At 44.0% G+C, this 72089-nt stretch overlaps 3 long non-coding RNA genes across 3 annotated transcripts; all 3 read left to right on the top strand.

Moving 5' to 3' along the window:
* Window positions 1-16405: 16405 nt before the first annotated feature.
* Window positions 16406-17897, top strand: LOC142740566 (uncharacterized). The gene is made up of 3 exons (XR_012880785.1): window positions 16406-16597; window positions 17430-17496; window positions 17695-17897. It is a non-coding gene; the product is annotated as an uncharacterized LOC142740566 (long non-coding RNA).
* A 23266-nt stretch (window positions 17898-41163) lies between these two features.
* LOC142740565 (uncharacterized) lies at window positions 41164-68878 on the top strand. The gene is made up of 3 exons (XR_012880784.1): window positions 41164-41538; window positions 67777-67843; window positions 68660-68878. It is a non-coding gene; the product is annotated as an uncharacterized LOC142740565 (long non-coding RNA).
* A 296-nt stretch (window positions 68879-69174) lies between these two features.
* Window positions 69175-70602, top strand: LOC142740564 (uncharacterized). Its single transcript, XR_012880783.1, has 3 exons — window positions 69175-69302; window positions 70135-70201; window positions 70400-70602. It is a non-coding gene; the product is annotated as an uncharacterized LOC142740564 (long non-coding RNA).
* Window positions 70603-72089: the final 1487 nt, after the last annotated feature.

Genomic DNA, 72089 nt, shown 5'->3' with positions numbered 1-72089 from the left:
AACATCCTTAGCAACAGCGACTCTGCTAACCCTCAAGCAAGGGGGTCCACAGCAGGAGAGTATGCCATCTCCTTCCGTACCCTGGCAGCAGAGTTGGCATGGAACAATGAAGCATTGGTGGCGACCTATGGCATGGACTGTCCTCACACACTATGGACGAGCTGGCAGCCCGCGACCTCCCACCTACCTTGGATGCCCATATCCTGTTGGCTACCCGGGTCAACATGAGGATCCAGGAACGCGATGAGGAGGTTCGGTGGAGAGACGTTTTCACAGATTAGCACCCTCGTTCCAGAGACCACTACTGCCCCCTCTTGTTGCTCTACCTGAGGAACCAATGCAGGTAGACAGAGTCAAGTTGTCCGAGCAGGAGAAACAGCGCTGACGCTCTTCAGGTCTGTGTTAGTATTGCGGCCTTAAAGGCCCTTTCGTGCGCCAATGTCCACAAAAGCCGGGAAACTCCAACTCCTAGAGAGGCAACTCTAGGTGGGATGATGCCAAACATCAAAACCTCTTCCAAATTATCTATTCCTGTGACCATCATCTCGGGAGAGACATCACACTTCCCCTCTGCCTATTTTGACTCCAGGGCAGCTGAAGATTTCATCCAGCAGGATTTAGTAGACCGACTACATCTACCCACAGTTCTTCTAGAGAGATCCCTTGCTGTTGCTTCTGTAAATGGACTACCATTGCCCGATCCTATTGTGGCTATCATGAAACCACTTACGTTACAAATCGGAGTCCTTCACTCAGAACAGATCAACTTCCTCGTCCTGCCTAAAGCCATCAACCCGGTTCTGCTGGGTCTGCCTTGGCTTTGTCTACACGCCCAGGTCCTTCACTGGAGTTCTGGAGAGGTCCCCCAATGGGGGCCAAGATGCCTTAGCCGCTTCCTGCAACAGGTCCGCCCTGTTTTGCCTCCACTGCCTCAGTCACTCTCCGATCTACCATCTCATTAAGCCAGTTTTGAGGACATCTTCAGTAAGAGCAGGTAGATAAAACCAGTGGGAACCAGGTGGGATCCACTGTAAAAAAGAGACACCATCCAGGCGCAATACTTTTTTGAGAAAATATATATATATAATTAATTGTCTAAAACAATAGATCATAATAAAACATACATAAAAAAGAGAGATAGAGGGTCTCTTGAGGTACAACGCGTTTAGTGGAAACAGAACCACTTTATCAAGTAAACATGAGACCATAAAGTTTTTTCCAGAGAACCCCTTTAATGACCACCGTGAAAAGGCGTATTGTCATTAAGGGGTTAAATTCGCAGTGTTGGACGGTCATCTCCAGTTTACTGTTGTATCATTATTATACCGAAATTTATATAATATAATATAATATAATAATATATTATATAATATATATATTATTATATTATACCTGTTAGGAGATGATGTCACCCCCAGATGAAGGCTGTGCCGAAACGTGCGTCGTGGTTGGCGCCATCCCGGTTGTGTCATATAGATGGGTATATACTGAGGCATGTTATTTCATATGCTGTACTCTTTTGAACATGTGTTGCACCTATCCTAGGACCATCACTACTTGTATTTAGCTTCTTGTCCATGTCCTTGTCCATCCTGCAGTATTGTAAAGACAATTTATATTATATATGGTATATATATCCTTATTTCATATATATTGCTTAGCACTATACACTTTATAAATAAGATGTATCCGTATTGTTATGGACATGTGTTCACCCTGTGTATTTCACTCTGGAGATGTTGCTATATCTATTGTGTGACACTTTTTATTCATTTGTCCTCTATATTTAATAAAGTTTTTTGATACTTTTCAAAAGCATCACTATTGGTGCTTGGTGCCATTATTGTTTAGGTCAGGTTTGCCCCCTGCCGCTAGGGGCTGTGGGGTAACACAGCAGGAGGCGTGTGCAGATGCCTGAGGGACTCAGTGGTGTGCCTGCTGAACATGGTGGGCGGTTCCCTGGTGAAGGGTGCGGGTCCATCCCAGGTTTTCGTGTGGGCGGTCCTGTAAAACATTTTCCCTTGTTAACCCTCTTCCGGTGAGTTATGAGGCGGTTGCGGTCTCAGTCCAGACTGAAACACCTAATTAGGTAAACAGGGATAACTTGGCTGTGTATGTCTGCTTCGAGGGATCGGTGCCCATCTTAAGCAGGAGGTCAGGAAACAAATATGGAAGGATGAGTATGTGGAGATGTTCTCCCTCCTCCCCTTGGAGAAGTTCTATCTGGATCAGGGGAAGAGGGGGCTAGAGCATAAAAGAAGGAGGAGGAGAAAAGGCGTTATCTCCTGATTCCGCAAATGTTTACCAATTGGTTAATATGGTGAACGTTTTCATTTGCGATTCTAGCTAGAGTGATTTACGAAAAGACCCAGGAGCACTGCTCGGCCCTTTTATGTTTTATGGATTCTATTGGGGAAGCATATAGGGTGTATAAGGGCCTGGTATGGCTCCGTTATGATAAAGAAGTCACAGTACAGCTGACACTAAGCTTTATGCAGAACATAGTGGAATGTCAAAAACAGCAAAAAAATCAAGAGAATCAAAAGAAATTTAATAAAACAACACCAGTCCCAAGTGAATATAATTCGTAATGTTGTAGGGGGGTAAGGGAATGATAATGCTGGGAACTCTCTCTGTTATACTCTACTTAAACCCTATACACACACAAGAAACAGAGTATAGAGCCAAGTATATATGAAAAGAATAACAAATTTTATTAAATACATATAAAAACATACATGTTAAAAAGGTACATGAGTGGAGAGACTCTATATGATATGAACACAGGTAAGTAGGAAAACCAAGTGTGTGGTGTGTTTAATGTCCTTATATTAAGGACATATGAATAGGGCAGTGTGCTATCGTATATAACGTTAGTTGTTTGAGTGTGAGCTGTTTTGTTAAGGACAGAAGTGTCCAAAGGGTGTCTTCTAGAGTAAAATACTCCCAACATTAATAACTCAGATAGCCTTACCCATAATAGTAGTCCTGGTAGCCTGGATACCTGTGTGTAGAACAATAAGATGTCATTTTTTATCAAAATTTCTTATTTTCACAGGAAACAAAATACCCCATATTGTTGCCCAATTTGTCCTTGGTGCGGCAATACCCCATTTGGGGTGATGGTTTGGGCCCATGGGAGGGCTCAGAAGGAAAGGACCACCATTTGGCCTACTAGAGTTTTTCTGGTGCTAAGTCATGTATGCAGAAGCCCCTGAGGTACCAGTACAGTTGAAACCCCTGAGAAGTGACCCCATTTTAAAAACTACACCCATTAAGACATTCATCTAGAGGTGTATTGAGCCTTTTGACCCCACAGATACTGTGTAAAAGATAATGCGCAGCAGATGGGGCAGAGTGAGATTTGCAATTTTCTATATATATGTGGCATGTCCATGCCCGATATAGTGTGCACAGCATGTGCCACTGGAGATATACACACCATAAGATGTCATTTGGGTTCTCCCGGGTACGGCAATACCCTACATGTGGCTGTAATGATAGAGGTAGGGAAACGGACAAGTGAGCCCTAATCTACCCGCCACTCTGTCCCTGCCTACTTGCAACGACCCGCCCTAGGCGACGGGGTACAACTGGGCGGCGGTCCCTACGCCCAGTAAGTGCACGAGACAAACAGACAAGGGTACACAAAGCTAAGGGAAATGGGGCAGTTGCCCACGGCAACACCGTGAGCAACAAGAGAGGTGAACGAGCCGAGTCAAACCAGGAGTGTACGAGTTACCAAACGCAGAGCAGAAGAGTAGTCAGTAAGCCAGGGTCAGTATGGAGCAGGATCAAATAGTCAGGAGCTGTAGCTGGGCCAGGAAACCACACGAGAAGAATCACAAGCACTGGAGGAACAGGAAAGGCAGGTATAAATAGACAGAGGGCGGGAGCTAGCTGAGTCTGGCCAGGCTGCGATAGGCTCTCCCACTCCTAAGCCTGCCAGCCTGAGTGGTGGAAGCTGGAGTCAGTCTCAGAGACATAGACTCAGGTGTCGACTGATTACCTATGGGCGTTAACCCCGCTGTGCCTGGCAGATCCTTTACAGTGGCTGTTATTAGCTGCCTGGGCACACGGCAGGGCTCAGAAGGGAAAGATGAGGGGCATAAGCTGTGCGGAGTGTATCAGGGTAAATTAAAAATTAAGGGATGTATGATAAATTCGAAAACAATCTTTCATACAGAGCCCTGGTTTTTCGGGACACGTGTTGCATTCGTATATTGTTTACCTCCTTATCCCCCTCTTTGAGCAGACTCTGCACCTCTTTTGACTTTTTCCCTTCTTGCCAGTTTGGGGAACTTCTCCTGGAAAGTGTTGCCCTGGTACGATGCGTGTGGCCTCGCTTCCAGAAGTACTGGATGCTCCCTATTCTTGGTCCTAAAGATTAGGTTCTTGATAATCACCTCTTGAAATTCCAGGAAAGTTCCCCTCTGGCCTGCACATCGACGTAGCACATACGCATTGTACAATGCCATCTGTATGATGTGCACGGCCAGCTTCTTATACCACACCCTCGATTTCCGCATGGCGCTGTAGGGCTTCAGGACTTGATCTGACAAGTCAACCCCTCCCATGTACCTATTGTAGTCCAGGATGCAGTCTGGTTTGGGGGTCTCTATACTGGTACCTCGTACAGGTACATGGGTACTGGTGTGGCCATGTATTGTTGTTAATACAAGGACATCTCTCTTGTCCTTGTACTTGACACACAATATGTTGCTGCTAGATTGTGCCCTGCTTTCACCCCTTCTGAGTGTTTGCCCAAGCAGAATCTTAGGGAGGCCTCTCAGATTTTTTCTAGTAGTGCCGCATGCCGCAGGACTTCTGGAAGCGAGGCACTTGAAGAGTGGGACGCTGGTATAAAAATTATCAAAGTAGAGGTGGTAACCCTGGTCCAGCAGTGGGTGCACCAAATCCCACACAATTTTTGCATTAATTCCCAGTAAGGGGGGGCATTCTGGGGGCTGAATACTGCTGTCCTTCCCTTCATACATCCTAAATTTGTAGGTATACCCTGATGCACTCTCGCACAGCTTATACATCTTTACGCCATACCTTGCCCTCTTACTCGGCAGGTATTGGCGGAATTGAAGCCTCCCTTTAAAATGTACCAGGGACTCATCAATAGAAATACACTTCTCGGGGGTGTATGCTTGGGCAAACCGAGCACTGAAATGGTCTAATAGGGGTCTCAGTTTGTACAAACGGTCAAAACTGGGGTGTAACGTCCGTGGCTGCGAGCTGTCAGCTCCAGCCTCCAGCTGACAGCCGCAGCCACGAGTTGGCAAGCCCACGAGTTGGCAAGCGCTGGCCCCAGCCTTCTCCTCAGGAGACGCCAGCACTTGCATCCACTCACCTTCGCCGGAACCCGCAGGGTGCACGCGCACACTCGTCCCCGCTCTTAAAGGGGCAGCGCGCGCACCGGACATCTTGAACGACCTTTGACCCGTGAGTACCCTGGGCTATAAGAGGGGTCCAGCCCCCTAGTTCGATGCCTGAGCGTTGTTAGTTTTCCCAGTCTGTCTTGCAAATGGTCCCTTAGTATTTCCCGTTCCTGTTGTTACCCGTACCTTGTTCCCCGTTCCTGTTTCCCGTGCTTTGCCCTAGTATCTAGTCATGCCACGTCCAGAGGAATCTGACACGTCCTGTGTCATCTGCCACGTCCAGAGGAATCTGCCACGTCTGGAGGAATCCGCCACGTCCTGTGTCATCTGCCACGTCTGGAGGAATCCGCCACATCTGGAGGAAATTGCGGCTCCTGTGTCATCCGCCACGTTTGGCGCCATCTGCTGCACCCATCTCATCTGTGCCAGAGCTGCGGCCACCATCTGGACTATTCAGGTACCCTTGTGCGGGACATTGTATTTATGGGGTGTCCTGTTTGGCCAGCTGCCTCTCCGCTGCGGCGGTACGGCCTAGTGGGTCCACTAACCCGCTTCGTGACAGTACGCTCAGGCCATGGACCCCGCTGGTCAACCTGCGACGTTGTCTACACAAGCCATGCTGGCTGAGATGGAGTATCTCCAGTCACGACAAGACCAGCTCCTCCTGTCGGTGAACGCCATAGCCCATCGGCTGCTTGCTCCGTCCACAGTCATCACCGCACCCGTTCCTGCGGTTCCGCCTGCTACACTTCCTGTCTATACCGGTACCAACCCCCTGTGTTTCTTGCCGCTACCACCACGCTATCACCGATATCCGAGGTCCTGCAGGGGATTTTTTAATCAGTGCCTGATCCATTTCAGACTACATGCCAGGTCCTTCTGTTCGGATGACGTCAGGATCGCCTTTATCATCTCTCTCCTTACCGGCAAAGCCCTGGCATGGGCCAATCCTCTGTGGGAACATCAGGGACCAGAGACCCGGGACTTGCAGTGCTTCTTACAGACCTTCCGCTCGATCTTTGAGGAACCTGGGAGAGTTTCTTCGGCTGCTGCATCCTTGCTGACCCTACACCGGGGAGACCTCTCCGTGGGCGAGTATGCCATTCAGTTCCGTATCCTGGCTGCTGAATTGACCTGGAACAACGAGGCTTTGGTGGCTACATTCTGGCAGGGACTGTCTTCAGGGATCAAGGACGAGCTGGCTGCTCGCAATTCTGCCATCTACCCTGTACGATCTTATCCTACTCACCTCACGTGTCGACATGAGGATCCGGGAACGTTCCCAAGAGGTTCTCCGGGGGAGAGAAATTCCCAGGCTGGATTCTGCTGTCCCGCAATCCTCCTCAGTCGTCCCACCAGAGGACCCGATGCAGAGTAATTATGTTAAATTGTCTACCCAGGAGAGACAACGCAGACGCACTTCTGGACTTTGTTTGTATTGCGGCCATGGAGGCCATGTTGTGCGTCTGTGCCCCCAGAGGCCGGAGAGACCCCATTGCCTGGGATTGGTTGGAGAGACAACACTAGGTGGAACAGAATCTAACAGAGGATTCGCTTCCAAACTGACTATTCCTGTGACCCTGGTATCCGGCGACAGGACGCATCAAGTCTCTGCATATCTTGACTCTGGCTCTGCTGCAAATTTCATCCAGAAACAGCTTGTGGCTCATCTTCAGCTGCCCACAGTTCCCCTGGAGACATCTTTGGCTGTTGCCTCAGTTAATGGACTGCCTCTGCCTGATCCCATTACCTCTAGAACCAAGCGGTTGAAGCTCCAGGTTGGAGTACTTCATTCTGAATTTATTTCGTTCCTTGTTTTGCCCAAAGCCATCAATCCTGTTCTGCTGGGCCTGCCTTGGCTTCGACTACATGCCCCAGTCCTGGACTGGAATTCTGGAAAGGTTCTCCAATGGGGCTCCAAGTGCCATGGTCGTTGTCTGCTGCAGATCCATCCTGTCAAGCCTTCTCTGCCTCAGTCGCTGTCGGGACTGCCTCCCCATTTTGCTCAGTATGCAGATGTTTTCAGCAAAAAGGAGGCTGAGATGCTGCCTCCACATCGCACCTATGACTGCCCCATTGAACTGGTTCCTAATGCCTCTCTTCCCCGTGGACGGGTATATCCTCTCTCCCTGCCTGAGTCTCTATCCATGTCGGCCTATATAAAGGAGAATCTGGAGAGGGGTTTTATACGAAAATCTTCCTCCCCGGCCGGGGCTGGATTCTTCTTCGTTAAAAAGAAGGATGGATCCCTTCGTCCCTGCATTGACTACAGGGGCCTCAACCTAATCACAGTCAAGAACAAATACCCGTTGCCACTCATCTCTGAGCTATTTGATCGCATACGAGGGGCCAAAATTTTTTCTAAGCTAGACCTGCGTGGGGCTTACAATCTAGTCCGGATTCGCCGGGGTGACGAATGGAAGACGGCATTTAACACCCGGGACGGGCACTACGAATACCTGGTGATGCCCTTCGGAATGTGTAACGCTCCCGCAGTGTTTCAGGAATTCGTTAACGACATCTTCCGAGATCTACTCTATGTCTGTGTTGTTGTTTATCTCGATGATATTTTAATTTTCTCCCCAGATCAAACGACTCATCGGAGGCATGTTCGTCAGGTTCTACTACGATTGAGGGAGAATCATTTATACGCCAAGCTGGAGAAGTGCGTCTTTGAGAAGAGTTCTCTGCCCTTCCTGGGCTACATCATCTCGGATCAAGGCCTCAAGATGGATCCTGAGAAAGTGAAGGCTGTCCTGGAGTGGCCACGTCCCCAAGGCTTAAGGGCCATACAGCGGTTCCTGGAATTCGCCAATTTCTACCGGCAGTTTATTCCTAACTTCTCTTCTCTGACGTCTCCCATCTCGACCCTTACCAAGAAGGGTGTGAACGCCAAAGTGTGGACTCCAGAGGCAGAGTCTGCATTTAATAGCCTGAAGAGTGCCTTCACTTCAGCCTCGATCCTCCATCATCCTGACGTATCTCGGCAGTTCTCACTGGAAGTGGACGCTTCCTCTGTTGGTGCAGGCGCACTTCTGTTCCAGAGGAGCTCCAAAGGAAAGGCTGTAGTGTGTGGCTACTACTCTAGACTGTTTTCCTCTGCTGAGCGCAATTACTCCATTGGAGATCGGGAGCTGCTGGCCATCAAATTGGCTCTGGAGGAGTGGAGACATCTTCTGGAGGGTGCTGCTCACCCCATCCTGATCTTCACCGACCACAAGAACCTCACTTACCTTCAGTCCGCTCAAAGACTTAATCCTCGTCAAGCCAGGTGGTCGCTGTTCTTCACCCGTTTTCTGTTTGCGCTCCACTACCGTCCCGCGGACAAGAATGTGAGGGCCGATGCCCTGTCCAGATCGTTTGAGACGGAAGACACGGTGGAGTCCCTCCAGACCATCATAGACCCGTCCTGCATCGTCTCTGCTAATCCTCTGCAGGTTAGAGACATCCCTCCTGGGAGGACTTTTGTTCGGTTGGCGGACAGGAGTAGAATTCTCCGCTGGGGACATAGTTCTAAACTTGCTGGGCACGCCGGTGTCCGTAAAACCAGAGACCTAATTGCTCGTCACTTTTGGTGGTCCACGGTGCCTAAGGATGTTCTGGACTTTGTCTCTGCTTGCACGGTGTGTGCCTCTAACAAAGTGACTCACTCCAAGCCTGCCGGCCTGCATCAACCTCTGCCTGTACCCAATGCCCCCTGGCAGCACATTGCGATGGACTTCGTCACTGACCTTCCCCCCTCAGCAGGATGTAACACTGTCTGGGTGGTGGTGGACCGGTTCTCTAAGATGGCTCATTTTATCCCGCTGACCGGCCTACCTTCTGCTCCTCGTCTGGCAAGTCTCTTCATTCAGCACATCTTCCGCTTGCATGGCTTGCCTCTTCACATTGTGTCCGACCGGGGGGTTCAGTTTACCTCCAAGTTCTGGAGAGCCCTCTGTAAAGTCCTGGATGTGAGATTGGACTTTTCCTCTCCCTATCACCCCCAATCCAATGGGCAAGTTGAGAGGATCAACCAGATCATGGAAAATTATCTCCGCCATTTCATCTCTTCACAGCACGATAACTGGGTACAGCTTCTACCATGGGCCGAATTTTCTTACAACAACCACACAAGTGAGTCCACCACTTCCACTCCGTTTCACATCGTGTACAGTCAACATCCCAGAGTTCCTCTCCCTGTGTCGACTTCATCTCAGGTTGGTGACACAGGAGCCGCAAGTTCCTCCAGACGTGGCGGATTCCTCCAGACGTGGCAGACTCCTCCAGACGTGGCAGATGACACAGGACGTGGCGGATTCCTCCAGACGTGGCAGATTCATCTGGACGTGGCAGAAGACACAGGACGTGGCAGATTCCTCTGGTCATGGCAGATGACACAGGACGTGGCAGATTCCTCTGGACGTGGCAGATGACACAGGACGTGGCAGATTCCTCTGGACGTGGCACTACTAGATACTAGGGCAAAGCACGGGAAACAGGAACGGGGAACAAGGTACGGGTAACAACAGGAACGGGAAACCAAATACAACCAAATACACCAAATACACACGCCTCCCTGTAGATGATGCCACACGCCTCCCTGTATATGCCACACACCTCCCTGTAGATGATGCCACACCAGCCTCCCTGTAGATCGTGCCACACCAGCCTCCCTGTAGATCGTGCCACACCAGCCTCCCTGTAGATCGTGCCACACCAGCCTCCCTGTAGATCGTGCCACACCAGCCTCCCTGTAGATCGTGCCACACCAGCCTCCCTGTAGATCGTGCCACACCAGCCTCCCTGTAGATCGTGCCACACCAGCCTCCATGTAGATCGTGCCACACCAGCCTCCCTGTAGATCGTGCCACACCAGCCTCCCTGTAGATGCCACACCAGCCTCCTTGTAGATGCCACACCAGCCTCCCTGTAGATGCCACACCAGCCTCCCTGTAGATGCCACACCAGCCTCCCTGTAGATGCCACACCAGCCTCCCTGTAGATGCCACACCAGCCTCCCTGTAGATGCCACACCAGCCTCCCTGTAGATGACACACCAGCCTCCCTGTAGATGCCACACCAGCCTGCCTATAGATCATGCAACATACTCACGAGAGCAGCACCGTCTCTCCTCTTCTTCACTTGTGGTCACTCGTCTGCATGGGATCTGGCAAGGCAGCGCGACGGGGCGCCTTCAAACCCGAGTGACCACAGACGAGTGACCACACCTGAAGAAGCGCCGCAAACGTGAGTATGCCAACGAGTAGTTCCCTTGCCAATCCCCATGTAACAGATCCATTTTTAACGGTTGTTACATGTATTGACAGCCGTTAAAAACGGATCCATTGACTTCTATGTGGGCCGTCAGGCCGCTAAAACGGCCAAAAATAGGACATGTCCTATTTTTTGACGGCCATTATTCACGGGCCGTTAAAAAAACGGCCGTGTGAATGCACCCATAGAATATCATTGTTCTGAAAACGGCCATGTGAAAGCCGTTAAAAGGACAGCCATCACATGGCCGCTTTTCACTGTCGTGTGAAAGAGGCCTTCGGCTACATTCACACGACAGTGAAAAAAAATGGCCATTAAAAACTGATCAACTGTCAGTTTTTCATGGCCGTTTTGCATCATTGTGTCTGCAAATTTTTATACACTTCCAGTCCGTCTGTCCGTTTTTAATGGCCGTTTGACATCCATTTTGCATCCGTTTTTCATGGCCGTTAAAAAAACTGATGAATTTCATTTGTCTGGCTTCTTTTGTCCCAACCCCCTGAAAATACCCAAACAAAGGTCATTGTCATGATTGTTTCACAGTCCCCCTGTAGATGATGCCACACAGCCCCCCTGTAGAGGATGGCACACGGACCCCCTGTATATGATGCCCCACAGACCCCCTGTAGATGATGGCACACAGACCCCCTGTAGATGATGGCTAACAGCCTCCCTGTAGATTATGTCACACAGCCCCCCTGTAGATGATGGCACACAGCCCCCCTGTAGATGATGGCACACAGCCCCCCTGTAGATGATGACACACCGCCCCATGTAGATGATGGCACACAGCCCCCTTGTAGACGATGGCACACAGTCCCCTGTAGACGATGGCACACAGCCCCCCTGTAGATGATGACACAGACACCTCTCCAGAGAAAGCACCACACCCCCCCCCTCCCTGTGGTAATCTTCCGGGACTCTCTCTGTAAATTCAGGACCGTGCCGAAAAATTTGCTACAGTAGACAACAATGCCCCCTGTACTAGCGCCATGCTACCATAGTAGTGAGCGCAACAATATCCGTAATTTTTGTCTGCCTGAATGCCCTACATACTCACCGATGCATGACCATCTACGTCACGAGTGATCTCTAGTCTCACTGGTTCAGCGAAGGCGACGCGAGGACGTCATCTCGTCACCTTCGCAGAACCCATGAGACTAGAGACCACACCTGTAGAGGACGGCGCTGCATCGTGAGTATGTGTCATTGCGCCGCCGATTACCAGCAAGGAAGCCAATAGTTCCCTTGGCTCTTGAATCCCCAAATCACAGAACCGTTTTTAACGGCTGTTACATGTATTGACGGCCGTTAAAAATTGATCCATTGACTTCTATGGGGGCCGTCTGGCCGTGAAAGCGGCCAAAAATAGGACATGTTCTATTTTTTGACGGCCAATATTCACGGGTGGTTAAAAAAAGGCTGTGTGAATATACCCATAGAACATCATTGTTCTGAAAGCGGACGTTTTTTACTGTTGTGTGAATGTAGCCTAAAACGAAATTCAATAAAATGTATCCTTTATTAGTTCAGATGTTGCCGTCTTTACCTTGACTTTTAACGCATTAAATAAACAATCCCTTATCTTGACTTTTTCAATGGCTTTTGTTGTGTGATATCACGCTGCAACAAATTATATTTTATTTCACATATAGCGAAAAGTAGTAATCCAAAAATAGGTTTTTAACGTTTCGGTCTATACATTCAACCTTCTTTAGACACGGATATGCGGCGCTTGTGACCTCGGTCGCTGTTGGGTAATGGCGCCATTATTTTTGGATTACTACTTTTCGCTATATGTGAAATCAAATATCACTTATTGCATAATACCTTGGAGTGCTGAGTTCCCATTTTTTACACATTGGCGTGGAAGCCTACTCACGCACACTTGAAACACGGAGTGCTGCGGGATCAAGAAAGTATCACGCTGCAACAAGTTATCAGAGTCAAGTTAAAGATGGCTACATCTGTATTACAGTATAAAATACATCTAGTAACAGATTACACGTTTCATACATTACATGTTCTTAGTCGTAGCCCCTATAACCACACATGTATCTTTCTTCCATGTTTATAAACAGCAGTCCCATGTAACGCCTATATCCAGTGTATGCACAGACAGTCTATCCAGGCAGTAGGAGATAATTAGATGATGTAACAGACACTGCAGCCGCTTATGATGTCACTGATGGTGTCATAGACAGTACTAGTCGTTAGGTTCTATGTGCAGCTGGATTACATATTTTTTACAATTTCTGCCAATGACGTCTGGACCGGGACTGTGATTGACTGTGTGATTGACAGGTAAGATGCAGCATTTTATCATTAATTCTACATGTTACTGGACACATGAAATATATACGCTCTAGAATTCTCATATAAGGCCAGATTCACACTGGACATTACTGCAGCAATTTCTAACCACACCAACACCTCACCACAACTATATGATTGTAGAAGGATTTTTTTCTGGTGATTGTCGGGGGTTGTTTTTTTTTTTTAGACAAACAGTTCAAGTTCCAGTAAAATGTTTCTATTAATGCAAGTAACAACTGAACATTTTACATTCAGATTACAATGCTTCATATTTTCTCATTAAAGTTACAACTCAGTACATCAGAGTATGTTCACACAGCCTATTTTCAGCCGTTTTCCTGGCCGTAAACACCCCGAAAAACAGCCGAAAATACGGAGGCTGGACGCCTCCAAACATCTGCCCATTGATTTCAATGGGAAAAACTGTTTTTTTTTTCCGATGGTGCATTTTACGTGGGCGTTTGATAAAGCGGCGCATAAAAAACACCCTGTAAAAAGAAGTGCATTTCACTCCTTCGGCCGTTTTTGGAGCCGTTTTTCATTGTCTCAATAGAAAAACAGCTTCAAGAACGTTGGTAAAAACGCCTCAAAAAATGTTTGTGGTTTAAAAAATGGCTGAAAATCAGAGTCTGTTTTCCCTTGAAAAGAGCTCTGTATTTTAGAGACGTTTTTTAGTTAAGTGTGTGAACATACCCTTACCATTGTCTGAGAATTGCAGCTGTCAGTAATGTGGAATGTGACTTCTCGTCGTTTTCAATATGATGTCTAATTTAATTTAATTAAATAGTCTTAAAAAGCTACCGTATATTATCCTAATAAGGCTCAGCAGTAGCCAGGGCCGGCCTTAGGGGTGTGCGACCTGTGCCATTACATAGGGCGCATCCCTCCAGCAGGTGGAACGGGGCGCTGCGCTGGCTCCCTTCCACTGCTTGTGTTTTAGAAGCGGCCGGGCAACTCAGGAGCTGCCTTTCCGCCTGGGTGCTTCTCTCACTGACATCGCGTTTCTAGCAGCGAAAATCGGGATTCCTCTAGGAGATGGGGGCATTGGGGATTGGCATTTGTAAATTGCCCACATTGTGACCCCCCCTAATGTCAGTCATGGACAGCTGGGCCTGGGTGTGACTGCAACCTCTTCACCCCTATAGTTATGTTCCCTGGGTTTAAACTAACATTACAAAATGTTTTCAATGTCTGACTCGTCCTGTGATAGAAAATGAAAGGTGTGAAAGTAAATATATTATTATTCATTCTAGATATGGGGTTATTTTATGTTTATTCCATTATGTATTTTACAGACATTTATGACATCTGAATATGTGGCACCAGTGACAGCCGACATGCTAGGACATACACTGTATATATGTAAGTATTATAGCAAATGACAACCTATAGAAATTCTATAATCTGATGTCATCCAGAATGTTCCTATAGAGACACATGACAAGACTGTGGGAACAAATTCCCCAATGTTGTTCATCCAGGGCCTGTCTTAGGGGTGTGCGAACTGTGCGGTTACACTGGGTGCATCACCTGTCACTAATGAATGGGGCGCCACTGGTCTTGATGTCTGGGGCACCCATTGCCTGAACACTCAATCCCACTCTTCATGTAAAAAAAAGTAAAGGGCACTGGTCAGGATGCAGATACAATTCCTTGATAATGGATTACATTACAGTGTGGCAGACAATACTTGTCTGGCAGTGTTATTTGGGCACTGTATGATTGCAGTATTTGAGTACTATATTCTACGCCATAAAGCTGAATTCAGACGCTGCAGATTTGCTGCGCGGCAAAATTCACAAGTGTTACAGGTGAATAGTTACAGTCTCAAAAACTCATCCACATGTAGCAAAAGTAAACGCTGGGAATTTTGCTGCAGCTTTATATTATTATTATTATAGAAATGCTCCATAAAGAAGATATTATGGTATTAGTAATATATAAGGGACTTGTTATTTATGTAATTTTCTAATACACATTTGGCTTATGGGGGAGCACACAGCGCACACAGAGTGTCTACATTACCCATTACCAGTACTGCAGTCTGTGCGCCACCATACAGGTCCGTCCACATGAAGTTGCTGTGTACATGAGCCCTAATGTACATTTCATTCATTGTTGGGTGGTCTATACTGAGCGCACGGCTTCCTTTGCTGCATTATCTCATTGTAGCCTTGGCCGTTTAATAGCTCCCTCGATCGCCCTGTCATTGCATGGCGTTTATTTTCTTTTCGCTATCGGCGATGTATGCTTGGCCGCCTGTAGCTCCCCCTTGTTACTAACGATGCGTTCTGCATCTGTTCCATTGGCTGCGTAGTTACCAGGGAGCCGACCTGTGGGTGGGCGTCGCTGGTTGACGTCTTACTCTCCCATTGGTTCGGCTCGGCGTTACTCAATGCCTGGGAGGCGGGGCCTGGGCTTTAAAGCTTCCTAGTTTCCTCGGTGCGCGCTAGACCGCTATCAGTGTCTCGTATGCGCCGCTATACAATTTGAACAGCTGAATATCAGCTGACCGGCACTTCGTGAATAAATCCGAGAATTATCAGGCAACTCGTACCCCTGAGGACGCTCCCCTAATGTGGTGCAGAAACGCGTTGGGAAGTGTGCCTGTGAATCTGTGGCAATCAGACTTTACTAATATTTGCCAGCACATTTAAAGAGGGGCTGTGGGAAATTTACATCTGACTTTTTAGGCACTTGTCAATGAGCGCATGCTGATTGTCTATCTCACACACTCTTTACTGTGCGTTCCTGATCTGGTTGCCAACGCCTGTACTTGGATCTTTTGGCACTCTGTGCCCTACTATATTTTAATAATAAATTATCAATAAATAATAATTTTAAACGTTTATACAGGCAGAACATTTGTATTCTAACAATTTAAACGTATACCTATACATCACCTATTTTGGACTTATCCTTCATTGTTGGGTGGTCTATACTGAGCACACGTCTGTCTGGAGAAATAAAACTACACAATTATTGTTTTTTCCAGAACACCTTAAGATCGGCTGCCTGCTGCCAGGGGGACTCTCTGAAGCAATATTTCATCTATGCAAGGTGCGTTTCTTATTAGTTGCTATATGCAGTATCCACCAATACCCTCCACAGTTAGAATGACACTTTTTGTATGTCCTGGGTCAGAATGCCCCTTTTGTATGGCCCCACAGTAATGAAGCCCCCTTTTCTAAGCCCCGACTCAGTCCTTTTATCCCCGATATTAATAGTGCCCCCTTTGCTCCTATAAAATAAAAAATTATACTCACCTAATAGACGACCAACCGGGTCAGACATTTCGCTTCCTCCCTGTGCCGTTATTGTTTGTCCAATTTCAGGGGCGTATGGAGCCCCAGAGCTGTGGGCCACCCCAAATCCCTGGACCCCAGCCGGTCATCCTATTTACCCCTTTGGTAATTTTACACTGGTTGGGGACTGGACTCGGTTCTAGATAGAAATGTTGCCATTGATTGAGATTTGTCCTAATACATTGTCTTTCTTTCTCCTAGAATTAATTCCTCATAAGAGTTAATGATAACCACACGTCCCAGGAGGGCAGATCAAAGATTAAGCAGAGCCCTCCACCTCACATCACATAACGTTCTACATTCAGTCGGATGTATTCAGTAGGAGAGTCCAAGGTGAGTGTATTTTATTAACTGCATCTCTAAATGATCACATAGTGTGTATTACTGGTCAATACTGAAGAGGGCACTACCACCATAGATGGCCTGGGCACCCTCAACTTACACTGCCGATTCGGCATTTAGGGCCCAAACCTATAATATAAAAAAACAGAAAGATACAATCCCTAGTTTATTGACTGGGTGATGTTATTTGGGCACTGTATGATTAAATTATTTGGACACTACATGGTGCATCATAAGGGGGAGGACGTCACAGATACTGCACATGTCACCAATAAAACTAAGGCCGGCCCTGGATGTGACACAATAGCTGCCACTTGACATGCCATCCACACGGACATGACCGCTGTGGCCTAGCAACTAAAGACAACAGAACCACCAGCGCAGGAGCCACAGGGAATTTAAAAAATGAGTAGGGACAATTTGTTATTTTTAGCCATATGCGGCTTAGACTAAGGTTTATGAAACTGTCAGAGAACCCCTTTAATAATTATTTTGTCTGTTGAATCCAGAAATCCAATTTACCATTTTCTACTCTCTCTACTCCAGTCCAAAAGACTCCACAAAAGACAAATTAGAAGTTTTCCATTAAGGATAAGATTATATAGAAGAATAACAATAAGCTCCTGGTCCCTGATACAAAATCTATACCAGGGTCCTCCAACTATTATGTGCCATTATACTGCTGGTGTTATTTTTGTGGCAGAGGGGCATTGGACTCGCCCTGTGATAGAAAATGAAATGTGTGAAAGTAAATATATTATTATTCATTATAGATATGGGGTTATTTTATGTATGTGCATTAAACCCATTATGTATTTTACAGACATTTATAACATCTGAATATGTGGCACCAGTGACAGCCGACATGCTAGAAGATCCACTGTATATATGTAAGTATTATAGCAAATAACAACCTATAGAAATTCTATAATGTGATGTCATCCAGAATGTTCCTATAGAGACACATGACAAGACTGTGGGAACAATCTCCCTGATGTTTTCAATAGGCTGAACATATATTTGTTGATATGATGAACCATACTAAGCGCACGTCATAATATCTTCACAGTTTATACTTTTTGTTCCAGAATTTCTTGAGATCGGCTGCCTGCTGCCAGGGGGACTCTCTGAAGTAATATTTCATCTATATGCGGTATGTCCATCATTAGTTACTATATACAGTATCCACCAGTAGCTCTGTACATTGAAAAAGTAATGAGCGGGCAAAATGCCAAGAAAGGCGTAGCCGTGGGGAACCTTGGATAGTTGGTAGGAATAGGCATAATGTAAGTTAGGGGTATCTATGTCCAAAATGCTGGCCACATGGCTCGGTTTGGGACTGAACGTAGGTGTAAGGTAATTGGGTGAGGGAGTGTAGGGGGATTTTAGACAGCTTTGGTCTGCCAAGAAAATTTGCGATGTGTCAAGGCCTGGATGCAATAGACAAGGACTTAAGTGAGTTTCATTACACAGTCATAATCTGAAGGCATAGGTGATAATGGACACTGGCAGAATGTTTTTATATTTACAGCACTCAAGCGGAAAGCAATGGAAGGTGCCAGGATATTGCCACGTATAGAGCCCCCACAAGTCATGCAGCACAAGGACCTGGACTTGGGGTGTACTGGATTGTTTGGAGCAAATGGCATCAAGGAAGCAAGGCAGGTATCCTCAATGGTATCATTCTAGCAAAAATTTGAGGGAACATGGCACGATGATGGGCCAAGTGCCAGGATCCTTGCGCAGGGATCTAGGGTCGATGAAGGCAGCAATATCCCAGTATGGCCTCATAATCTCAACATGGGAGAGGGACACCTTGGGGTTGCCAAAATGTTTAGAACACAGGGTACTGGCACAATGTTTGGAATTACAGGAGCAGCGCATCTGGATGTAAAGAGAAGCAGAAGAAGGCAACAGTAGCTGGTTGAGTCTGATTCTGATCTGTCAGATGATAATAAGTGGTTTGATGTTGTGGATAGATGGGCTAATGGGCAAGACGTTTAAGATGCTGATAAAAATGTTTACTACGCAGGATAAAGTAAAAAGGTAAAAGCGAGGAGGCGTGATACCGAAAGCCAATCCTTTACTGGAAAGAGGGGGTAAAGTTTGGGGCCAGGAAACATGTTTGTTGATTTCTACCTACACACACTTGTCCCAGGAAATGTTGGGAAACATAAGGGAGGAAAGGCTTGTCTAGTTTTTGTGATGTCTATGGAAGATTTTGTTTAGTATTGAGGTGTAAAGGTGGTGGAGCAAGGACCCCCTTATTGATCAGGTGCCTATAAAATGGGATGGTGCCTGTGAAGCAGGCTGGTAAGTATAAAAAAAATACATCTGTCGCATCTAAAAGAGGCATCAGTAAACAATGAAATAGATAAGGAGTTGAGTGAGTTGCATCATTAAAGCAGAATCTGCAGGCACGGATGACAATGGATACTTGCAGAATGTTTTTTGTGCCTACAGGACTCAAGTGAGAAGCAGTGGAAAGGACCCGGATATCGCCACGGATAGGGCTTCCACGAGTCATGCAGCACAAGGAACTGGACTTCTGATGTAATTGACTGTTTGGAGGAGATGGCGTACATTTGCGAAGAATGTAGTTGGCTTTCGAAGCGCGTAAGCAGTCTTGTATCATCACTTCAACATGCCGTGTGGTTTATAAAATGTTTTTCTAATAAAGTCATCACATTGTCATGAGTATTGCTGGACCGTATTTTCTTCTGTTTACTGTATATTTATTGGACAGTGCTAACGCCATACAGCCCTACCTGTAGAGAACACCATACAGCCCTCCTGTAGAGAACGCCATACAGTCCCCCTGCAGAGAACGCCATACAGCCCCCCCTGTAGAGAATGCCATACAGACCCCCCTGTAGAGAACAACATACAGCTCCCCCCCGGGTGGGGAACGCCACCCCCCTCCCCCCCCTCATGCTGCGGGCCCCGGTAGTTACGCCACTGCTCAGTACATATATACAACACCAAAAAAAATCTCAGTGTTATGACTGCGGACCTCTGTCGCTCACCCTGTGATGAACGGCCGCGACCGCAACTTCCTGGCCACCTCCCCAGAGACCACGGCTGGCGCGGCCTTCCCTTCCTGGAGTGTGCGAGGAGTGCCTTAAAGGGCCAGCGTGCGCACTTCCTAAAAGTTTTCTATCCTACCCCAGTGCACCCTGGATTATAAAAAGGTCTCTGCCCTTCCATTCCTTGCTTGAGCGTTGGTTGTACTTTTCCCATGTTTGTATTGCAAAGGGTCCCTTAGTATTTTCCTGCTTGATCCCAGAGTTCCCATTCCCTGCATCCTATTTCCTGTATCCCTTGCTGTTTCCTAACTGTGCCTGCCTTTTATCAGAGTCGTGTGGTACCGCCGGCTGGATATGCCACGTCTGTGTGTCATCTACCATTCCTGGTGCCATCCGCTTCGTCTGGCGCAACCTGCCACACCTAGCCCTATCTGAGCCGGAGCCCACGGCCTAGTGGGTCCACATACGGATGTAGCCATCTTTAACTTGACTCTGATAACTTGTTGCAGCGTGATATCACACAAAAATAACCATTGAGAAGTCATTGAAAAGGTCAAGATAAGGGATCTTTCCACTGTGTATTTAATGCGTTATTAGTCAAGCTAAAGTCAGCTACATATGTTCCCTAGATTGTGACAGTACGCTCAGGCCATGGAACCCGCTGGCCAGCCTAAGATCACAGTTCAGGTCATACAGATGGATATGCGTGACCTATATGCACGTCAGCAATTACTAAGGGGTGGACCCCAATAGTATATATTGTATCTATATGCACGTCAGGAACAACTCCTCGTGGCTGTAAACTCCATCATCGCCCGACTGGATCAACTCCCTGTTCCTTCCCCAGAGACTGCTGCCGTTCCACTGCCTAATACCCCATCTGTCTGTTTTCCGGATCCACAGTTGCACTGCCTCTTTTTCCTCGCTATGACTGCGTGCTCACCATTTCTCCTCTGATGAGGCCAAGGTAGCGTTCATTATTTCCCTCCTCGCTGGCAAGTCCCTCGCATGGGCGAACCCCATCCTGGAATGACAGGGGCCCAAATTTTCGGACTTAGCCCTGTTCTTACAGACTTTTTGTGACGTGTTCAAGAAGCCGGGTCGACCATCCTTAGCAGCAGCCACTCTGCTAACCCTCAAGCAAGGGGGTCCACAGCAGGAGAGTATGCCATCTCCCTCCGTACCCTCGCAGCAGAGTTGGCATGGAACAATGAAGCATTGGTGGTGACCTATGGCATGGACTGTCCTCACACACCATGGACGAGCTGGCAGCCCGCGACCTCCCACCTACCTTGGATGCCCATATCCTGTTGGCTACCCGGGTCAACATGAGGATCCAGGAACGCGATGAGGAGGTTCGGTGGAGAGACGTTTTCACAGATTAGCACCCTCGTTCCAGAGACCACTACTGCCCCCTCTTGTTGCTCTACCTGAGGAACCAATGCAGGTAGACAGAGTCAAGTTGTCCGAGCAGGAGAAACAGCGCTGACGCTCTTCAGGTCTGTGTTTGTATTGCAGACAAAAAATGGACAGAGGCAGCACTTCCAAAAAGAGCAAGAGCTATTTATTCACCCATGCGACGTTTCAGTCCAACTGGACTTTTTTCAAGCATAAAAACACACATCAAGTCATAAGTATATAATGGCTTGCAAAGCCCAATTGAAATTAAACAGTGATTAAGACAAAATCCAATATAAAATAGATGATACAAAAACAAAATACAATATTAAAAGATAAATATGAATGCCAGTGTACATGTGAATATACAAAGTGATAAATAAGGGACTGGTACAGAAAAAAGACAGTCCTAGGTACATTAAAGTGTTAATGACATAATGACTCACCCAGATGTATATAATAAAAACATTCAAAGTTGTCAATAGCAGAAAACCGAAACCAGGGCTCGTTCCTCTAGGTCTCAGCTGTCCAGTATGTGTACAAATGTATTGCACACCTGTGTAATGAGACTATCATTCCTATTTGCAATGCATAGCGAGATCCCGCGAGATCGCGGGTGGCTATTCCCGCGCAAGCGCATTCGATAGCACGGCAGCCATCTTGGCCAGAATTTGCTATCTTAATTTCGCGCATGCGCAGTATGAATTCCAGTACGCGGCGGCCATTTTACAACCTGGAAAAACATATCACGTCCAGGAACGAAACTAGAATGGAACAACAGGTCAGAAAATGTTTCAAACAGAGGATTTTATCAGCAATAAACATTTAGTATGGGATTAATAATATGGCCATATATTGTTAGTTATGTATATTTATTAGGTATACATCCGGATAAATAGTCCGAAAATGTTAGAATAGGGGAGTTAATCAGCAGCAACACACATTGTAAAAAAGTGCTTATACTGTATTATGTTATTATATATATGCAATAAATATGTATCCATCTAAATGTATAAGTATTAGAGGCATAACGCCTCAAAATATAAAATAAACAATGTAATAATGTCACAATGTGTGTACACATGTAGATACTCCCCTGAATATACTATAAGCCCACTACCATAGTAGCTATCCCTGGAAGGATGTCAAAAAGTCATATTATACTGCCCCCATTGTTGAAACAAAAAAACGGACCAAGTTGACCAGATGTAAATGGCCGCATATAGATGATGAAAACAGTTCTATAAGGACTCCAAAACCCAGAGGAAAGAATCCAGCCCAATGTCGGAATCTGAAAAAATGACAAAAATTTAGAGAATTTATGGATATATTAATAAAAACAAAATTTATTATTTTATATTGCAATGACAATGTCGTCATATTGAATGTGTTCACAGATACATATATAGTAGTAAACGACAGTGAAAGACCATGCATGGCGCAACAGAGAGAAAACACAATCACTGTACCCATTTAGTTGAGAACCACCCCAACTTTAAAATCAACATTCAACCCCGTTGGATGTAAACAATCTAATCTATGAATCCACTCCAGTTCTTTACGTTTTAATTTGGCAATTCTATCGCCGCCCCTCTTATGTAGGGGCACATGGTCAACGATCCAAAATCTCAGATCGCTGACCCTGTGTCCCGCTGAAGAAAAGTGTGCTGGGACTGGAAGATCCAGTTTGTTGGTTTTAATAGTGGATCTATGCTTATTAATACAAAAGCGGCATTCCTGTGTGGTTTCACCCACGTATAGCAACTTACATGGACACTGTAGTACATATACAACGAATGTTGATGCACAAGTTAAAAATTGTTTAATATGGAATATTTTCCCATTCGTCGGGTGTCTAAATATATTGCCCTTCACCATGATGTTGCAATTCACGCAATTCAAACATGGGAAGCATCCCAATTTTTTGGGGGCCAAAGTTAATTGGCGACTCAATTGCGAAGACCCCACATCCGCGTGTACCAGTTGATCCCTAAGATTTTTTTGACGCCTAAAAGCCATCATGGGGGGATTGCTAAATTCGGGAACCTCACCCGATAAATTACCAAGGATATGCCATTCCTTACGTATAATATTAGAGATCCTATAGCTAATGTCACAAAAAGTTGAGACAAATGCTACTCTGTTTGGTGTATTTTTACGTTGTGATGTCAATAACTGATCCCTAGCGACAGATTCAACCCTATCTCTCTGTTTGCGTAGGAGTGTTCGGGGATATTTACGTTGGGCGAATTTCTCACCCATGTCATCCAAACGTGATGTAAGATGTTGGGGTTCTGTCACAATACGTTTGACCCTCAAAATCTGACTGAAAGGTAAAGATTCTATCATCCGTCGGGGGTGCTGACTATCAAATCGCAACAAACTGTTGCGATCTGTGGTTTTGTGATATAGATCAGTGACTAGTTTATCATCAACCCTATATACCATAGTATCCAAAAAATTCAAATGTGTGGTAGAGAACTCCATTGTGAATTTAATGTCCTCATCAATAGAGTTGAGGAACTCAAAAAATTCCTCTAGCTGTGACCCAGTGCCGGTCCAAATAACAAACACATCATCTATGTATCGCCACCACCTCAGTACATGCCTGAAGTGGTGGGACACATAGACGTGACGCTCTGCGTGACGCTCTGCGCATGCGCGGGAATAGCCACCCGCGATCTCGCGGGATCTCGCTATGCATTGCAAATAGGAATGATAGTCTCATTACACAGGTGTGCAATACATTTGTACACATACTGGACAGCTGAGACCTAGAGGAACGAGCCCTGGTTTCGGTTTTCTGCTATTGACAACTTTGAATGTTTTTATTATATACATCTGGGTCAGTCATTATGTCATTAACACTTTAATGTAACTAGGACTGTCTTTTTTCTGTACCAGTCCCTTATTTATCACTTTGTATATTCACATGTACACTGGCATTCATATTTATCTTTTAATATTGTATTTTGTTTTTGTATCATCTATTTTATATTGGATTTTGTCTTAATCACTGTTTAATTTCAATTGGGCTTTGCAAGCCTTTATATACTTATGACTTGATGTGTGTTTTTATGCTTGAAAAAAGTCCAGTTGGACTGAAACGTCGCATGGGTGAATAAATAGCTCTTGCTCTTTTTGGAAGTGCTGCCTCTGTCTGCTTGATATCCAGGACCGCGGACCAGGTCTATTTGAGGCGTGCACCCACTTGCAGTCCAGTGCTGTGGAATCTTTTCGTTTTGTGTTTGTATTGCGGCCTTAAAGGCCCTTTTGTGCGCCAATGTCCACAAAAGCCTGGAAACTCCAGTTCCTAGAGAGGCAACTCTAGGTGGGATGATGCCAAACATCAAAACCTCTTCCAAATTATCTATTCCTGTGACCATCATCTCGGGAGAGACATCACACTTCTCCTCTGCCTATTTTGACTCCAGGGCAGCTGCAGATTTCATCCAGCAGGATTTAGTAGACCGACTACATCTACCCACAGTTCTTCTAGAGAGATCCCTTGCTGTTGCTTCTGTAAATGGACTACCATTGCCCGATCCTATTGTGGCTATAATGAAACCACTTACGTTACAAATTGGAGTCCTTCACTCAGAACAGATCAACTTCCTCGTCCTGCCTAAAGCCATCAACCCGGTTCTGCTGGGTCTGCCTTGGCTTCGTCTACACGCCCAGGACCTTCACTGGAGTTCTGGAGAGGTCCACCAATGGGGGCCAAGATGCCTTAGCCGCTGCCTGCAACGTGTCCGCCCTGTTTTGCCTCCACTGCCTCAGTCACTCTCCGATCTACCATCTCATTAAGCCAGTTTTGAGGACATCTTCAGTAAGAGAAGGTAGATAAAAACAGTGGGAACCAGGTGGGATCCACTGTAAAAAAGAGACACCATCCAGGCGCAATACTTTTTTGAGAAAAAATATATATATAATTAATTGTCTAAAACAATAGATCATAATAAAACATACATAAAAAAAGAGAGATAGAGGGTCTCTTGAGGTACAACGTGTTTAGTGGAAACAAAACCACTTTATCAAGTAAACATGAGACCATAAAGTTTTTTCCAGAGAACCCCTTTAATGACCACCGTGAAAAGGCGTATTGTCATTAAGGGGTAAAATTCGCAGTGTTGGACGGTCATCTCCAGTTTACTGTTGTATCATTATTATACCAAAATTTATATTATATTATATAATATAATAATATATTATATAATATATATATTATTATATTATACCTGTTAGGAGATGATGTCACCCCCAGATGAAGGCTGTGCCGAAACGTGTGTCGTGGTTGGCGCCATCCCGGTTGTGTCATATAGATGGGTATATACTGAGGCATGTTATTTCATATGCTGTACTCTTTTGAACATGTGTTGCACCTATCCTAGGACCATCACTACTTGTATTTAGCTTCTTGTCCATGTCCTTGTCCATCCTGCACTATTGTAAAGACAATTTATATTATATATGGTATATATATCCTTATTTCATATATATTGCTTAGCACTATACACTTTATAAATAAGATGTATCCGTATTGTTATGGGCATGTGTTCACCCTGTGTATTTCACTCTGGAGATGTTGCTATATCTATTGTGTGACACTTTTTATTCATTTGTCCTCTATATTTAATAAAGTTTTTTGATACTTTTCAAAAGCATCACTATTGGTGCTTGGTGCCATTATTGTTTAGGTCAGGTTTGCCCCCTGCCGCTAGGGGCTGTGGGGTAACACAGCAGGAGGCGTGTGCAGATGCCTGAGGAACTGTTACGTCCATGGCCGGGGATCACCGTTCTAACTCACCCCCTGACGATCCCGGCCATGGACACCTCTCTGCTCGGCGTCCTCCTACGTCTGGCAGGCGCCGGCACTGTCTTCCGGGTCCTCGCGCCGTTCCCCGCAGGGCGCGTGCGCCCGCGCATGCACGGCCTTAAAGGGCCAGTACGCGTCCAGCTGCCAGTAATCAGTTATTAGCCCAAATGGCTGCTGGACTATAAAAATGAGCTCTGCCCACTGGTTCCTTGACTGAGCGTTGTTGTATACCCTAGTCTATCTTGCTAAAGGTCTCCCAGTGTTTTCCAGTTCCCAGTGTTGCCCGTTCCTGCTGCCTGTACCCTGTATCCCGTACTATCGTTACCTGCTGTAAAAGCCAAGTCGTGCCTTCCCGCTGCATCCGCGGCGTCACCTGCTGTGAAAGCCAAGTCGTGCCTTCCCGCTGAATCCGCGGTGTCACCTGCTGTGAAAGCCAAGTCGTGATCCTGCCACTGTCTACTATTGTGTCAGGTACCCGTTTTGAACTATAGACATTGTTTTGTACCTAGTTGGCCAGCTGCTACCCCGCTACGCGGTACGGCCCAGTGGGTCCACACCCCGCGCCGTGACAGTACGCTCAGGCCATGGACCCCGCTGGCCAAGTCAAGAGTCTGTCATCCTCCCAAGCCATGCAGGCAGACCTGCAGGATCTGCAAGCGTGACAGGATCAACTCATTGTGGCAGTAGACTCCATGGCGCAGCATCTTGGTGCACTAGTTTCTTCCGTCATCGCTCCTAGTGAAACTCCTCCCATCAACCCTCCAGCTACACCTCCTGGCAGCTCCAGTTCGGACTCTCGGTTCTCGCTGCCATTGCCACCACGGTTTCATGGAGATGCAAGTTCGTGCAGGGAGTTCCTGAACCAATGCCAAATCCATTTCACTCTGCACGCCCAAGCATTTCCTTCGGACAGAGCCAGGATCGCCTTTATTGTATCCCTACTCGCCAGCAAGGCCTTTGCGTGGGCTAACCCAATCTGGGAACGACAGAGACTTCCTGGGGTTTGTGCGGTTGTTCTGTTCCGTATTTGAGGAGCCTCATCGGCTGCTACTGCTATTTTTAACCTGCGTCAGGAGGACGTCTCCGTGGGCGAATACACCATCCAGTTCCGGACTCTGGCAGGAGAATTGTCTTGGAATAATGAGGCCTTGGTAGCATCCTTCTGGCATGGCCTATCAACAAAGTGAAAAAATGAAAAAAGATTTAACCAAAAGTTTTGCTCACCTCATGACCTTCATACTGAATTGCGTTATTCCAATGCGTTTTGATGAAGTTTGGTAAAAACCAATGTAGGTATAAGAAATCCAAAAAGGCTGTAGGTGCTCGCAGATCCTCCTGAACTTAATCCTGTGTCGACAGCAGGCTATAGAAACAAAAATGGTGTGTAGGAAAGGCAGATCCAGCACTCTGATATGTAAAAAATTCGATTTTTATTAGGTCATATTAAAAATAGGGATAAAACAGATATATCACAAACAGAGTAACCAGAGCTGTCCATTCAACACCACGGAGATAACATTAATATAACCTATTCACACATGCCGTTTTCTTGTTTAACTCTGTTGTTTTAGTTGCTTTCTCCAGGTTAATCTCAACTAATTTTTTAATTTTTTCATTAATCCAACAGACAACGCATCTGTCTTTATAATGATTGTTGAGACATAATTGAGGAGCGGCATACACATAATTTCTCAATTTTTTGAAAAGTAATAAAATTTACATATACAGAGAAATCTTTATATAAAACATATCCTATAATAATATAGATTGTAAATTAATTTTGATGCCTGGCGCTTTCTACTATCAATAGAAAACAATATGAAATAGTATGTTACACATAATTATATATATATATCCTAGTAACCATTTAGGCATGAAACACTTATTCTGTTTAATTAAGCTTGACGTCATTACACACCTGGTGTCCAACTAACCACCTTACTAATCCACTAGGCTCCAACCATAGAAATACAATGGAGAGATGTATAGACACTCCTTCAACATATACCTTTGAAAAGAAGTTTCTGTTCCGTAACATCTATTTATTCCTGTGCTTTCTGTGATAACATATATCGTTACAGCAAGATAATTCTGTGATTTCTGATATTTAGAGATAACTACGACATAAGTTCTGTTCATTACCGCATAGGGTTAAAATTTTCTAACCCAGCCCTAAACAATCATGTGATCGAATGTCTTGACTATATATATGTGAATTTTACTTTTATTCAGTATGCTATGATTAAGGACCCTAGTGGTCTGAAACGCGTAAGCGTGGTCCCGGGATTGTTGTTTTATCCCTATTTTTAATATGACCTAATAAAAATCAAAACTTTGTTGGTCGTCAATACCTAAGTTATATGCTCCCCATACCACAATCCTAAATACGGGATTTTTTTCACAATCTGTGGAAACAAACCAATGCTGAAATCAGAAATAAATCCCAGCTGTACTACTTATTACCATATGGTCAACTCGGACTAAGTTTTCCACATCCGATAGTCTATTTAGACTTATTTATATTTTCAAATTATACAATGGAAACGAACATTCCGATATCCACAAGCTTGAATGCTTTTGAATTAATAGATATCAACAGTCAAGAAAGACTCAATCGGGCTGCAACCCTTTTTTCAGACAATCATGTGCTGACTAATGATGTTAATCACAATTTAACTAAATTAATGCATGAATTGGAAATAAATCTCAGCCAACAAATTAAAATATGGTGGGACAGCATAACTCTGCAATCGTATGTGGATAAGAATATGGTTCCAAGAGGTCTGCGTATTCACAAATCCCCTACAACCATTTACAACACTGAATTTACTTCAGATTGGGATAACATTCTCAGTGACGCTTCACTCAAACTAATGAATCTCATCATTAGAGATGAGCGAACTTTTCAAAAGTTCGGTTCGGCTAGTTCGCCGAATTTCACAAAAAAGTTTGATTCGGACCGAACTAGTTCGGACCGAACCTGTCACTTACGTGCGCCGAGCATGCTACTGTCTCGGGTGCTGATAGAGTTAATGGGCTGCACTAACTCTTTCAGCAACCTTGACAGTACATGCTCGGCGCGTGGAAAATACAATTTAAATGTAATAAAAAAATAAAAATTATACGTTCGTACTTACTTTCCTCCTGTCCGGCCTCCAGCGATGACGTTTCATCCCTTTCGCCGCTGCAGCCAATCACAGGCTGTAGTGGCGGTCACGCACGTCAGGATGACGCTTCATCCCACGTGACCGCCTCTGCAAACGTCATCGCTGGAGGCCGGACAGGAGGAAAGTAAGTATGAACGTATTATTTTTTTTGGCATGTATGTATGTTTGCATGTATGTATGTATGCATGTTGTATGTATGTATATATGTGCATGTATGTTTGCATGTATGTTGGCATGTATGTATATATGTGCATGTGTGTATGTATATTTGCATGTATATATTTGCATGTATGTATGTATGTGTGTGTATGTATGTATGTATGTATGTTTGCATGTATGTATGTTTGCATGTATGTATGTTTGCATGAATGTATGTTTGTATGTATGTATGTTTGCATGAATGTATGTTTGCATGTATGTATGTTGTCATGTATGTATGTTGTCATGTATGTATGTATGTTGTCATATATGTATGTATATATGTGCATGTATGTTTGTATGTATATTTGCATGTATATATTTGCATGTATGTATGTTTGCATGTGTGTATGTTTTCATGTATGTATGTATGTATGTTGGCATGTATGTATATATGTGCATGTATATATTTGCATGTATGTATGTATGTTTGCATTTTATGTATGTATGTATGTATGTTTGCATGTATGTATGTATGTCGTCATGTATGTATGTCGTCATGTATGTATATATGTGCATGTTTGTATGTATATTTACATGTATATATTTGCATGTATGTTTGCATGAATGTATATTTGCATGTATGTATGTATGTTGTCATGTATGTTGGCATGTATGTATACATGTTTGTATGTATGTATGTTTGCATGTATGTTTGTTTGTATATATGTCTGTATGGCCATGTATGATACTGTCTGCTGGCGCCCTGTATCTAAGTCAACTTCGTGGCAGGCTTCTATACATGGTATAACAGTCAGTATCACACATTAAACTGAATCTAAGCCTACGACATGTTTTATTTCATTTTTTATTTTTTTTTACAGGTTTGGTGTTTGGACTACGTCGGTTTCGAGGACTACTTCGATGACGGTTTTTTTTTCTACAATAAAATGGTTAATGAGGGTTGTGTTGGGGGTGCTTTATTTCAATAAAATATTTTATCTATATCTTTGTCTTTTCAAATTTTATTACTACCACTTTAGTAATGGCCGCTGTCTGAGTGACAACATATTTAAATAGGTATTACCCTCTTACAATTTTATATATAATATGCTAGAGTAATTCACACTAGGTGTACACCACCAATTGTCGATATATGAAAAAGGAACGGGAAGTGGGAAAAGTAGTGTGTTTTGTAATTGCAAAAAAATAAAAAATACTTTATTATTAAATTTATATTAAAACAATGTTAGATGAAAAAATGATGTTGCGCCAAAGTCCCCTAAATTGGCACACTATGACAAATTATGTCTGATTAAGATTGCTCCGGATTGTAAAGGATATATATGTGTCTAATCTACCCCTTATTTAGTAATAGAGAGGAAACTATAATAGTCCCTAAACCAGAAATTGGGTTGTTAAATAATTGCAAATAACTGTCCCCCTCAGTGTCAATGATGAGACAGTCTGATTGCACATGAACCCAGAGGTTCCTTCAACGGGCTGTAAATGAAGCCCAGCGGTGGAGAAACCCATGTATTAATGTGACTGTAATGGGTTACATGTACATGTGTCTTATATGAATAGACACAGCACAGCAGAGTTGCAACTGCTGCATACTAGGAACTGAACAGGAGAAGGGAATAGACTGGGCCACAGTCTGTAACGGGCGGCTGGTCCGCTGAATTGCCTTGGTAGTGATCTAAAGTGTCTGTAAAATTCCTATCAGGCAGTATAATCACTTCCCCCCAGCTGATGTATACTAACAACCTAGCTATCAGGGTTTACAACAATTTATGTGGGCTAGCAAATAGGCTGCGGTCAGCTGAGTATTTATGACTGCACACAGCAGCAAAGAAGCCCCCGTCAAAGACAAACACTGTGTGTGTTGTCTTATTTGTCACAGCTCGATGTAGCAGAGCTGTAACTGCTACATTCAGGTCTCCAGCCCTGCAAGGAGACCTGACAGGCCAGCCACGCTCCCGGGCAAACAATCACACAGGCAGCGCGCCTGGACTGCGTTCTCCAGCTCCACACAACAGTGAGTACTCTGCCAAACAGGCAGTAAGGATATTGTACCACTGTTTGTTTGTCTGTGCAAGATAAGGCTGCCTGGTGAGTCGCGTATATGTGGGGAGGGCTGCAGGGAGCCGAGCTGCTGTCAGCTGTTTGAGTACGATCCTGTCTCAAACTTAGCTCAGCTCCGTGCACTCATGCACAAAGAGCTGCTCAGGCAGCCCGGCGTGCAGTATTGCCGTGCTTGTTCCCTAACTGTAGCAGATATTCTGCTGATTTGAACATTAAACTGCTATTAGCAGTACGGAGCAAAGTGTTTGGCATCTAACATTGGTGATATTTAAAAGACACCCGACGCGCGTTTCGCCGGTACTTCCGGCTTCTTCCAGGGGTGGCAGCCGCCGGAATCAAAGGCCAGATATGCTAAGAGTTCCTGATTGACAGGAATAGTAACCAATCAAAACAATTTGAGAATGGAAACAAAGTAATGGTGCAACGTGATACCTCTGGTTAGTTCCAGCAATGTATCCATGTTAAAATAACACTGCCTAGGCTCAAGATGCATCAGATTGCAGCTAGAAAAATCTTTCCTTTCTTTCTTTATAACAAAAAACTTTTTTAAATTGCAGTCATATCAGGACATTCTGCTACATAATAAATGCACACATAGCATTGTCCTGCAGAGGCAGAGATATAAATGTAGATGTAACAAGAGAGGTTAACCTCGTAGATACACAGTACTGCATTGGCAATGATTGCTCAGTAAGTGTGTCAGAGATAGAAATTCTGAATATCCGGCACGATAAACTGGTAATGTGAGACCTTAGTTAGTTCCAGGTTCAAAGAAAACAACCAAAATTGAAACTTTCGTTCATGCCGAACGGTTTAACGGAGTTCATACGGAATATCCACTCACTTTCTCTCCTCAGAAGGGCCTCATCAAGGTTGCCCCCTCTGATGCCCATGTTGAGTTTACAGATGCCCCAACCTTTCAGAGTCTGCCACTCTAGATTATGTCTCTCTTTAAAATGTTTGGCGATTGGAGTAGGTGTGAATATTTTCTTCTGGAGTTTACAATCCTTCTCACCTTTGTCATAGTTTATAATTGACCTGACATGTTCTCCAATACGGATTTTGAGTGCTCTGGTCGTTTTACCCACGTATCTCAAACCGCAGGGGCACTCCAGACAATACACGACTCCTTCGGAGTTACAGTTCATATGTTCTTTGATCTTATACAACGCCCCAAATCCATCAGTGAATTGCTTGGTTGTAGTCAGGATTCTACATGCTTTACATAACTTACAAGGGAAAAACCCCATAATCTGGGCCCTCTTAGTACCGTCACCCCGCGTAAAGTGACTTGCAACCAAAATGTTCGAAATGCTGGTTCCTTTGCGATAACCTGAAAGGGCCCTCTCACCCAAGATTGTGTTTAGATTGGGATCAGATTTAAGTACATGCCAGTGTTTGTTTATAATCTGCATCATGCTATCCCAGTCTGCATGATAGTCAGTGATGAATCTAGGCTGCATGGGGGTTTCAGAGGTTTTGATAGCTGTCTTGGCTCGTGTCTTTTTAGAAATGAGCAATTCTTCACGGTTGGTTCTCAGTGCTATGTTATAGGCCTCTTTGATATTGCGATTGGAGTAGTGTCTCGCCTGCAGCCTAGCCCTCAATTCAACTGCTCGTTTCTTGAAATCAACAAATGTCGAGCAATTGCGTCTCAATCTCAAGAACTCCCCCTTCGGTATTGCCCTAATTGTGTTTCTTGAGTGTGCACTTTCGGCAGCTAATAAGCTGTTGGTGGCAGTCACCTTTCTATAAAGATCCGTGTGGAGATTTCTCTCTGGATCTGTGTAGATGAGAACATCTAAAAATGGGATCGACTGTGGGTTATAGTCAAGGGTCAATTTCAGATTAAAATCATTGTCATTCAATTTCTCAATGAGATTCTCCAATTCAAGGACAGAGCCCCCCCAAATGACGAATATGTCGTCAATAAAACGCCTCCAGAGACAGACATTATCTGTCAAGATTTTTTGCTCATCACAAAAAACAATTACCTCCTCCCACCAGCCAAGATAAATGTTAGCAAATGTGGGGGCCACAGCTGCTCCCATCGCCGTGCCCCTGATTTGCAGGTAAAACCGCCCATCAAATATGAAATAGTTTCGTGTAAGGATAAATCTCAGTGCTTTAAGAATAAAGTCCTTCCTCACAGGGTTCAGACTCTGGTCTCTAGATAGATAATAGTCTACCGCTGAACAGCCCCTGGAGTGATTAATGCTGGTGTACAGACTTTCCACGTCACAGGTTACCAGAATTTCGTCCTGGTTAAGACTGATTCCATCCAACTCTTTCAATATTTGCATGGTGTCTCTGGTGTGGGAAGGTAAGTTCAACACAATATCACGGAGTTCATTGTCGAGCCACTTGTTACACTTCTCCGTGAGATTTCCCACACCAGAGACAATAGGCCTACCTGGGGGGTTCTTAAGGTTTTTGTGGACCTTTGGGAGCATATAAAAAGTGGAAACCCTGGGGCCCTTGACAGATAAAAAACTTTTCTCATTGGGGGTGATCGCTCCCAATAAGAGAGCTTCTGAAATCAGTGCATTGTATTCACTCAAGAATTGAGCTGTCGGATCCCCCCATAACGGTTTATAGCACTGTTTATCAAGAAGCTGCCTCCTTGCTTCACGTATATATTGTTTCTTGGGCCAGATAACAATGTTTCCCCCTTTATCCGATTGTTTAAAGACAACGTCCTGCCACAATCGGAGTTCTTGTAATGCCTGACGTTCCACTTCAGTAATATTGTTCTCTATCCTATGGTATGGGAATGACACAATATCTTGACCCACCAAGTCTAGAAAAACTTTAACCGCTGGGCAAGTGTCCAGAGGAGGCATAGTAGTTGATTTTGCTTTAAGATGTTTTCTACTCTGGGGTTCCAGTGTGTTTGTATCTCCATCGGTCATATTCTCTGATAAAAGTGCTTCAAGATCTCCCAGAGTTGCCGCCTCCTGACCTGTAAGGTCCAACAAATCTGGAAATTGTGTTATCAATTCTTCTACAGGGCTACTGGGTTGAATGTCTCTTTGTGAAAAAATCTTTTTAAATATCAGTTTCCTACCGAAAAGGTGCAGATCTTTAATCACTGTGAATTTATTAAGTCTTGTCGTAAGACAAAAATTGAGGCCCCTCTGCAAGACTTGTGATTGTATGTCAGTAAGAGAGTGCTGTGATAAATTGATCACTCTCATAGAATCTCCCAGAGAATCGGTCATTTGTAGGGTCATCTTCTCTGTTGGTCTTTTCTCTTCCCCTTCCCTCTCTGGGACCCTCTGAAGCCCCATCTCCCTCTGTCCCGTAAAAAAGGGACTTCCGGGACGGTATTGTGATCACTCCCTAAAGCTGGGTGTCTCCTCGGGGAGTTGGCCTGACCCTTGTCCTGATCATAATTTCTGGTCTCTGTATCGGACCCAGAGGCCTCAGTTAGGTCAGTGTCAGTATCTGAGAAATCGTGTGTTCTCTTGATTTTAGCTTGTGAATGCACCTTTTTGGTGTCTAAACGATTAGATTTCATTTTACCCCAATTATAAACTTCGCCCTTTGTATAGTCAAGCTTATCTCTCATGTATTTCTTTTTTTTCCTATTTTTGACCTTAGATTCTATTATATCTATATGTTCTAACGTTTTGGAAAAGGCCTCTTCAAAGCCATACGATGTCTCTAGGGCTGTGAGTTTGGGGGTCAGTACTTCCAATTCCCTTTCCACTTTATCTAAAATGTGTGATTCATCATCAACAAGAACAGCCATAAGTGCCCTAGAGCAGTCTGTCAAAATCGTTTCCCATCTATCTTTAAGGCCTGGTTTTGACAATTCATAAGATGGAAAGAGGGGTACTCTAAGGCCCCTAGAAATGAGACCTTGTTCTAAGTACTGCTCTAGGGTTGATTTTGTCCAAGTTGATTGTATCTGTCTAATTTGAAGATCTTTAAACCGTCTAAGGAGGTCACCAACATCCTCAATCCCATCAAGACCCTGAGATTCCACCTCTTTTGTGGCTAAGAACACATTTGAGAGTTCTTGTTTCTGCCGTAAATTCCTTGACTGCAATTTATCTGTTATCTTAGATTGAGCCATCTGAAAGGCTTGTGCACCAATAGATGAGGGCAAAACCCAGAATTGTCCAAGCAGGACAGAAGAAGAAGTGATATATTTAAATAGGTATTACCCTCTTACAATTTTATATATAATATGCTAGAGTAATTCACACTAGGTGTACACCACCAATTGTCGATATATGAAAAAGGAACGGGAAGTGGGAAAAGTAGTGTGTTTTGTAATTGCAAAAAAATAAAAAATACTTTATTATTAAATTTATATTAAAACAATGTTAGATGAAAAAATGATGTTGCGCCAAAGTCCCCTAAATTGGCGCACTATGACAAATTATGTCTGATTAAGATTGCTCCGGATTGTAAAGGATATATATGTGTCTAATCTACCCCTTATTTAGTAATAGAGAGGAAACTATAATAGTCCCTAAACCAGAAATTGGGTTGTTAAATAATTGCAAATAACTGTCCCCCTCAGTGTCAATGATGAGACAGTCTGATTGCACATGAACCCAGAGGTTCCTTCAACGGGCTGTAAATGAAGCCCAGCGGTGGAGAAACCCATGTATTAATGTGACTGTAATGGGTTACATGTACATGTGTCTTATATGAATAGACACAGCACAGCAGAGTTGCAACTGCTGCATACTAGGAACTGAACAGGAGAAGGGAATAGACTGGGCCACAGTCTGTAACGGGCGGCTGGTCCGCTGAATTGCCTTGGTAGTGATCTAAAGTATCTGTAAAATTCCTATCAGGCAGTATAATCACTTCCCCCCAGCTGATGTATACTAACAACCTAGCTATCAGGGTTTACAACAATTTATGTGGGCTAGCAAATAGGCTGCGGTCAGCTGAGTATTTATGACTGCACACAGCAGCAAAGAAGCCCCCGTCAAAGACAAACACTGTGTGTGTTGTCTTATTTGTCACAGCTCGATGTAGCAGAGCTGTAACTGCTACATTCAGGTCTCCAGCCCTGCAAGGAGACCTGACAGGCCAGCCACGCTCCCGGGCAAACAATCACACAGGCAGCGCGCCTGGACTGCGTTCTCCAGCTCCACACAACAGTGAGTACTCTGCCAAACAGGCAGTAAGGATATTGTACCACTGTTTGTTTGTCTGTGCAAGATAAGGCTGCCTGGTGAGTCGCGTATATGTGGGGAGGGCTGCAGGGAGCCGAGCTGCTGTCAGCTGTTTGAGTACGATCCGGTCTCAAACTTAGCTCAGCTCCGTGCACTCATGCACAAAGAGCTGCTCAGGCAGCCCGGCGTGCAGTATTGCCGTGCTTGTTCCCTAACTGTAGCAGATATTCTGCTGATTTGAACATTAAACTGCTATTAGCAGTACGGAGCAAAGTGTTTGGCATCTAACATTGGTGATATTTAAAAGACACCCGACGCGCGTTTCGCCGGTACTTCCGGCTTCTTCCAGGGGTGGCAGCCGCCGGAATCAAAGGCCAGATATGCTAAGAGTTCCTGATTGACAGGAATAGTAACCAATCAAAACAATTTGAGAATGGAAACAAAGTAATGGTGCAACGTGATACCTCTGGTTAGTTCCAGCAATGTATCCATGTTAAAATAACACTGCCTAGGCTCAAGATGCATCAGATTGCAGCTAGAAAAATCTTTCCTTTCTTTCTTTATAACAAAAAACTTTTTTAAATTGCAGTCATATCAGGACATTCTGCTACATAATAAATGCACACATAGCATTGTCCTGCAGAGGCAGAGATATAAATGTAGATGTAACAAGAGAGGTTAACCTCGTAGATACACAGTACTGCATTGGCAATGATTGCTCAGTAAGTGTGTCAGAGATAGAAATTCTGAATATCCGGCACGATAAACTGGTAATGTGAGACCTTAGTTAGTTCCAGGTTCAAAGAAAACAACCAAAATTGAAACTTTCGTTCATGCCGAACGGTTTAACGGAGTTCATACGGAATATCCACTCACTTTCTCTCCTCAGAAGGGCCTCATCAAGGTTGCCCCCTCTGATGCCCATGTTGAGTTTACAGATGCCCCAACCTTTCAGAGTCTGCCACTCTAGATTATGTCTCTCTTTAAAATGTTTGGCGATTGGAGTAGGTGTGAATATTTTCTTCTGGAGTTTACAATCCTTCTCACCTTTGTCATAGTTTATAATTGACCTGACATGTTCTCCAATACGGATTTTGAGTGCTCTGGTCGTTTTACCCACGTATCTCAAACCGCAGGGGCACTCCAGACAATACACGACTCCTTCGGAGTTACAGTTCATATGTTCTTTGATCTTATACAACGCCCCAAATCCATCAGTGAATTGCTTGGTTGTAGTCAGGATTCTACATGCTTTACATAACTTACAAGGGAAAAACCCCATAATCTGGGCCCTCTTAGTACCGTCACCCCGCGTAAAGTGACTTGCAACCAAAATGTTCGAAATGCTGGTTCCTTTGCGATAACCTGAAAGGGCCCTCTCACCCAAGATTGTGTTTAGATTGGGATCAGATTTAAGTACATGCCAGTGTTTGTTTATAATCTGCATCATGCTATCCCAGTCTGCATGATAGTCAGTGATGAATCTAGGCTGCATGGGGGTTTCAGAGGTTTTGATAGCTGTCTTGGCTCGTGTCTTTTTAGAAATGAGCAATTCTTCACGGTTGGTTCTCAGTGCTATGTTATAGGCCTCTTTGATATTGCGATTGGAGTAGTGTCTCGCCTGCAGCCTAGCCCTCAATTCAACTGCTCGTTTCTTGAAATCAACAAATGTCGAGCAATTGCGTCTCAATCTCAAGAACTCCCCCTTCGGTATTGCCCTAATTGTGTTTCTTGAGTGTGCACTTTCGGCAGCTAATAAGCTGTTGGTGGCAGTCACCTTTCTATAAAGATCCGTGTGGAGATTTCTCTCTGGATCTGTGTAGATGAGAACATCTAAAAATGGGATCGACTGTGGGTTATAGTCAAGGGTCAATTTCAGATTAAAATCATTGTCATTCAATTTCTCAATGAGATTCTCCAATTCAAGGACAGAGCCCCCCCAAATGACGAATATGTCGTCAATAAAACGCCTCCAGAGACAGACATTATCTGTCAAGATTTTTTGCTCATCACAAAAAACAATTACCTCCTCCCACCAGCCAAGATAAATGTTAGCAAATGTGGGGGCCACAGCTGCTCCCATCGCCGTGCCCCTGATTTGCAGGTAAAACCGCCCATCAAATATGAAATAGTTTCGTGTAAGGATAAATCTCAGTGCTTTAAGAATAAAGTCCTTCCTCACAGGGTTCAGACTCTGGTCTCTAGATAGATAATAGTCTACCGCTGAACAGCCCCTGGAGTGATTAATGCTGGTGTACAGACTTTCCACGTCACAGGTTACCAGAATTTCGTCCTGGTTAAGACTGATTCCATCCAACTCTTTCAATATTTGCATGGTGTCTCTGGTGTGGGAAGGTAAGTTCAACACAATATCACGGAGTTCATTGTCGAGCCACTTGTTACACTTCTCCGTGAGATTTCCCACACCAGAGACAATAGGCCTACCTGGGGGGTTCTTAAGGTTTTTGTGGACCTTTGGGAGCATATAAAAAGTGGAAACCCTGGGGCCCTTGACAGATAAAAAACTTTTCTCATTGGGGGTGATCGCTCCCAATAAGAGAGCTTCTGAAATCAGTGCATTGTATTCACTCAAGAATTGAGCTGTCGGATCCCCCCATAACGGTTTATAGCACTGTTTATCAAGAAGCTGCCTCCTTGCTTCACGTATATATTGTTTCTTGGGCCAGATAACAATGTTTCCCCCTTTATCCGATTGTTTAAAGACAACGTCCTGCCACAATCGGAGTTCTTGTAATGCCTGACGTTCCACTTCAGTAATATTGTTCTCTATCCTATGGTATGGGAATGACACAATATCTTGACCCACCAAGTCTAGAAAAACTTTAACCGCTGGGCAAGTGTCCAGAGGAGGCATAGTAGTTGATTTTGCTTTAAGATGTTTTCTACTCTGGGGTTCCAGTGTGTTTGTATCTCCATCGGTCATATTCTCTGATAAAAGTGCTTCAAGATCTCCCAGAGTTGCCGCCTCCTGACCTGTAAGGTCCAACAAATCTGGAAATTGTGTTATCAATTCTTCTACAGGGCTACTGGGTTGAATGTCTCTTTGTGAAAAAATCTTTTTAAATATCAGTTTCCTACCGAAAAGGTGCAGATCTTTAATCACTGTGAATTTATTAAGTCTTGTCGTAAGACAAAAATTGAGGCCCCTCTGCAAGACTTGTGATTGTATGTCAGTAAGAGAGTGCTGTGATAAATTGATCACTCTCATAGAATCTCCCAGAGAATCGGTCATTTGTAGGGTCATCTTCTCTGTTGGTCTTTTCTCTTCCCCTTCCCTCTCTGGGACCCTCTGAAGCCCCATCTCCCTCTGTCCCGTAAAAAAGGGACTTCCGGGACGGTATTGTGATCACTCCCTAAAGCTGGGTGTCTCCTCGGGGAGTTGGCCTGACCCTTGTCCTGATCATAATTTCTGGTCTCTGTATCGGACCCAGAGGCCTCAGTTAGGTCAGTGTCAGTATCTGAGAAATCGTGTGTTCTCTTGATTTTAGCTTGTGAATGCACCTTTTTGGTGTCTAAACGATTAGATTTCATTTTACCCCAATTATAAACTTCGCCCTTTGTATAGTCAAGCTTATCTCTCATGTATTTCTTTTTTTTCCTATTTTTGACCTTAGATTCTATTATATCTATATGTTCTAACGTTTTGGAAAAGGCCTCTTCAAAGCCATACGATGTCTCTAGGGCTGTGAGTTTGGGGGTCAGTACTTCCAATTCCCTTTCCACTTTATCTAAAATGTGTGATTCATCATCAACAAGAACAGCCATAAGTGCCCTAGAGCAGTCTGTCAAAATCGTTTCCCATCTATCTTTAAGGCCTGGTTTTGACAATTCATAAGATGGAAAGAGGGGTACTCTAAGGCCCCTAGAAATGAGACCTTGTTCTAAGTACTGCTCTAGGGTTGATTTTGTCCAAGTTGATTGTATCTGTCTAATTTGAAGATCTTTAAACCGTCTAAGGAGGTCACCAACATCCTCAATCCCATCAAGACCCTGAGATTCCACCTCTTTTGTGGCTAAGAACACATTTGAGAGTTCTTGTTTCTGCCGTAAATTCCTTGACTGCAATTTATCTGTTATCTTAGATTGAGCCATCTGAAAGGCTTGTGCACCAATAGATGAGGGCAAAACCCAGAATTGTCCAAGCAGGACAGAAGAAGAAGTGATATATTTAAATAGGTATTACCCTCTTACAATTTTATATATAATATGCTAGAGTAATTCACACTAGGTGTACACCACCAATTGTCGATATATGAAAAAGGAACGGGAAGTGGGAAAAGTAGTGTGTTTTGTAATTGCAAAAAAATAAAAAATACTTTATTATTAAATTTATATTAAAACAATGTTAGATGAAAAAATGATGTTGCGCCAAAGTCCCCTAAATTGGCGCACTATGACAAATTATGTCTGATTAAGATTGCTCCGGATTGTAAAGGATATATATGTGTCTAATCTACCCCTTATTTAGTAATAGAGAGGAAACTATAATAGTCCCTAAACCAGAAATTGGGTTGTTAAATAATTGCAAATAACTGTCCCCCTCAGTGTCAATGATGAGACAGTCTGATTGCACATGAACCCAGAGGTTCCTTCAACGGGCTGTAAATGAAGCCCAGCGGTGGAGAAACCCATGTATTAATGTGACTGTAATGGGTTACATGTACATGTGTCTTATATGAATAGACACAGCACAGCAGAGTTGCAACTGCTGCATACTAGGAACTGAACAGGAGAAGGGAATAGACTGGGCCACAGTCTGTAACGGGCGGCTGGTCCGCTGAATTGCCTTGGTAGTGATCTAAAGTATCTGTAAAATTCCTATCAGGCAGTATAATCACTTCCCCCCAGCTGATGTATACTAACAACCTAGCTATCAGGGTTTACAACAATTTATGTGGGCTAGCAAATAGGCTGCGGTCAGCTGAGTATTTATGACTGCACACAGCAGCAAAGAAGCCCCCGTCAAAGACAAACACTGTGTGTGTTGTCTTATTTGTCACAGCTCGATGTAGCAGAGCTGTAACTGCTACATTCAGGTCTCCAGCCCTGCAAGGAGACCTGACAGGCCAGCCACGCTCCCGGGCAAACAATCACACAGGCAGCGCGCCTGGACTGCGTTCTCCAGCTCCACACAACAGTGAGTACTCTGCCAAACAGGCAGTAAGGATATTGTACCACTGTTTGTTTGTCTGTGCAAGATAAGGCTGCCTGGTGAGTCGCGTATATGTGGGGAGGGCTGCAGGGAGCCGAGCTGCTGTCAGCTGTTTGAGTACGATCCTGTCTCAAACTTAGCTCAGCTCCGTGCACTCATGCACAAAGAGCTGCTCAGGCAGCCCGGCGTGCAGTATTGCCGTGCTTGTTCCCTAACTGTAGCAGATATTCTGCTGATTTGAACATTAAACTGCTATTAGCAGTACGGAGCAAAGTGTTTGGCATCTAACATTGGTGATATTTAAAAGACACCCGACGCGCGTTTCGCCGGTACTTCCGGCTTCTTCCAGGGGTGGCAGCCGCCGGAATCAAAGGCCAGATATGCTAAGAGTTCCTGATTGACAGGAATAGTAACCAATCAAAACAATTTGAGAATGGAAACAAAGTAATGGTGCAACGTGATACCTCTGGTTAGTTCCAGCAATGTATCCATGTTAAAATAACACTGCCTAGGCTCAAGATGCATCAGATTGCAGCTAGAAAAATCTTTCCTTTCTTTCTTTATAACAAAAAACTTTTTTAAATTGCAGTCATATCAGGACATTCTGCTACATAATAAATGCACACATAGCATTGTCCTGCAGAGGCAGAGATATAAATGTAGATGTAACAAGAGAGGTTAACCTCGTAGATACACAGTACTGCATTGGCAATGATTGCTCAGTAAGTGTGTCAGAGATAGAAATTCTGAATATCCGGCACGATAAACTGGTAATGTGAGACCTTAGTTAGTTCCAGGTTCAAAGAAAACAACCAAAATTGAAACTTTCGTTCATGCCGAACGGTTTAACGGAGTTCATACGGAATATCCACTCACTTTCTCTCCTCAGAAGGGCCTCATCAAGGTTGCCCCCTCTGATGCCCATGTTGAGTTTACAGATGCCCCAACCTTTCAGAGTCTGCCACTCTAGATTATGTCTCTCTTTAAAATGTTTGGCGATTGGAGTAGGTGTGAATATTTTCTTCTGGAGTTTACAATCCTTCTCACCTTTGTCATAGTTTATAATTGACCTGACATGTTCTCCAATACGGATTTTGAGTGCTCTGGTCGTTTTACCCACGTATCTCAAACCGCAGGGGCACTCCAGACAATACACGACTCCTTCGGAGTTACAGTTCATATGTTCTTTGATCTTATACAACGCCCCAAATCCATCAGTGAATTGCTTGGTTGTAGTCAGGATTCTACATGCTTTACATAACTTACAAGGGAAAAACCCCATAATCTGGGCCCTCTTAGTACCGTCACCCCGCGTAAAGTGACTTGCAACCAAAATGTGATCACTATGAGAGTGATCAATTTATCACAGCACTCTCTTACTGACATACAATCACAAGTCTTGCAGAGGGGCCTCAATTTTTGTCTTACGACAAGACTTAATAAATTCACAGTGATTAAAGATCTGCACCTTTTCGGTAGGAAACTGATATTTAAAAAGATTTTTTCACAAAGAGACATTCAACCCAGTAGCCCTGTAGAAGAATTGATAACACAATTTCCAGATTTGTTGGACCTTACAGGTCAGGAGGCGGCAACTCTGGGAGATCTTGAAGCACTTTTATCAGAGAATATGACCGATGGAGATACAAACACACTGGAACCCCAGAGTAGAAAACATCTTAAAGCAAAATCAACTACTATGCCTCCTCTGGACACTTGCCCAGCGGTTAAAGTTTTTCTAGACTTGGTGGGTCAAGATATTGTGTCATTCCCATACCATAGGATAGAGAACAATATTACTGAAGTGGAACGTCAGGCATTACAAGAACTCCGATTGTGGCAGGACGTTGTCTTTAAACAATCGGATAAAGGGGGAAACATTGTTATCTGGCCCAAGGAACAATATATACGTGAAGCAAGGAGGCAGCTTCTTGATAAACAGTGCTATAAACCGTTATGGGGGGATCCGACAGCTCAATTCTTGAGTGAATACAATGCACTGATTTCAGAAGCTCTCTTATTGGGAGCGATCACCCCCAATGAGAAAAGTTTTTTATCTGTCAAGGGCCCCAGGGTTTCCACTTTTTATATGCTCCCAAAGGTCCACAAAAACCTTAAGAACCCCCCAGGTAGGCCTATTGTCTCTGGTGTGGGAAATCTCACGGAGAAGTGTAACAAGTGGCTCGACAATGAACTCCGTGATATTGTGTTGAACTTACCTTCCCACACCAGAGACACCATGCAAATATTGAAAGAGTTGGATGGAATCAGTCTTAACCAGGACGAAATTCTGGTAACCTGTGACGTGGAAAGTCTGTACACCAGCATTAATCACTCCAGGGGCTGTTCAGCGGTAGACTATTATCTATCTAGAGACCAGAGTCTGAACCCTGTGAGGAAGGACTTTATTCTTAAAGCACTGAGATTTATCCTTACACGAAACTATTTCATATTTGATGGGCGGTTTTACCTGCAAATCAGGGGCACGGCGATGGGAGCAGCTGTGGCCCCCACATTTGCTAACATTTATCTTGGCTGGTGGGAGGAGGTAATTGTTTTTTGTGATGAGCAAAAAATCTTGACAGATAATGTCTGTCTCTGGAGGCGTTTTATTGACGACATATTCGTCATTTGGGGGGGCTCTGTCCTTGAATTGGAGAATCTCATTGAGAAATTGAATGACAATGATTTTAATCTGAAATTGACCCTTGACTATAACCCACAGTCGATCCCATTTTTAGATGTTCTCATCTACACAGATCCAGAGAGAAATCTCCACACGGATCTTTATAGAAAGGTGACTGCCACCAACAGCTTATTAGCTGCCGAAAGTGCACACTCAAGAAACACAATTAGGGCAATACCGAAGGGGGAGTTCTTGAGATTGAGACGCAATTGCTCGACATTTGTTGATTTCAAGAAACGAGCAGTTGAATTGAGGGCTAGGCTGCAGGCGAGACACTACTCCAATCGCAATATCAAAGAGGCCTATAACATAGCACTGAGAACCAACCGTGAAGAATTGCTCATTTCTAAAAAGACACGAGCCAAGACAGCTATCAAAACCTCTGAAACCCCCATGCAGCCTAGATTCATCACTGACTATCATGCAGACTGGGATAGCATGATGCAGATTATAAACAAACACTGGCATGTACTTAAATCTGATCCCAATCTAAACACAATCTTGGGTGAGAGGGCCCTTTCAGGTTATCGCAAAGGAACCAGCATTTCGAACATTTTGGTTGCAAGTCACTTTACGCGGGGTGACGGTACTAAGAGGGCCCAGATTATGGGGTTTTTCCCTTGTAAGTTATGTAAAGCATGTAGAATCCTGACTACAACCAAGCAATTCACTGATGGATTTGGGGCGTTGTATAAGATCAAAGAACATATGAACTGTAACTCCGAAGGAGTCGTGTATTGTCTGGAGTGCCCCTGCGGTTTGAGATACGTGGGTAAAACGACCAGAGCACTCAAAATCCGTATTGGAGAACATGTCAGGTCAATTATAAACTATGACAAAGGTGAGAAGGATTGTAAACTCCAGAAGAAAATATTCACACCTACTCCAATCGCCAAACATTTTAAAGAGAGACATAATCTAGAGTGGCAGACTCTGAAAGGTTGGGGCATCTGTAAACTCAACATGGGCATCAGAGGGGGCAACCTTGATGAGGCCCTTCTGAGGAGAGAAAGTGAGTGGATATTCCGTATGAACTCCGTTAAACCGTTCGGCATGAACGAAAGTTTCAATTTTGGTTGTTTTCTTTGAACCTGGAACTAACTAAGGTCTCACATTACCAGTTTATCGTGCCGGATATTCAGAATTTCTATCTCTGACACACTTACTGAGCAATCATTGCCAATGCAGTACTGTGTATCTACGAGGTTAACCTCTCTTGTTACATCTACATTTATATCTCTGCCTCTGCAGGACAATGCTATGTGTGCATTTATTATGTAGCAGAATGTCCTGATATGACTGCAATTTAAAAAAGTTTTTTGTTATATAGAAAGAAAGGAAAGATTTTTCTAGCTGCAATCTGATGCATCTTGAGCCTAGGCAGTGTTATTTTAACATGGATACATTGCTGGAACTAACCAGAGGTATCACGTTGCACCATTACTTTGTTTCCATTCTCAAATTGTTTTGATTGGTTACTATTCCTGTCAATCAGGAACTCTTAGCATATCTGGCCTTTGATTCCGGCGGCTGCCACCCCTGGAAGAAGCCGGAAGTACCGGCGAAACGCGCGTCGGGTGTCTTTTAAATATCACCAATGTTAGATGCCAAACACTTTGCTCCGTACTGCTAATAGCAGTTTAATGTTCAAATCAGCAGAATATCTGCTACAGTTAGGGAACAAGCACGGCAATACTGCACGCCGGGCTGCCTGAGCAGCTCTTTGTGCATGAGTGCACGGAGCTGAGCTAAGTTTGAGACAGGATCGTACTCAAACAGCTGACAGCAGCTCGGCTCCCTGCAGCCCTCCCCACATATACGCGACTCACCAGGCAGCCTTATCTTGCACAGACAAACAAACAGTGGTACAATATCCTTACTGCCTGTTTGGCAGAGTACTCACTGTTGTGTGGAGCTGGAGAACGCAGTCCAGGCGCGCTGCCTGTGTGATTGTTTGCCCGGGAGCGTGGCTGGCCTGTCAGGTCTCCTTGCAGGGCTGGAGACCTGAATGTAGCAGTTACAGCTCTGCTACATCGAGCTGTGACAAATAAGACAACACACACAGTGTTTGTCTTTGACGGGGGCTTCTTTGCTGCTGTGTGCAGTCATAAATACTCAGCTGACCGCAGCCTATTTGCTAGCCCACATAAATTGTTGTAAACCCTGATAGCTAGGTTGTTAGTATACATCAGCTGGGGGGAAGTGATTATACTGCCTGATAGGAATTTTACAGATACTTTAGATCACTACCAAGGCAATTCAGCGGACCAGCCGCCCGTTACAGACTGTGGCCCAGTCTATTCCCTTCTCCTGTTCAGTTCCTAGTATGCAGCAGTTGCAACTCTGCTGTGCTGTGTCTATTCATATAAGACACATGTACATGTAACCCATTACAGTCACATTAATACATGGGTTTCTCCACCGCTGGGCTTCATTTACAGCCCGTTGAAGGAACCTCTGGGTTCATGTGCAATCAGACTGTCTCATCATTGACACTGAGGGGGACAGTTATTTGCAATTATTTAACAACCCAATTTCTGGTTTAGGGACTATTATAGTTTCCTCTCTATTACTAAATAAGGGGTAGATTAGACACATATATATCCTTTACAATCCGGAGCAATCTTAATCAGACATAATTTGTCATAGTGCGCCAATTTAGGGGACTTTGGCGCAACATCATTTTTTCATCTAACATTGTTTTAATATAAATTTAATAATAAAGTATTTTTTATTTTTTTGCAATTACAAAACACACTACTTTTCCCACTTCCCGTTCCTTTTTCATATACTGAGTGACAACATCCATTACTAAGGCGAGGCTTAGTGTTAGCCGGTGCAGAGGCTAACACTGACCACCATTATTACCCAGGTACCCACCACCACCAGGGGTGCCGGGAAGAGCCAGGTACGATCCAGTACCCGACCATCTGTTGTGATGGTCGGGCTCTGGGGCGGCCGCAGGCTGGTATTATGAGGCTGGAATGGGCCAAAAACAGTGGACCTTCCCACCCTTGTAATGCTAGGCTGCTGCTGCTGTGTTGTATCTGGCTGGTTATAAAAGTGGGGGGGACCCCCAGGTCATTTTTTTTTAATTTTTTTTTTTTTTTTTTTAAAAAGACATGGGGTTCCACCCAATTTATCATAACCAGCCACATACAACACAGTGTTATTAGCCTGGGAATGGACAAAACCAGTGGCCCTTCCCACCCATGTAATGCCAGACTGCTGCGGCCTTGTATATGGCTGGTTATTAAAAATGTGGGGGACCCAACATCTATTGTTAAATTTGTTAAATTCAAAAAAAAAAACGACGTGGGGTCCCCCCCCATTTTTATAACCAGCCCGATACAACACAGCAGCAGCAGCCTAGCATTACAAGGGTGGGAAGCTCCACTGTTTTTGGCCCTTCCCAGCCTCATAATACCGGCCTACGGCCGCCCCAGTACCCGACCATCACAACAGATGGTCGGGTACTGGATCGTACCAAGCTCTTCCCGGCACCCCTGGTGGTGGTGGGTACCGGGGTAATAATGGGTGGTTAGTGCTAGCCTCTGCACCGGCTAACACTAAGTACCGCCTTAATAATGGACGCTGTCAATCAGCCAACTGCCATTATCTAGGCACTAATAAAGTTTAAAAAAAAACACAAAGACAATTCTTTTTTATTGAAATAAGAAATCCCCAACAAAACCCTCGTTAACCATTTTATTAAAATTTGAAAAAACGTAGATCTACGCAGTAGTCCAACGAATCGAAGATGTAGTCCAATCGGTACATCAAAATCTGCAACAACATAAAAAAACAGTTATCAATGTGAACAATAACAATACTTCTACTCACATATATACACGCACACACACAAACAACCATACACAAACACACACATATACACAAACACACATATACACACACACACACACAAATATACACAAACACACACACACACACACACATCTACACACAAACATATATACAAATACACCCATATATATACACAAACAAACCAATATATACACAAACACACACCCATATACACAAACACACACATATACAAAAACACACACACAAACATATACACATACACCCATATATAGACACACATATATACACAAACACATATACACAAACACACCCATATATACACAAACACACATAAACACAAACACACATATAAAAACAAAAACAGACAAAGACACATACCCAAACACACACACTGTTTCTTTTAACTGCTGCTGGGGAACCCGCTCGATCCACTATATAAGGCTGCGCTATAGTGCAGCATTTAAAAGAAACAGGATCCTGACCTGTCCATAGAGTTTAAGGCAGCACAGAGTATTTCAGGAGATGAGCGTGCAGATTCAGTGCTGCTGTGAACTCTGCTCTTACCATTACGTAGCTCTCAGTCTGTTACCTCTCCTCCACTCCTGTCCTCAAGAACACCTTCACATGATTGGCAAGTCACCACATAATGGTAAGAGCAGAGTTCACAGCAGCACAGAGTATTTCAGGAGATGAGCGTGCGGATCTTGTGCGGGGTGGTGACTTGCCAATCATGTGAAGGTGTTATTGAGGACAGGAGTGGAGGAGAGGTAACAGACTGAGCTACGTAATGGTAAGAGCAAAGTTCACAACAGCACAGAATCTGCACGCTCCTCTCCTGAAATATTCTGTGCTGCTGTGAACTCTGCTCTTACCATTACGTAGCTCTCAGTCTGTTACCTCTCCTCCACTCCTGTCCTCAAGAACACCTTCACATGATTGGCAAGTCACCACTGCGCACAAGATCCGCACGCTCATCTCCTGAAATACTCTGTGCTGCTGTGAACTCTGCTCTTACCGTTACGTGGTGACTTGCCAATCATGAAGGTGTTATTGAGGACAGTAGTGGAGGAGAGGTAACAGACTGAGAGCTACGTAATGGTAAGAGCAGAGTTCACAGCAGCACTGAATCTACACGCTCATCTCCTGAAATACTCTGTGCTGCCTTAAACTCTGTGGACAGGTCAGGATCCTGTTTCTTTTAAATGCTGCACTGTAGCGCAGCCTTATATAGTGGATCGAGCGGGTTCCCTAGCAGCATTTAAAAGAAACAGGATCCTGACCTGTCCACAGAGTTTAAGGGAGCACAGAGTATTTCAGGAGAGGAGCACGGCCGGCCACAGGCAGCCGGTCGTTTTTCCAAGCCGTGCTCCCATTATGCACACGACCGTAAAAACACCCGTTATTGCGGGTCGTAATTACGACCCGCAATAACGGGCTCATAGACTTCTGTTACCCACGGGTACCTTCCCGTTTTCTCACGGGAAGGTGCCCGTGCCGTTAAAAAAATAGAACATTTTCTATTTTATGGGCCGTGCTGCTATAAAATTTAGGGTATGTTCACACGACAGCGTCCGTAACGGCTGAAATTACGGGGATGTTTCCGCCTGAAAACATCCCCGTAATTTCAGCCGTAACGGCATGTGCAGGCGCTTGAACGCCGCGTCCATTACGGACGTAATTGGCGCTGCTATTCATTGGAGTCAATGAATAACGGCTCCAATTACGGCCAAAGATGACGCGGGCGTCTATTTACGCGCCGTCATTTGACAGCGGCGCGTAAATTACGCCTCGTGTGAACAGACAAACGTCTGCCCATTGCTTTCAATGGGCAGATGTTTGTCAGCGCTATCGAGGCGCTATTTTCGGGCGTAATTCGGGGCAAAAAATCCCGAATTACATCCGCAATTAGTGTGTGTGAACACAGGGTATGATCACACGCACTAATTACGGATGTAATTCGGGCGTTTTTGCCCCGAATTACGTGCAAAAATAGCGCCTCGATAGCGCTGACAAACATCTACCCATTGAAAGCAATGGGCAGACGTTTGTCTGTTCACACGAGGCGTAATTTACGCGCCGCTGTCAAATGACGGCGCGTAAATAGACGCCCGCGTCAAAGAAGTGATCTGTCACTTCTTTGGCCGTAATTGGAGCCGTTATTCATTGACTCCAATGAATAGCAGCGCCAATTACGTCCGTAATGGACGCGGCGTTCAAGCGCCTGCATATGCCGTAACGGCTGAAATTACGGGGATGTTTTCAGGCGGAAACATCCCCGTAATTTCAGCCGTAACGGACGCTGTCGTGTGAACATACCCACATAATGACAGCACGGCTCGTAAAAGCAGCCGGCTGCCCGTGGCCGGCCGTGCTCGTAATTACGAGCACGACCCGTAAAATAAAAAAATAGAACATGTTCTATCTTTTTAACGGCACGGGCACCTTCCCGTGAGAAAACGGGAAGGTACCCATGGCTAACAGAAGTCTATGGGCCCGCTATTTCGGGTCGTAATTACGACCCTTAATAACGGGTGTTTTTACGGTCGTGTGCATGAGGCCCCGTAATGACGGGTGGCTACATGTGTGCACCCGTCATTACGGCAGCGTTGCTAGGCGACGTCAGTAAATAGTCACTCTTCAGGGTGCTGAAAGAGTTAACTGATCGGCAGTAACTGTTTCAGCACCCTGGACAGTGACTACCGATCACAATATAGAGTACCTGTAAAAAAAAAAAGACGTTCATACTTACCGGGAACTCCCTGCTTCCTCCAGTCCGGTCTCCTGGCCGTTGCCTTGGTGACGCGTCCCTCGCGACATCCGGCCCGACATTCCTTGATGACGATGCAGCCCATGTGAGCGCTGCAGCCAATCACGGGCTGCAGAGGCCTCTGCAGCCAATCACAGGCTGCAGAGGCCTCTGCAGCCAATCACAGGCTGCCGTGTCAGAAAAGAAGGTCGGACTGGAGGAAGAAGAGGGACTCGTCCGCAAGACAACGACCAGGTACGTATGAAATGCTTTTTATTTTATTTTTAATCAGCAGCCTCTTTTCTCTATCAGCCGATTTGTATAATATTTTTGACCGGGTTCGGTCAAAACGGGTTCGGCCGAACCCGGTGAAGTTCGGATTCGCTGCGAACCGAACTTTTCCGGAAGATCGGACCGAAACCGGGTTCGGTTGTCCCGGTTCGCTCATCTCTACTCATCATAAAACATGAGAAAATCAAATTAAAAGATGTGGAAACCACCATAAAAGAAATTCGTAATAGTTTAACTAAGCTGAACCATCTGAGCAATTATGATGACCTTAATACAAAAGTTAAGGAGAACATATATCATCTTGAAGAAGATATAATGAAAATTAAACGCAACTAATTTGAACGTGACAGCAGAGATTATAAGGAAAACAGTGTTTACACCTGGAAAAATGTCCGCAGTCATAACGCAGGATTGCAATCCATTTAAAAAAAACGAAATCAAGATAAAAAATGGAAATGGAAAAGAAACACGAACAGAGTGAATTTCTCGTCCTCTGACCATGACTCCACGGATGTGGCATCAGACTCCGATGGTTATTTGGGAAACGCAACAACCGAGATCCCGAGGGGGTCTTTACCCCCATCTAGGGCTAGGATCCAGTCACGAGATTTTGGTGATACACGCACTGCCACTTTTTTAGATCCAGGCGGACGCGGACGCGTACAAGAAGATCCAGGGGAACCTCCGAGAGGAAACAGCAGGTATCCAAAAAGGAGAACTTACAAATAATAGGTGTGAATAAAGGCATAAGATCCTCAAATCCGCAACTAAACACGACTATGCATGAAGAAAATGTGAACAAAGGCATAAGATCTTCAAATCCTCATCACACTAATCAAGACATGCTGAAACATGTAGAAAGTGCAAATAATAGCTTAAATTCACATTATACCAATCAAGATATTACTATATATGGAGAAAATATAATTACTGCTACAGCTGAACATCAGAATAATGATTTCACTGTTGTGAATCTATCAGCATATATTTTCAATCCCAACCAATCAAAATTATTGAAAAGAGGACTCAATTTTGTACCAACTAGAAGTTTTGATTTATATCAGACTTTAATTGATGTCAACAAATTTGTACGACTACTAACTGTCAAAAAATATTTTTTGAAAGAAGATACCATTCCACCAGAGGAAAAGAAAAGTAATTTATCAGCAATAAATGACTTTGACAACTTCATATTCGAAGAACAGATGACGATTATGAACTTGCAAACCTTGGAAAATGAAAGCTCTGCTTCTACGGAACTGTCTATTTTTCCTACTAACCAAATTACCTTATCTAAACCTGATTTTTATCCCTTAATATGCAGATCCAATGCTATGGATGATTTCCAAACGACTATAGAGCAAGCTCTAAAATCTCTATACCAAGAGAAAAAAATTCCTATTTACAATCTCTCTAAAGGGGAAAATTTAGCCTTGAAGGAATTACACGAAAATAAAAACATAACAATAAAAAATGCAGACAAGGGAGGGTCGGTAGTTATTATTGATTCTGAACTATATAAAAAATTGGTTATGGAATTATTAGAAGACAAAAACACATATAAAAAACTTGAATCAGATCATCATTATTGATGATATAGAGGATGGGATTAATAGCACTATTTCTATTTTTGCAGATGACACCAAGCTATGCAATATAGTTCAGACTATGGAAGATGTTTGTGAATTGCAGGCAGATTTAAACAAACTAAGTGTTTGGGCATCCACTTGGCAAATGAAGTTTAATGTAGATAAATGTAAAGTTATGCATCTGGGTACGAAAAACCTGCAAGCATCATATGTCCTAGGGGGAGCTACACTGGGGGAGTCAATTGTTGAGAAGGATCTGGGTGTACTTGTAAATCATAAACTAAATTTCAGCATGCAGTGTCAATCAGCTGCTTCAAAGGCCAGCAAAATATTATCGTGTATCAAAAGAGGCATGGACTCGCGGGACAGGGAGGTAATATTACCACTTTACAAAGCATTAGTGAGGCCTCATCTAGAATATGCAGTCCAGTTCTGGGCTCCGGTTCATAGAAAGGATGCCCTGGAGTTGGAAAAAATACAAAGAAGAGCAACGAAGCTAATAAGGGGCATGGAGAATCTAAGTTATGAGGAAAGATTAAAAGAACTAAACCTATTTAGCCTTGAGAAAAGACGACTAAGGGGGGACATGATTAACTTATATAAATATATGAATGGCGCATACAAAAAATATGGTGAAATCCTGTTCCATGTAAAACCCCCTCAAAAAACAAGGGGGCACTCCCTCCGTCTGGAGAAAAAAAGGTTCAACCTGCAGAGGCGACAAGCCTTCTTTACTGTGAGAACTGTGAATCTATGGAATAGCCTACCGCAGGAGCTGGTCGCAGCAGGGACAGTAGATGGCTTTAAAAAAGGCTTAGATAATTTCCTAGAACAAAAAAATATTAACTGCTATGTGTAGAAATTTTTTACTTCCCCTTTCCCATCCCACTTCCCCTTTCCCATCCCTTGGTTGAACTTGATGGACATGTGTCTTTTTTCAACCATACAAACTATGTAACTATGTAACTATGTAACTAATATTTTTAAAAGCAAACTAGCTAAAGTCATTCAAGAGGGTTTTTCTTTGGGTATTCTCTCAGAAAAAGAAACAAAATATCTAAATAAAAATTTTCCGGTAATACCTATTTTTCACGCTCTCCCCAAAATTCATAAAGAGATTTTTCCACCGCCTTTAAGACCAATAGTCTCGAGCATAGACTCACTAAATGAACGTTTGGGGGAGTGGTTAGATAATTTACTGCAACCTCTGGTTAAGAGAGCCCCTAGCTATATTAAAGACAGCACCAATGTTCTTCAAATAATGGACAGATTAAAGTGGTCGGATACTTTTAGTTGGGTTACATGTGACATCAGTGCTCTATATTCATCTATCCCACATAACAAAGCCATTGTAGCTCTTAGTGATCAACTACACAAATATACCAACTACTCAGATAATCTCAAAGAATATATTCTTAGTGTCACTTTTCATCTATTAAAACATAATTATTTTTTGTTTGATAATTCCTTTTATCTACAAAGTTTGGGATGCTCTATGGGGGCTAAATTTTCCCCTTCATTAGCTAATATCTATGTAACTTGGTGGGAAGAACGCTACATTTATAACAACTCTAATCCATTTTCGAAAGACATTCACTATTACGGTCGCTTCATTGATGATATATTGATCATTTGGTCAGGTTCATACACAACAATTGAGGAATTTGTAGTGTATATAAACAACAATGAGGATAATTTAAAGTTTACACACAATAAAAATTGAACTTCTTTATCTTTTCTTGATATTACACTAACGGGTGACTCTTCAGAACCTAACATTGTAAGTAGTTTATACCGTAAACCCACTTCTGGGAATTCAATTTTACATGCTTCAAGTGCACATCCAAAGCATGTTATCAATAATCTTCCAATAGGAGAATACACACGTGCAAAAAGAATATGCACCCAGAATTCAGCTTTTCTTGCCGAATGTAATATTATTGACACTAGACTCACAACACGGGGTTATTCAAAACAAACATTACAAGAAGCGAAAAACAAAGTAATAGCTAAATCTAGATCTGAATTGTTGTACCCCACAATGAAAAATATTAAACATAGTCAGCATCAAAGTAAATCTTTAACTTTTTCCACTCCTTACAGCAATGAGTACAACCAAATAATATCCATCATGAAACGATATTTACCCATTCTAGATAAAGACCAGGATCTTAGAAAAATATTAAAAACAGGTTGTAATTTTGTGGCCAGAAATTCAACCACGATAGGCAATAGAATTTCACCTAGTATTTTCCCTAAAACCTCAGACAAGATAACCACATGGCTGAAATATACAGGTTCCTGTAAATGTGGGGGTAACAAATGTAACATTTGTCAATTCATGATAATCTCAAACAATTTAACATCTTTTTCAACTAATATTTCTTTTCCCATAAAATCTTTTATCAATTGCAGTACTACTCATGTGGTATATGTTATATCTTGCAATATTTGCAATACACAATATGTAGGATGTACTATAAGACCTTTAAAAAGGAGAATAGCTGAACATTTAGCAGATATAAAAAATGCAAATAAAATTAACATTTCAGGAGCAGCAAAGCATTTTAGAGAAAAACATCAAGGGAATATTAGTACATTAAATGTTTGTGGCTTGGAAAGAGTATTTTGTCCTAAAAGAGGGGGCAATTGAAGAAAACTAATACTAAACAGAGAAGCTTTATGGATTTTAAAACTAGATACTCGTTGAATTACAGGAATGATTTGATGTATATTTACTAATTAAATCTGGAATACATTTTCATTGGTCGAAATATTATGAAAATTATAGTTTAAATAACTCTTTTGTTATGCTTACAATCTTCAAGCCAATTTTTATCAACTACTGCCGTTTTTTCATTTAGGCGCATTGCCTTTATAATAAATTCTAGAGTGGAGCTGTCCCTTCAGCACCACGGAGACAGTGGATAGTGCTTTTACAGATATATCACAAACAGAGTAACCAGAGCTGTCCATTCAACACCACGGAGATAACATTAATATAACCTATTCACACATGCCGTTTTCTTGTTTAACTCTGTTGTTTTAGTTGCTTTCTCCAGGTTAATCTCAACTAATTTTTTAATTTTTTCATTAATCCAACAGACAACGCATCTGACTTTATAATGATTGTTGAGACATAATTGAGGAGCGGCATACACATAATTTCTCAATTTTTTGAAAAGTAATAAAATTTACATATACAGAGAAATCTTTATATAAAACATATCCTATAATAATATAGATTGTAAATTAATTTTGATGCCTGGCGCTTTCTACTATCAATAGAAAACAATATGAAATAGTATGTTACACATAATTATATATATATATCCTAGTAACCATTTAGGCATGAAACACTTATTCTGTTTAATTAAGCTTGACGTCATTACACACCTGGTGTCCAACTAACCACCACCTTACTAATCCACTAGGCTCCAACCATAGAAATACAATGGAGAGATGTATAGACACTCCTTCAACATATACCTTTGAAAAGAAGTTTCTGTTCCGTAACATCTATTTATTCCTGTGCTTTCTGTGATAACATATATCGTTACAGCAAGATAATTCTGTGATTTCTGATATTTAGAGATAACTACGACATAAGTTCTGTTCATTACCGCATAGGGTTAAAATTTTCTAACCCAGCCCTAAACAATCATGTGATCGAATGTCTTGACTATATATACGTGAATTTTACTTTTATTCAGTATGCTATGATTAAGGACCCTAGTGGTCTGAAACGCGTAAGCGTGGTCCCGGGATTGTTGTTTTATCCCTATTTTTAATATGACCTAATAAAAATCTAATTTTTTACATATCAGAGTGCTGGATTTGCCTTTCCTACACACCATTTTTGGCATGGCCTATCGCCTGAGATCAAAGACGAACTGGCTGCTCGAGATCTCCCAGCTGCCCTGGATGACCTGATTCAGCTGGCTAGCCGCGTGGACATAAGGCTCAGAGAGAGATCCCAAGAGATTCTTCAGGAGATACGGCTTCCTAGACTGGCGCCCAACTTCCAGCAACCCCTCTTGCCCTGTTCTTCTGCTGCGTCCGAGGTCCCGATGCAGGTGGATCGGCTTAAACTGTCTGGTCAGGAGAAACAGCGCAGGCGCACCTCTGGACTCTGTCTGTATTGCGGCCTCGCTGGCCATGTCATGCGTCTGTGTCCCCAGAGGCCTAAGAAACCCCAATGTCTGGGATTGGTTGGAGAGACAACCCTGGGCGCTACTGCACTTGATAGAGAATTCTCGTCCAAGCTGTTAATTCCTGTAACCATTGTCGCTGGCGGGAGACCTCATCCAGTCTCTGCCTACCTGGACTCTGGCTCCGCAGCCAATTTCATCTGTCAAGACCTTGTGGATCTCCTTCAGTTGCCCACTGTTTTGCTGGAGAGACCATTGATCGTTGCCTCGGTAGATGGACTGCCTTTGCCTGACCCAGTATTGTCATTGACCAAGCCGTTGAGACTCCAGGTGGGAGCTCTTCATTCCGAGCTGATCTCTCTGTATGTCCTGTCCAAGGCCGTCAACCCTGTGCTGCTGGGCTTGCCTTGGCTCCGTCTTCACGCCCCTGTCCTGAATTGGAACTCTGGAGAGGTTCTTCAGTGGGGTCCCAAGTGTCTAGACCGCTGTCTGGGTCATGTCCAATCTAATCCGGATCCGTCAGGGAGACGAGTGGAAGACTGCCTTTAACACACGTGATGGACACTACGAATATTTGGTCATGCCCTTCGGCCTGTGTAACGCTCCCGCAGTATTCCAAGAATTTGTGAATGACATATTTCGTGACCTCCTGTGTCTGTGTTGTGGTGTACCTCGATGATATCTTGATTTTTTCCACAGATCTTGTGACTCATCAGGGCCATGTCCGCCAGGTGTTGCTTAGATTAAGAGAGAATCATCTATATGCCAAGTTGGAGAAGTGTGTGTTCCAAGAAAAGTCTCTTCCCTTCCTGGGCTACATTATCTCTGATCAGGGTCTCAAGATGGATCCTGAGAAGGTCAAGGCTGTCCTGGAGTGGCCACGTCCCCAAGGCTTAAGGGCCATACAACGCTTCCTGGGATTCGCCAACTTCTACAGACTATTCATCCCCAACTTCTCTTCTCTGACAGCTCCCATCTCCACCCTTACTAAAAAGGGTATGAATGCCAAAGTATGGACTCCAGAGGTGGAGATCACATTTGAAACCTTAAAGAAAGCCTTCACGTCTGCCTCCATTCTGCACCATCCTGATGTGTCTCTGCAGTTTTCGTTAGAGGTGGACGCCTCCTCTATTGGTGCCGGGGCTCTATTGTACCAGAGGGGTTCGAAAGGCAAGACGGTGGTATGTGGTTACTACTCCAAGCTGTTTTCTTCTGCAGAGCGCAACTACTCGATTGGGGACCGGGAGTTACTGGCCATCAAGATGGCTCTGCAGGAATGGAGACACCTACTGGAAGGCGCAGCTCATCCTATCCTGGTCTTCACGGACCACAAGAACTTGACCTATCTACAGACGGCTCAACGACTGAATCCTCGTCAAGCCAGATGGTCATTGTTTTTTGCACGGTTCCAGTTCGAACTCCACTACCGACCTGCCGACAAGAATGTGAGGGCCGATGCCTTGTCTAGGTCTTTTGAAACAGAGGACACTGTGGAGCCCCCACAGAATATTATCGATCCCTCCTGCATCTACCCTGTCAACCGTCTGCAGGTTAGAGGCATTCCCACAGGAAAAACTTTAGTACGGCTGGCAGACAGAGGAAGAATCCTTCGCTGGGGTCACTGTTCCAAGCTGGCAGGACATGCGGGTGCCCGTAAGACCCGAGACCTGATTGCCCATCAGTTCTGGTGGCCCACGCTGCCCAAAGACGTCATAGACTTTGTCTCCTCATGTACGGTGTGTGCAGCCAACAAGGGTCCCCACTCCAGACCAGCCGGTCTGCTCCAACCACTGCCGGTGCCCGAGGCCCCCTGGCGGCATATTGCTATGGATTTTGTTAAGGATCTGCCTCCCTCTGCAGGATGCAGTGTGATCTGTGTGGTGTTGGATCGTTTTTCAAAGATGGCTCATTTTGTTCCCCTGACTGGCTTGCCTTCTGCCGCTCGACTGGCTGACCTCTTCATGCAACACATCTTCCGTCTGCATGGATTACCTCTGCATATTGTCTCGGATCGAGGGGTCCAGTTCACCTCTAAGTTCTGGAGAGCACTCTGTGGCCTACTCGGGGTAAAGTTGGACTTCTCCTCAGCTTATCACCCTCAGTCCAATGGGCAAGTTGAGAGGATTAATCAAATTATGGAGAACTACCTACGGCACTTTGTTTCCAGAAGACATGATGACTGGGTGCAGCTGCTTCCATGGGCGGAGTTCTCTTATAATAATCATACCAGTGAGTCCACCACTTCCAGTCCGTTCTTTATAGTCTATGGCCAACATCCTCGAATACCCCTGCCCGGCTCTACTATGTCTCAGGTGCCTGCAGCCGATTCTACCTTCAGGAACTTTCTGCAAATATGGCAGCAGACACGGTCTTCTATTCTGCTGGCGGTGGACCGCATGAAGAGAAAGGCAGACACTAGAAGACGAGAACCTCCCCAGTTTCTTCCAGGTACAAAGGTCTGGCTGTCTTCCAGGAATATCCGGCTGAGGGTGCCATCTTGCAAGTTTGCCCCCAGGTTCCTTGGACCCTTCGAGATTCTGCTGCAGATAAATCCTGTGTCGTACAAGCTTCGACTGCCTCCTACCCTCAAGATCCCTAATTCCTTCCACGTCTCCTTGCTAAAACCCGTGGTTCTAAACCGCTACTCCAGGACTCCTAGTTCCGCAGTGGCTCCTGGCAGTTCAACCAGACCTGCTGTGAAAGCCAAGTCGTGATCCTGCCACTGTCTACTATTGCGTCAGGTACCCGTTTTGAACTATAGACATTGTTTTGTACCTAGTTGGCCAGCTGCTACCCCGCTACGCGGTACGGCCCAGTGGGTCCACACCACGCGCCGTGACAGGGACTTAGTGGTGTGCCTGCTGAACATGGTGGGCGGTTCCCTCGTGAAGGGTGCGGGTCCATCCCAGGTTTTCGCGTGGGCGGTCCTGTAAAACATTTTCCCTTGTTAACCCTCTTCCGGTGAGTTATGAGGCGGTTGCGGTCTCAGTCCAGACTGAGACACCTAATTAGGTAAACAGGGATAACTTGGCTGTGTATGTCTGCTTCGAGGGATCGGTGCCCATCTTAAGCAGGAGGTCAGGAAACAAATATGGAAGGATGAGTATGTGGAGATGTTCTCCCTCCTCCCCTTGGAGAAGTTCTATCTGGATCAGGGGAAGAGGGGCTAGAGCATAAAAGAAGGAGGAGGAGAAAAGGCGTTATCTCCTGATTCCGCAAATGTTTACCAATTGGTTAATATGGTGAATGTTTTCATTTGCGATTCTAGCTAGAGTGATTTGCGAAAAGACCCCGGAGCACTGCTCGGCCCTTTTATGTTTTATGGATTCTATTGGGGAAGCATATAGGGTGTATAAGGGCCTGGTATGGCTCCGTTATGATAAAGAAGTCACAGTACAGCTGACACTAAGCTTTATGCAGAACATAGTGGAATGTCAAAAACAGCAAAAAAAATCAAGAGAATCAAAAGAAATTTAATAAAACAACACCAGTCCCAAGTGAATATAATTCGTAATGTTGTAGGGGGGTAAGGGAATGATAATGCTGGGAACTCTCTCTGTTATACTCTACTTAAACCCTATACACACACAAGAAACAGAGTATAGAGCCAAGTATATATGAAAAGAATAACAAATTTTATTAAATACATATAAAAACATACATGTTAAAAAGGTACATGAGTGGAGAGACTCTATATGATATGAACACAGGTAAGTAGGAAAACCAAGTGTATGGTGTGTTTAATGTCCTTATATTAAGGACATATGAATAGGGCAGTGTGCTATCGTATATAACGTTAGTTGTTTGAGTGTGAGTTGTTTTGTTAAGGACAGAAGTGTCCAAAGGGTGTTTTCTAGAGTAAAATACTCCCAACATTAATAACTCAGATAGCCTTACCCATAATAGTAGTCCTGGTAGCCTGGATACCTGTGTGTAGAACAATAAGATGTCATTTTTTATCAAAATTTCTTATTTTCACAGGAAACAAAATACCCCATTTTGTTGCCCAATTTGTCCTTGGTGCGGCAATACCCCATTTGTGGTGATAAACTGCCGTTTGGGCCCATGGGAGGGCTCAGAAGGAAAGGACCACCATTTGGCCTACTGGAGTTTTTCTGGTGCTAAGTCATGTATGCAGAAGCCCCTGAGGTACCAGTACAGTTGAAACCCCTGAGAAGTGACCCCATTTTAAAAACGACACCCTTTAAGACATTCATCTAGAGGTGTAGTGAGCCTTTTGACCCCACAGGTACTGTGTAAAAGATAATGCGCAGCAGATGGGGCAGAGTGAGATTTGCAATTTTCTATATATATATGGCATGTCCGTGCCCGATATTGTGCCACTGGAGATATACACACCATAAGATGTAATGTGGGTTCTCCCGGGTACAGCAATAACCTACATGTGGCTGTTATTAGCTGCCTGGGCACACGGCAGGGCTCAGAAGGGAAAGATGAGGGGCATAAGCTCTGCGGAGTGTATCAGGGTAAATTAAAAATTAAGGGATGTATGATAAATTCAAAAACAATCTTTCATACAGAGCCCTGGTTTTTCGGGACACGTGTCGCATTCGTATATTGTTTACCTCCTTATCCCCCTCTTTGAGCAGACTCTGCACCTCTTTTGACTTTTTCCCTTCTTGCCAGTTTGGGGAACTTCTCCTGGAAAGTGTTGCCCTGGTACGATGCGTGTGGCCTCGCTTCCGGAAGTACTGGATGCTCCCTATTCTTGGTCCTAAAGATTAGGTTCTTGATAATCACCTCTTGAAATTCCAGGAAAGTTCCCCTCTGGCCTGCACATCGACGTAGCACATACGCATTGTACAATGCCATCTGTATGATGTGCACGGCCAGCTTCTTATACCACACCCTCGATTTCCGCATGGCGCTGTAGGGCTTCAGGACTTGATCTGACAAGTCAACCCCTCCCATGTACCTATTGTAGTCCAGGATGCAGTCTGGTTTGGGGGTCTCTATACTGGTACCTCGTACAGGTACATGGGTACTGGTGTGGCCATGTATTGTTTTTAATACAAGGACATCTCTCTTGTCCTTGTACTTGACACACAATATGTTGCTGCTAGATTGTGCCCTGCTCTCACCCCTTCTGAGTGTTTGCCCAAGCAGAGTCTTAGGGAGGCCTCTCAGATTTTTTCTAGCAGTGCCGCATGCCGCAGGACTTCTGGAAGCGAGGCACTTGAAGAGTGGGACGCTGGTATAAAAATTATCCAAGTAGAGGTGGTAACCCTGGTCCAGCAGTGGGTGCACCAAATTCCACACAATTATTGCATTAATTCCCAGTAAGGGGGGGCATTCTGGGGGCTGAATACTGCTGTCCTTCCCTTCATACATCCTAAATTTGTAGGTATACCCTGATGCACTCTCGCACAGCTTATAAATCTTTATGCCATACCTTGCCCTCTTACTCGGCAGGTACTGGCGGAATTGAAGCCTCCCTTTAAAATGTACCAGGGACTCATCAAAAGAAATACACTTCTCGGGGGTGTATGCTTGGGCAAACCGAGCACTGAAATGGTCTAATAGGGGTCTCAGTTTGTACAAACGGTCAAAACTGGGGTCATCTCGGGGTGGGCACTGCTCATTATCCTTATAATTTAAGAAGCAAAATATTGCCTCATAATGCATCCTAGACATGGCCATATGGTACATTGGGGGTATGGTATAAGATGTCCATGCTCCAGTAGGTCCTAATGGATGGCTTTTTCAGAAGCCCCATGTTCAAGTGAAGTCCCCAGAACTTGCCCAACTCTGCTACATCTACAGGGGTCCACCTGTAGGATTGGGCATAAAATGATGTAGGGTTCTTAGTAATATACTGTTGGACATATAAATTTGTCTGGGAGACCATAAGATCTATAAAGTCATCAGTGAAGAAGAACTTGAAAAAGCCCATTTCACTGAGCCCTGCCGTATTACATTTTAACTCTGGGATTTTGGGCTCATAAATGTCTGGTGTGGGGGTCCAAATGGGGGCTTGAACTGCGGCGGGGTCATTTCGCTCGGGGGCTTCAACTGCACTAGTGGTCAAGGGGCATCTCCTAGGAGGTTCCTCTTCTTCATCACTGGATGAGGTGGTGGATAAATAAAACAGAGTCTCACCATCCGACGACTCTGTGTCGGAGGCAAGAAATGAATATGCCTCTTCGGCACTAAATGTCCATTGGGACATGTTTGATTGCTTTCCTAACTAGGAGCAATAGGCTGCTACCTAAACCAGCTAAAAAATTGGTGTTTTTATAGAACGAGTGGGCTTCCCTGAGACTAAACCTAACAAGGGCGAGGGTTCCTAACACTAAACCTAACTAGATTTTATTTGAACTTCCCTGAGACTAAATCTAACTATGGCGACTATTCTCTGACACTAAACCTAACTAGATTATTCTGAGCTTCCCTAACACTAAACCTAACTACGGTGACGGGTGCCTGACACTAAACCTATCTAGATTATTCCGAGCTTCCCTGACGCTAAACCTAACTACTGTGATGGACCCCTAACGCTAGATCTAACTATGGTGAAGGATTCTTGACGCTATACCTAACTATGCTTTTTGACGGTTCCCTGACACTAACACTAATACTAAACTAACTAGATAAATTGTCTAAATTAACAGGTTTTTTTTTCGTTTTTTTTTTTTTATATATTTTTTTATTTTATATGTTTTATAAAGAAAAAAATAATCCCCAGGGACCAAGAAATTGGTCCTGAAGACTAAGAAGTGGTCAGTGATAGGAGATCACTGACCAAAAATGTGGGGGGAACACAAGGAGGAAGGGTAAAGGACTGGGTAGTGGATTGGGGAGGTGGGAAGCAGAAAAAAGTTGTCTTTTTTTCACTTTTTTTCACTCTTTTTCTTCTCTCCCTCTACTCACAACCGCTCTGAACGCCTCGCTATCTCCATCTCAGGGCGGGTGCGGCAGGATGTGATGTCAGGGAGAGGAAGTGAAGAGACCGATCGCCACTATTGGACAGTTACTCACTGACTGACCAATAGTGGCGATTGTGGAGGCGGGACCATCGCAATAGGTCCCGGCGTATTGAGCTGTGATAGCCTGCTGTCGGAAACAGCAGCTGTCACAGCTCGTGCACGCGCCAGTGGAAAATGGCGATGCATTTTCCCTGCGACATAATATTCCGTCGCTGAGCGCGAGCGGGGCGGTCAGCGCGACGGAATATTACGTTGCTGAGCTCGAAGGGGTTAAATACATTGAATACACAGTGTCAAGAAACTTTAATTTCACTTTTTCAATGGTTTTCAGTGACTTAAGTGATAAATTATAACGCTGCAGCAAGTTATCAGAGTCAGGATAAGGATTGCTATATCTGTACATGTCTCCAAACAAAGAAACAAGAAGTTCATCTGCTCACCTGGCCGTCCATGTGTCCAATAAACTCTCGGTGGGCGGATAATTTTCCGGTAACTTTATCCATTAAAATGGAGACAATCCAGAACTTATGCTACATTCACACGACAGTGAAAAAAAATGGCCATTAAAAACTGATCAACTGTCAGTTTTTCATGCCCGTTTTGCATCATTGTGTCTGCAAATTTTTATACACTTCCAGTCCGTCTGTCCGTTTTTAATGGCCGTTTGACATCCATTTTGCATCCGTTTTTCATGGCCGTTAAAAAAACTGATGAATTTCATTTGTCTGGCTTCTTTTGTCCCAACCCCCTGAAAACACCCAAACAAAGGTCATTGTCATGATTGTTTTACAGCCCCCCTAGAGATGATGCCACACAGCCCCCCTGTAGATGATGGCACACGGACCCCCTCTATATGATGCCACACAGACCCCCTGTAGATGATGAAACACAGACCCCCTGTAGATGATGGCACACAGACCCCCTGTAGATGATGGCACACAGACCCCCTGTAGATGATGGCTCACAGCCTCCCTGTAGATGATGTCACACAGCCCCCCTGTAGATGATGGCACACAGCCCCCCTGTAGATGATGGCACACAGACCCCCTGTAGATGATAAAACACAGACCCCCTGTAGATGATGTCACACAGCCCCCCTGTAGATGATGGCACACAGCCCCCCTGTAGATGATGGCACACCGCCCCATGTAGATGATGGCACACAGCCCCCTTGTAGACGATGGCACACAGCCCCCTGTAGACGATGGCACACAGCCCCCCTGTAGATGATGACACACGCACCTCTCCGGAGAAAGCACCACACCCCCCCTCCCTGTGGTAATCTTCCGGGACTCTCCCTGTAAATTCAGGACCGTGCCGAAAAATTTGCTACAGTAGACAACAATGCCCCCTGTACTAGCGCCATGCTACCATAGTAGTGAGCGCAACAATATCCGTAATTTTTGTCTGCCTGAATGCCCTACATACTCACCGATGCATGACCGTCTACGTCACGAGTGATCTCTAGTCTCACTGGTTCTGCGAAGGCGACGCGAGGACGTCATCTCGTCACCTTCGCAGAACCCATGAGACTAGAGACCACACCTGTAGAGGACGGCGCTGCAACGGTGAGTATGTGTCATTGTGCCACCGATTACCAGCAAGGGAGCCAATAGTTCCCTTGGCTCTTGAATCCCCAAATCACAGAACCGTTTTTAACGGCTGTTACATGTATTGATGGTCGTTAAAAATTGATCCATTGACTTCTATGGGGGCCGTCTGGCCGTGAAAGCGGCCAAAAATAGGACATGTTCTATTTTTTGACGGCCAATATTCACGGGTGGTTAAAAAAAGGCAGTGTGAATATACCCATAGAACATCATTGTTCTGAAAGCGGACGTTTTTTACTGTTGTGTGAATGTAGCCTAAAACGAAATTCAATAAAATGTATCCTTTATTAGTTCAGATGTTGCCGTCTTTACCTTGACTTTTAACGCATTAAATAAACAATCCCTTATCTTGACTTTTTCAATGGCTTTTGTTGTGTGATATCACGCTGCAACAAATGATATTTTATTTCACATATAGCGAAAAGTAGTAATCCAAAAATAGGTTTTTAACGTTTCGGTCTATACATTCAACCTTCTTTAGACAAGGATATGCGGTGCTTGTGACCTCGGTCGCTGTTGGGTAATGGCGCCATTATTTTTGGATTACTACTTTTCGCTATATGTGAAATCAAATATCACTTATTGCATAATACCTTGGAGTGCTGAGTTCCCATTTTTTACACAATGGCTTGGAAGCCTACTCACGCACACTTGAAACACGGAGTGCTGCGGGATCAAGAAAGTATCACGCTGCAACAAGTTATCAGAGTCAAGTTAAAGATGGCTACATCTGTATTACAGTATAAAATCCATCTAGTAACAGATTACACGTTTCATACATTAGATGTTCTTAGTCGTAGCCCCTATAACCACACATGTATCTTTCTTCCATGTTTATAAACAGCAGTCCCATGTAACGCCTATATCCAGTGTATGCACAGACAGTCTATGCAGGCAGTAGGAGATAATTAGATGATGTAACAGATACTGCAGCCGCTTATGATGTCACTGATGATGTCATAGACAGTACTAGCCCGTTAGGTTCTATGTGCAGCTGGATTACATATTTTTTACAATTTCTGCCAATGACGTCTGGACCGGGACTGTGATTGACTGTGTGATTGACAGGTAAGATGCAGCATTTTATCATTAATTCTACATGTTACTGGACACATGAAATATATACGCTCTAGAATTCTCATATAAGGCCAGATTCACACTGGACATTACTGCAGCAATTTCTAACCACACCTACACCTCACCACAACTATATGATTGTAGAAGGATTTTTTTCTGGTCATTGTCGGGGGTTGTTTTGTTTTTTTTTAGACAAACAGTTCAAGTTCCAGTAAAATGTTTCTATTAATGCAAGTAACAACTGAACATTTTACATTCAGATTTCAATGTTTCATATTTTCTCATTAAAGTTACAACTCAGTACAACAGAGTATGTTCACACAGCCTATTTTCAGCCGTTTTCCTGGTCGTAAACACCCCGAAAAACAGCCGAAAATACGGAGGCTGGACGCCTCCAAACATCTGCCCATTGATTTCAATGGGAAAAACTTTTTTTTTTTTCCGATGGTGCATTTTACGTGGGCGTTTGATAAAGCGGCGCATAAAAAACACCCTGTAAAAAGAAGTGCATTTCACTCCTTCAGCCGTTTTTGGAGCCGTTTTTCATTGTCTCAATAGAAAAACAGCTCCAAGAACGTTGGTAAAAACGCCTCAAAAAATGTTTGTGGTTTAAAAAATGGCTGAAAATCAGAGGCTGTTTTCCCTTGAAAAGAGCTCTGTATTTTAGAGACGTTTTTTAGTTAAGTGTGTGAACATACCCTTACCATTGTCTGAGAATTGCAGCTGTCAGTAATGTGGAATGTGACTTCTCAGTCGTTTTCAATATGATGTCTAATTTAATTTAATTAAATAGTCTTAAAAAGCTACCGTATATTATCCTAATAAGGCTCAGCAGTAGCCAGGGCCGGCCTTAGGGGTGTGCGACCTGTGCCATTACATAGGGCGCATCCCTCCAGCAGGTGGAACGGGGCGCTGCGCTGGCTCCCTTCCACTGCTTGTGTTTTAGAAGCGGCCGGGCAACTCAGCAGCTGCCTTTCCGCCTGGGTGCTTCTCTCACTGACATCGCATTTCTAGCAGCGAAAATCGGGATTCCTCTAGGAGATGGGGGCATTGGGGATTGGCATTTGTAAATTGCCCACATTGTGACCCCCCCTAATGTCAGTCATGGACACCTGGGCCTGGGTGTGACTGCAACCTCTTCACCCCTATAGTTATGTTCCCTGGGTTTACACTAACATTACAAAATGTTTTCAATGTCTGACTGGTCCTGTGATAGAAAATGAAAGGTGTGAAAGTAAATATATTATTATTCATTCTAGATATGGGGTTATTTTATGTTTATTCCATTATGTATTTTACAGACATTTATGACATCTGAATATGTGGCACCAGTGGCAGCCGACATGCTAGAGGATCCACTGTATATATGTAAGTATTATAGCAAATAACAACCTATAGAAATTCTTTAATGTGCTGTCATCCAGAATGTTCCTATAGAGACACATGACAAGACTGTGGGAACAAATTCCCCAATGTTGATTATCCAGGGCCTGTCTTAGGGGTGTGCGACCTGTGCGGTTACACAGGGTGCATCACCTGTCACTAATGAATGGGGCGCCACTGGTCTTGATGTCTGGGGCACCCATTGCTTGAACACTCAATCCCACTCTTCATGTAAAAAAAGTAAAGGGCACTGCTCAGGATGCAGATACAATTCCTTGATAATGGATTACATTACAGTGTGGCAGACAATACTTGTCTGGCAGTGTTATTTGGGCACTGTATGATTGCAGTATTTGAGTACTATATTCTACGCCATAAAGCTAAATTCAGACGCTGCAGATTTGTTGCGCGGCAAAATTCACAAGTGTTACAGGTGAATAGTTACAGTCTCAAAAACTCATCCACATGTAGCAAAAGTAAACGCTGGGAATTTTGCTGCAGCTTTATATTATTATTATTATAGAAATGCTCCATAAAGAAGATATTATGGTATTAGTAATATATAAGGGACTTTTTATTTATGTCATTTCCTAATACACATTTGGCTTATGGGGGAGCACACAGCGCACACAGAGTGTCTACACTACCAGTACTGCAGTCTGTGCGCCACCATACAGGTCCGTCCACATGAAGTTGCTGTGTACATGATCCCTAATGTACATTTCCTTCATTGTTGGGTGGTCTATACTGAGCACACGTCTGTCTGGAGAAATAAAACTACACAATTATTGTTTTTTCCAGAACACCTTAAGATCGGCTGCCTGCTGCCAGGGGGACTCTCTGAAGCAATATTTCATCTATGCAAGGTGCGTCTCTTATTAGTTACTATATGCAGTATCCACCAATACCCTCCACAGTTAGAATGACACTTTTTGTATGTCCTGGGTAAGAATGCCCCTTTTGTATGGCCCCACAGTAATGAAGCCCCCTTTTCTAAGCCCCGACTCAGTCCTTTTATCCCCCATATTAATAGTGCCCCCTTTGCTCCTATAAAATAAAAAATTATACTCACCTAATAGACGACCAACCGGGTCAGACATTTCGCTTCCTCCCTGCGCCGTTATTGTTTGTCCAATTTCAGGGGCGTATGGAGCCCCAGAGCTGTGGGCCACCCCAAATCCCTGGACCCCAGCCGGTCATCCTATTTACCCCTTTGGTAATTTTACACTGGTTGGGGACTGGACTCTGTTCTAGATAGAAATGTTGCCATTGATTGAGATTTGTCCTAATACATTGTCTTTCTTTCTCCTAGAATTAATTCCTCATAAGAGTTAATGATAACCACACGTCCCAGGAGGGCAGATCAAAGATTAAGCAGAGCCCTCCACCTCACATCACATAACGTTCTACATTCAGTCGGATGTATTCAGTAGGAGAGTCCAAGGTCAGTGTATTTTATTAACTGCATCTCTAAATGATCAAATAGTGTGTATTACTGGTCAATACTGAAGAGGGCACTACCACCATAGATGGCCTGGGCACCCTCAACTTACACTGCCTATCCGGCATTTAGGGCCCAAACCTATAATATAAAAAAACAGAAAGATACAATCCCTAGTTTATTGACTGGGTGATGTTATTTGGGCACTGTATGATTAAATTATTTGGACACTACATGGTGCATCATAAGGGGGAGGACGTCACAGATACTGCACATGTCACCAATAAACCTAAGGCCGGCCCTGGATGTGACACAATAGCTGCCACGTGACATGCCATCCACACGGACATGACCGCTGTGGCCTAGCAACTAAAGACAACAGAACCACCAGGGCATGAGCCACAGGGAATTTAAAAAATGAGTAGGGACAATTTGTTATTTTTAGCCATATGTGGCTTAGACTAAGGTTTATGAAACTGTCAGAAAACCCCTTTAATAATTATTTTGTCTGTTGAATCCAGAAATCCAATTTACCATTTTCTACTCTCTCTACTCCAGTCCAAAAGACTCCACAAAAGACAAATTAGAAGTTTTCCATTAAGGATAAGATTATATAGAAGAATAACAATAAGCTCCTGGTCCCTGATACAAAATCTATACCAGGGTCCTCCAACTATTATGTGCCATTATACTGCTGGTGTTATTTGTGTGGCAGAGGGGCATTGGACTCGCCCTGTGATAGAAAATGAAATGTGTGAATGTAAATATATTATTATTCATTATAGATATGGGGTTATTTTATGTATGTGCATTAAACTCATTATGTATTTTACAGACATTTATAACATCTGAATATGTGGCACCAGTGACAGCCGACATGCTAGAAGATCCACTGTATATATGTAAGTATTATAGCAAATAACAACCTATAGAAATTCTATAATGTGATGTCATCCAGAATGTTCCTATAGAGACACATGACAAGACTGTGGGAACAATCTCCCTGATGTTTTCAATAGGCTGAACATATATTTGTTGATATGATGAACCATACTAAGTGCACGTCATAATATCTTCACAGTTTATACTTTTTGTTCCAGAATTTCTTGAGATCGGCTGCCTGCTGCCAGGGGGACTCTCTGAAGTAATATTTCATCTATATGCGGTATGTCCATCATTAGTTACTATATACAGTATCCACCAGTAGCTCTGTACATTGAAAAAGTAATGAGCGGGCAAAATGCCAAGAAAGGCGTAGCAGTGGGGAACCTTGGATAGTTGGTAGGAATAGGCATAATGTAAGTTAGGGGTATCTTTGTCCAAAATGCTGACCACATGGCTCAGTTTGGGACTGAACGTAGGTGTAAGGTAATTGGGTGAGGGAGTGTAGGGGGATTTTAGACAGCTTTGGTCTGCCAAGAACATTTGCGATGTGTCAAGGCCTGGATGCAATAGACAAGGACTTAAGTGAGTTTCATTACACAGTCATAATCTGCAGGCATAGGTGATAATGGACACTGGCAGAATGTTTTTATATTTACAGCACTCAAGCGGAAAGCAATGGAAGGTGCCAGGATATTGCCACGTATAGAGCCCCCACAAGTCATGCAGCACAAGGACCTGGACTTGGGGTGTACTGGATTGTTTGGAGCAAATGGCATCAAGGAAGCAAGGCAGGTATCCTCAATGGTATCATTCTAGCAAAAATTTGAGGGAACATGGCACGATGATGGGCCAAGTGCCAGGATCCTTGCACAGGGATCCAGGGTCGATGAAGGCAGCAATATCCCAGTAGGGCCTTATAATCTCAACATGGGAGAGGGACACCTTGGGGTTGCCAAAATGTTTAGAACACGGGGTACTGGCACAATGTTTGGAATTACAGGAGCAGCGCATCTGGATGTAAAGAGAAGCAGAAGAAGGCAACAGTAGCTGGTTGAGTCTGATTCTGATCTGTCAGATGATAATAAGTGGTCTGATGTTGGGGATAGATGGGCTAATGGGCAAGACGTTTAAGATGCTGAAAAAAATGTTTACGCAGGATAAAGTAAAAAGGTAAAAGCGAGGAGGCGTGATACCGAAAGCCAATCCTTTACTGGACAGAGGGGGTAAAGTTTGGGGCCAGGAAACATGTTTGTTGATTTCTACCTACACACACTTGTCCCAGGAAATGTTGGGAAACATAAGGGAGGAAAGGCTTGTCTAGTTTTTGTGATGTCTATGGAAGATTTTGTTTAGTATTGCAGTGTTATGGTGGTGGAGCAAGGACCCCCTTATTGATCAGGTGCTAATAAAAAGGGATGGTGCCTGTGAAGCAGGCTGGTAAGTATAAAAAAAAAATACATCTGTCGCATCTAAAAGAGGCATCAGTAAACGATGAAATAGACAAGGAGTTGAGTGAGTTGCATCATTAAAGCAGAATCTGCAGGCACGGATGACAATGGATACTTGCAGAATGTTTTTTGTGCCTACAGGACTCAAGTGAGTAGCAGTGGAAAGGACACGGATATCGCCACGGATAGGGCGTCCACGAGTCATGCAGCACAAGGAACTGGACTTCTAATGTAATTGACTGTTTGGAGGAGATGGCGTACATTTGCGAAGAATGTAGTTGGCTTTCGAAGCGCGTAAGCAGTCTTGTATCATCACTTCAACATGCCGTGTGGTTTATAAAATGTTTTTCTAATAAAGTCATCACATTGTCATGAGGATTGCTGGACCGTATTTTCTTCTGTTTACTTTATATTTATTGGACAGTGCTAACGCCATACAGCCCTCCCTGTAGAGAAC

Source organism: Rhinoderma darwinii, chromosome 2 (genome assembly GCF_050947455.1).
Source record: "Rhinoderma darwinii isolate aRhiDar2 chromosome 2, aRhiDar2.hap1, whole genome shotgun sequence".
Taxonomy (NCBI): Eukaryota; Metazoa; Chordata; class Amphibia; order Anura; family Rhinodermatidae; genus Rhinoderma; species Rhinoderma darwinii.
The sequence above is the reverse complement of the archived record's forward strand: the minus strand, read 5'-3'. Positions and strand labels throughout refer to the sequence as shown.